At 45.2% G+C, this 69,968-nt stretch overlaps 1 protein-coding gene and 1 long non-coding RNA gene across 2 annotated transcripts; one reads left to right on the top strand and one right to left on the bottom strand.

The window, feature by feature from the left end:
* Nucleotides 1–34,067: 34,067 nt before the first annotated feature.
* Nucleotides 34,068–39,636, bottom strand: LOC144114779 (uncharacterized). The gene is made up of 2 exons (XR_013311116.1): nt 39,476–39,636; nt 34,068–38,234 (listed from the first exon to the last, which is right to left on the bottom strand). It is a non-coding gene; the product is annotated as an uncharacterized LOC144114779 (long non-coding RNA).
* Nucleotides 39,637–42,248: 2,612 nt separating this feature from the next.
* LOC144114773 (ragulator complex protein LAMTOR3-like) lies at nt 42,249–65,409 on the top strand. Its single transcript, XM_077648725.1, has 8 exons — nt 42,249–42,326; nt 42,583–42,617; nt 43,052–43,110; nt 46,636–46,769; nt 53,664–53,727; nt 61,302–61,388; nt 63,927–63,980; nt 65,318–65,409. The coding sequence occupies exons 1-6, from the start codon at nt 42,267–42,269 to the stop codon at nt 61,373–61,375; spliced, it is 426 nt and encodes a 141-aa protein (XP_077504851.1). The 5' UTR covers nt 42,249–42,266; the 3' UTR covers nt 61,376–61,388; nt 63,927–63,980; nt 65,318–65,409.
* The last annotated feature ends 4,559 nt before the right edge of the window (nt 65,410–69,968 follow it).

Below are 69,968 nucleotides of genomic sequence, written 5' to 3'. Positions count from 1 at the left end.
TTTTCATGCAAAAAGTTGGCAACACAGTTTTCATTTTTAGTTTTGTTTCATCTGCGCACGCGTGGCGACAGTTCTGCACTGTTCTACCCGGGTTACAACCCGGCCGCTGCGGCACCGTTTGTATGGAGGCGAAACGAAAGAGCTCGTATGCTGTACAATGTCGGTCAAGAGAGTGAGTGAGTGAGTGAGTGAAAAACTTTATTGAGCTCTAGATTCGCTGGTCTTCTGCGTTCTTCAGATGGCTTCGTCCATCTTCTTGCAGAACGGTAGGTTGCCCCTAGTCCAGGGCTCCGCTGGATACTGCTGCCAGTTGTGCTCGCCGAATCAGACCTTCTTGGTCAACCCGGTGATCGCTGGAGAGCACTCCCTCTTATTGCTCCGCACTCGGGTTTGATATAACGGGTACCACGCCTATCTTCTGGCATGCCCACGTTATGTGATACAGCGTTTGTGTTTCGTGGCACCAGGGTCATTTGTCGTTGTATTGTGTCGCCTCTTCCCCTCTTTCTCCTTCCACTCGATCTCTCCTTCGTCCCTTCCTTCACGGCGCGGTTGAGTCCACTGAGACGTGAGACAATCACTGCGCCATTTCCTTTCCTCAAAACCAATTTTCGATTTTTTTTCGATGTCGTCAAACTGTGGAAATCATGAGAGCCTGGCGATCTCTACGTGAGCAATTAATTTTGGATTGGGAGTACTAATTATTTATACGTGTGCTGCGTCAACTTCCAAAAGTCATTAGAGAGTTTTAGTTTCACGTACGTAGAGGCTTCACGTACGTAGAGCTCTTACGGGTGACCAGTGCGCATGCGCAGAACGCAAAGGGTATGCGCGAGTCTCACGTACGTACGTGAGATTCGGATTTTTACGTTGCGGTCCTTGCGTTGCTTGCGTACGTAGCGCTGACAAACATGGCGGCGCCCTGCCCGCCGCTTCACAGCGATAACAGCATCGTCGCTAATCCCTCGACGCGATATCGTGTTCTAAACTGTTGTATTCGCCTTCGATTTGCCCATTCTTACCTTCGCATAAGGTTTCAAGCGACAAATAGCTTTTGTTTTTTCAGACAGAAGGGCGATTTTTCAGGTGTTAAGCCTGACGAAGTAGCGTTGGTCGTCGTCACAGCAACGGTCTCGCTTTGAATGGCTTGGCTTAAAGACTTGTCTTGGATGATTTGGCCTACAACCAGTGTCTGTGTTTCTTAGTAGATGGCGCTAGGCGTAACGCGCGGCGTGTTTCGCGTACGTGTAACTATAAGGGTTTCAAACCACCTCCGTGCAGGCTACGTAGACTTCTCACGTTTGCGTACGTGAACCCTCTACGTACGTGAAACTAAAACTCTCTATATAGTAACGCGCGGCGTGTTTCGCGTACGTGTAACAATAAGGGTTTCAAACCACCTGCGTGCAGGCTACGTAAACTTCTCACGTTTGCGTACGTGAACCCTCTACGTACGTGAAACTAAAACTCTCTATTAAGCATTAGAAGAGGCACCGTATCGATCGGCGCTATCAGACCCCCGAAGCCAGCACCAGCAGTGGCAACAGAGGCTTTCATATGTGCAATATTTCGTTCCGTTCTGGTATGCGATCGCTTTCGTGCCGGCCAACGAAAGCCAAGAATTTTTTTCTCGAAAAACGATCCCTAATTCTCCCGAAAGAGTGGCAGTGAAGGATACGAGAACGAATCATGCGCTTTGTTCAGTCTTAATATGAAATCCGGTACGAGTAGGTTGGCTTAAAATGCACCTTCGTATTGCTTCTGACTATAAAAATTATTGGTGTTCTGAACTGGGAGGAATAATATATGTGCTCTCTGCTCCCCCGCGGCTGACAGTCAGGCCGCCCTTGTGCATTGCGGCGTAAGATGGAGTCCTCATGCAACCTACCAGGTGTCAGTTAAATTAATGATTGGTCGCGCGAGGTTGCTTGGGAAGAGCGATTAACGTGGATCGCACAAACCACAGCGGCGGCAGCACCGGCCATCGCTAGGGCAGTAGCGCACCGCCCAGCCGCTGCACCAGTGCGTCAGGCTGTGGTATGAGCTAGGACTCCCAGAGATCTATGACTGTAAAGTTGAGAATGACCTCATGCAGAAGGACGGCGCATCCGAATGCAACCTGATGCGGCAGCTGGTGGGGGAGGGGGAGACTGCCTTCACGAAGTTAGCGCGCAGATGAGAAGGGGTGTGGCGACGTCGAGGCGGCGGCTACATACAGCCACGCAGAGGCATAATTTCCAGCTGCATCGGGTTACATCACGCCGCAGCACGCGGCGACTGCGTTACGAAGTGAACGTGTGGGCTTTACGCACACGTAAGCAGCCTTAAGTGTACCTGCCGACATTTTCTTAACTGTGCACTGCGTGGAATTTTTGTTGTTCACTGCGGCGAATCTTGCTCTCATTGCATGTCCGTGAAACTAGAACTGTTATGCGCTCATTTCTTGATAACGTCTACGATGCTTCAATGATAAAATCTGGTGGGCAGGCCGCCAAATGCCACAAAGTGGATGTCCCATTCAGAGCAATAGTGAATGAACACGGAACATGTCAGTACTTGGTGTCAGGTTTCCTGAAAAGGCACGTATCTTCTTTGAACATAAAGGACCCGTTCCTGGCGGAAAATTCTGTCAAGGTTGTTAAGACGCTAACTTATACAGAACTGGCTGTTGTGTCTGCATTCAGCATCGACATAGAAGATTTATATTACTCGCTGCCACATCCGGCTCTAATGAAACATGTCACGGAATGTGTCACAGGAGACAACGACGAGAGTCGTTTTGTGATGGAATGCGGAATTTCAGTAGAATCATTACTGGAGCTATTAAGCGTGTATCTGCAGAGTACGTTGATGGCGTTTGGAGAGGGCACATACGTCCAGCGGTCTGGCATATGCATCGGATCAAGCGTAGCACCTGTTCTGAGCAGTATATGTTTAAGCGCAGTAGACAGGACACTGGAAAAAGAACTCAAGGATTGTACTTCCGCATCCATAGATATGTGGATGACTATTATGTGGCACTACCGACGGAAGCCAGTCCTCAGGTGGTGAATGACATCATGAAAGTATTTTTAAGCACGGCGCCTGAACTAAGGTTGACTTATGAGATGCCTTCTGAAGACCGCTTGCAATTCTTGGATTTGAACTTCAAGTTTCAAAGGAACCATGTATGTTGGCGCTACGCACCAAGAACGCAAAAGCCACTTCTTGATTTTTACTTCAATCATTCCAAGCTGAAGCCGCCACGGTGGCTGAGTGGTTATGGCGCTCGGCTGCTGGCCCGAAAGACGCGGGTTCGATCCCGACCGCGGCGGTCGAATTTCGATGGAGGCGAAATTCTAGAGGCCCGTGTACTGTGCGATGTCAGTGCACGTCAAAGAACCCCAGGTGGTCGAAATTTCCGGAGGCCTTCACTACGACGTCTCTCATAGCCTGAGTCGCTTTGGGACGTTAAACCCCCATAAACGATAAACCATTCCAAGCTGGTCACGAACGGGATCGCCATGGCGTGCATGGGAGGGGCTATTGGGAAGTCATGCTGGCATGAGGTTGGTTCAAGCTCTGACGCCCAATGGTCTCGTTGCAGAGCGGCAGATTTTTCCGGAAAATGTAGTAATGTCTACGTGCGACAGGCTACTCCTGAAAATGAAACAAAGAAATAAAAAATAGGAGCGGAAGATGGCACTGGCAGTAAGAAAAACAAAGGGGCGGTGGTCCCATACGTTCATCGGCTATCCCACAGATGGAAGAAGATAGCGGAGAAGTTTGGTGGCAAGGTTCTGTTTTCTGCGCCAAATAAATTGAACAAGGCTCCGGCGTCAGTGAAACGCAAGAAAGAAAATGGTAACGCCCCAGAAGGGTGTGGAGTTCGTCACGGCGCTCAATTTGTGGAGTGCAGAGTAGGAGTGGTGTACAGGATTCCGTTCTCGTGTGCTCCTTTCAACGTGGGCCAAACAGGCAGGTGCCTATATAAACTAATTCTTTGAGAGGATCTTGTTCATCAAAGTTGGTTGCACATTCCAAATCTAGCCTGTGCACTCCGTACTTTGACAACACTGTTGTGCTATATCGTAATAAAGAGCAACTTGTACGGGAAGTAGTAGAGGCTTACCATATCTTCACAAAAGGTGACTCGTGTGTGAGCAGCACTTCGATGGCCTTGTCTAAGCGTGAGATATGGCTGTTGGAAAAACGTGGGAGCCTGTAGGTGCTTAAGATTCAACAATTGTTATTTCCTTTCTTTGTATTTTATTACTTTGTGATGATGACATGAGGTTGTGACCCAGTGATTAGAGATTATTTATATGTGGTTTCCCGATTAAAACAGTCAACTGTAAGTCAGCGCTTGTCCGTGTCTCTCCTTTTCTGGTCCTTCGTTTTAGTTACCCTGTTTCGTTCCTTAAGATGCGATACCAACTCGCCCACTATGCTATGTTGCTACAAGTTTCAATCCTCGGGAATAAATATTTTTAAAGTGAAGAGCCAGATCGACAGTATCGACTCCAGTGTGGTATCCCTAAAACAGCACGTAGAGGAGTTGCGCAACGAGAATTCCCTCCTTGTAGCTGACAACCAAGTGTCGAAGTATAAAATCAGTGAGCTAGCAAGCAATATTGGTGGCCTTGAACAGTATTCAAGAATGAATAACGTTGAAGTGAAGGGCGCTCCTTGCACGCAAGGTGAAGATTGTGTAACCATCATACAAACCATTGGCGAAAAAATTGGATGCCCGGTTACTCCCGCTGACCTCGATGTGGCTCATCGTGTTCCCACAAAAACAAATGTCAGAACAACATCCTGGCCAGCTTTCTATCGAGAACCAAAAAAGCAGATTTTGTGAGCAAAGCGCGAAAAGCTCGTCTCACCTTGTTCGACATTGATATCGCGGTCTCTGAAGAGAGTCCCGTTTTCTTTGTCAACGATCACGTGACTGCGGAAAACAAAGCACTGTTCTCTAAGGCTTTCTCGCTGAAGAATGGGAAAAAGCGTAAATTCCTCTGGACGGACAACTGCATGATTAAGGCACGGAAAACAACAGACGGTACGGTGTGCCGCCTCACTAACGAGTCCGACCTGTCACAAATAGTCGAAACCATTGGCCTCGGCTACTAGATACCATAAACTGCAGCAGCTCATTCCATAGCTTTGGTTTCGATTGCAGTATCACGGTTCCTACTCGATGCACCATTTCTGGTAGTAACACACTCATTGATCACGCTTTGACAAATGTATTATCCCTAACAGAAACTGGTGTCCTTGAAATAGACATCACAAATCATTTCCCGATATTCATGCGCTTTCCCAGTAAAACTCAAGACCATAGCAGAACGATATACTGTAAGATTGTATTGGATAGAGGGAATTTCTTCACTGCTGTGGCTGAGGCTGACTGGCAATCTATTATGTTATTGCATGATCCTCAAAAAGCTTATTTGCAGTTTTTATTACTTCCGTTTCCTCTCAGAAATAAGAAAGAGCAAAAAAAAGTAGCTTCGCCACAGAACCCTTGGCTTACAGAAAGCCTTCTTAAAGCAATGCGAAAAAAAAATCTGTACAAAAAAAAAAACGAAAAGGCAGCCCATCAACCTTAAACTTTTTTCTCGTTACAAGATATATAAGAATACCTTGTCTGCATTATTAAAAGAGCTAAAAGGACCTATTATGAACAAACATTTCATGAGGGTGGCAACAATATGTAGGAAAAGTGGGAAATAGATAATTCATTCTTAGGAAGAAACGGTAAGCGCCGAGAAATAACTTTGATCCAACATAACGGTATCGAGTACGGTAACCCAAAAGAAAATGCAACTGCTTATAATTGTTTCTTAGATGAGAGCAACAAGCCTTCTAAGGAACCTCTCCGTACCTCTTTATCCAGTCACCTCCCCCTACTCCTTTTATCTCTTTCCAACCACACCACAGGAAATAATTGACATAATCCGTAATTTGAAAATAACAAGTCCTGGCCTTGATAACATACATCTTGTTCATATAAAAATGATTGCACATCTAATTAGTGGAGTCCTAACTCATACTGTGAACCTGATGTTTAAATCTGGTATTTTTCCACATGAACTAAAGCGTAGAAATGTTATTCCGGTCTTTACGAAGGGTAATAGTTTTTTAATGACCATTTATCGTCCAATTCGTATTTTTCCTTGTCTCAACAAAGTAATTGAAAAACTAATTGCGAAACTTCTCGTTAAATATTTGGAAAAAGTTTATATCATCTCCATGTCAGTATGGTTTTCGTTCTGGGTATTCTACTTAACGTGCTCTTATAACTATTACAGACAAATTAAGAATTGCCTTTGATGAAGGAAAATTTGCAGGAGTCCTCTTTATAGACTTTTCGAAAGCTTTTGTCACCATTAATCATCCAGTTTTCTTCACTAGGCTAGAAGAAATTGGTATTGCTGGCGCATTGTTATTATTGTTATTATTGTTACAAAATTACTTGCAAAATAGATTACAAACTGTCACTATTTCTGATGTCTACTCTGATGTTGTGTTTACGAACTTAGGCGCACCACAAGGTTCTATTCTGGGTCCCCTCTTACTTTTAACTTATATTAATATCTTACCAAAGTGCCTCGGTTCCTCCAACTATATATTATATGCTGACGACACCACAATTTATAACTCAGATTCAAGCGTTAATAATCTCGTATCAAATCGTAATCATGACCTGAAAAACCTTCTATCTTGGTGCAATCAGCACAGTTTGACCATCAATTCCAGCAAAACGAAGTTTGTTGTTTTCAGCTCACATCAACGCCAGCCACTTTCCATTCCTCCTGTCTCAATTTTTCAGCATCTCATAGAGGCTAGCGATTTCGCCTTATTTCTGGGAGTCTATGTCCATAGCAATGTAAAGTTTCATAAACACAAAACTAATATAAAGAAGAAAATGGCATACGGTTTGAGAATCCTTATTAAAGCCCGTCCATACTTCTCTAACAGCACATTAATATCCTTATATTACGCATTTATACACCGACACATCAGTTACTGAATAGTATGCTGCGGAACCGCGTATGCTACTCATCTAAAATCATTGAAAATAATTCAAAATAAAGCCATTCGTATACTTGTCTGCAGTTCTTATTACATCGATGCTGCATTTATTCTTCGGGATCATACCATCCTCTCCGTATCACAGCTTGTTAAATACTCTCTTGGCATTCTAACGTACAAACTTGTCAACAATATAATCTCTCTTCCTCTCATACCGCAGTGTTATCTTGTAAACAACATAACTCGCTTTGCACTCAGTCACAATATTGTCCTACCTAAAGTACACACCCATTACGGGAAACAGGCCATTCATTTCTCATCATTTGCTGTTTGGAACACTATACCATTAGAACTAAAAAAATGCTCATTCAATCTTCATCTTTAAAGCACACTTTAAAAGAGCAGTTCTTGGCTAAGAACCCTCATTGTGATAAATTCGTTTCCTTTTCTTCTTACATGTATTTTGCACTGCCTCCTGACCTTCGTTATAATTGAGTATGATATATAATTCAGTATGTTTCGGGGGTCTTTTGTAATAGCTTAATAGTGTTTATTTCTCTCCCAAGTTTCTGCTTCAAGTTGTACCTCATATGTATATATTCAATTTCTCATAATCATGTGATCTGTCGCAGCTGTTAAATGTTTTACACGATGTATTTGATCAGGAGGTCCCATTACAGTCTTTGACTAAGGGACCTCCTTCTGTATGATATACTGTACGTTTGTAATATATTACCAAATAAAGATTGATTCCGATTCTGATATATAATTATACTACTGCAACCAATCCACCTTATTCTACCTACAAATCCCCACTAATCTCTACTGATCGACTTTAATCCACCCACTAAGCGTCGCTAATGCACCTTAATTCATTTTCTCGGGTGGGTCTGGTTCCAAAAATGTTTAGGTCCTTTCGAATTTGGGGGGTGGGCCAACTTCAAACTTTAAGAATGTGGTTAATAAGGCCTCAAAGTTTTCACCTGGGTTCACACTCCTTTCTGAACCAATATTTCAACCGGGGCACAAAACAAAGCGCTTGTGTGCTGCTATAATCGCCTTCTTTATATGCACTATATAGCGTGTTCGATCGCTACAGAAGTTCAAGCTTCAGGAGAACGCCAAAAAGAAAAGAAAACGAGATAGAATTTTTTTTTACTTTCCTTGACGCGAAAAGCAATTAGGCATGTAGCAACGAGACACCTGAAGTTAGCTGTTCCTCCATACTTGCGTACGCTAAAATTGCTGAGTCGCGTGGACAACAATGGACACGAGGCATGGCCCTGTTGCGCTTGAAACGTGTACGTAACAAGCGAACGGTCCAAGCTACGAGTTCCCCGCAAAGCTCACCACAGAACAAGCCATTGCATGAGCGCTGCGAGACGCTTGTCAGGTCGTAGTGGAGCGCACCGAGTAGATGTTGGTCGTGATGAGCAGTGAACCATTCCCGACCACTACAAAATTGATGGCAGCAGAATTTACCTGGAACTGCGAACTGGCCCCAGCAGAACTGATGCCTCTTCTCCCAACACCTGAGGCACGTAATGGAAGTTAGACGCGTTCATCCGAGCTCTAACCGCTCTCTTCTGTTTTTCTTTGTGCTTGAGTCCTAACGGTGTAGGTTCACGGTACGTAGCCTCTCTAAAAGGAGAAAAAAAGGAGCACAACAAACCTCCAGCCCCAACCATCCGTGCCGTTGCAGCCTGGGCGAAGTCCTTAAGGAGCGACGCTCGCCTCGCTCGTTATTGTACGGTTGCCTTCTAGAGGCGTGACACCAAATCGCGTGAAGTAGATATAAAATGCTACCAACAGCAGCACCGTCACGACGGCCACCAACGCTAGCAAGACGAACGTGGTCGAAGCGGGCTCTCGGGTGCAGTTTGGAAGCTGCCAGAGAGGATGAGTCATGGTCAGCGCCTCGATGGCGTCCACCGGAGGGCGAGGTCCCTCATCCTGTCGTGTTGGTGGCGGTAAGTTTACGGTCTCCGGGTGATGCTGAGATGCCGCGGCGTGCGATCCAACGCGCTGGCGCTGCGCGGACGGCACTTGACGCCGCGTCGACGGCGCTTGACCTTGCGTCGACGGCGCTTGACGCTGCGTCGATGGCACTTGACGCTGCGTCGATGGCACTTGACGCTCCGAGCGGCGGCGACACGGCACGTCGTACAAGGACGTACCGGCAGCATTTTCCGAAGTCTGGCTGCCATCTGCGAGCGCGGACGCATCGTCTCTGCTATGATGGTGGTTGGCCATGGCGGCTGTTTTTTGAGGGCAGATCCGTGCACAACTTGTTGTGGAGCGGGGTGGGAGGTTAGTTTCTGCTTCTTCACACCTAGGCTCTGCTCGCTTGTCAGGGAGCTATAGTATCCACGCCAACGACAGGCGCGAGTACCACAAAGATTTTGTTCATTTAGTGTAGCTGTGCTAATCAAAGGAATTCAAGAATGCTGAAAGGATGAATTTCAGGAGCCAGGAATAACCGTAGCAATCCAGGTACATTTCTTTACCCGTCCAGCGTTCCATTCTGCCACGATAAAAAAGACGATAACGATCACACTTGCTTCTCACAGCTACAGACTACATTCACGACAAAGTCCCTCGTATCGATCCTATGAATCGAGCTCTCTAATGCGTGTATCGTGTGCGTTGAAAAAAATGTTATGGGAAAAAAATTGAGTTATAATCGTGGGCACTAAAGATGGAAGCACTATATTAAATATGGCTCCGAACTTTCCTAATAAAGCGCGCAAAATACTGAGATCACTCCCGCTCTTAGTAGAACCTGTAATGCGGGATCGTGATTTCATGTAGCGGTGTATCGGGTCGGCGTCGGGCCACTAGGCAGCGGCGACGCATGATACGGATGGCATCAGGCACGAAGGCTGAAGATTAAACTTTACTTCCTTGGATGCCGCACAATACTAGGGATGATGAGGGGATTTGGTGACATGAAGGGGCATCTAACAACATGCGTAACAATCCCACACACAAATGCGACATGACTGCGATTTGGTCGCATTTCGTGCCGGAGACAAAATGTTGAAGGTCGCGCTCCAGCGGCGATAAACAAAATAAGAAAGCTTCTCAGCAGTATTTAATTACTAGGACCGACGAAGTGTCCGGTGTTATCGCACCTTTACTTAACATTTTTATTTTCGCAATCCACAGTCCTCGTAAATGTACCGGAGAAAGCGCAGTCGCCCTGTGACAGTAGCTGCCTTTGAGCCCTTTTAACGCAAATGCTCGCGTACACTTGAGCAGGAACTGGAAGAAGCCGCCCTCGTGCGGCACGCCGTCCACGCCACCGTACGGGCGCGGATCTTGCCGACACCGTACTGCACTGGCACGACGCAGTCCAGGAATTCGGTACTTGAGGACGTCGTAAACTTCGCACGCTTAGGCAAGACGGCACCGCCCATTCCAGGCGCACAGATAACCCAGGTGCGCCTTGCTGAGCTCGTGGCTGTTCGGTACCACCCGCACCCGCTGTGCAGCAGCTACTGCCAGGCTCTCGCAGGTAATTAACTTGAGCAGGAACTGGAAGAAGCCGCCCTCGTACGGCACGCCGTCCAATCCACCATACGGGCGCGGATCTTGCCGACACCGTACTGCACTGGCACGACGCAGTCCAGGAATTCGGTACTTGAGGACGGCGTAAACTTCGCACGCTTAGGCAAGACGGCACCGCCCATTCCAGGCGCACAGATAACCCAGGTGCGCCTTGCTGAGCTCGTGGCTGTTCGGTACCACCCGCACCCGCTGTGCAGCAGCTACTGCCAGGCTCTCGCAGGTAATTAACTTGAGCAGGAACTGGAAGAAGCCGCCCTCGTACGGCACGCCGTCCAATCCACCATACGGGCGCGGATCTTGCCGACACCGTACTGCACTGGCACGACGCAGTCCAGGAATTCGGTACTTGAGGACGTCGTAAACTTCGCACGCTTAGGCAAGACTGGCACCTCCCATTCCAGGCGCACAGATAACCCAGGTGCGCCTTGCTGAGCTCGTGGCTGTTCGGTACCACCCGCACCCGCTGTGCAGCAGCTACTGCCAGGCTCTCGCAGGTAATTAACTTGAGCAGGAACTGGAAGAAGCCGCCCTCGTACGGCACGCCGTCCAATCCACCATACGGGCGCGGATCATGGTCTCGCCGTGCACATCTGGTTCCACTCCCTGCTTTCGATGCTCGATGGTGTCCACAACAGCCCGCAGAAAGGCCAGAGACCATCGCCCGGTCCAGTACTTGGGCGCGCCCTGGCACGAATTTGCGTTTTTGTAGAGGCTTGTTATTACTATGGGCATTCGGCCTGCGAAGGCAATTACCTGGTGTTCGCCGCGTGGTCCGGCCGCAAAGAACGCCGTACACTTGACCAGCTGGCGGAAGAAACCAGACTTGAAAGGCGTGCCGCCGATTAGCACGATGCGGACGAGGATATTCAAGTCGCGCCGCTCCCCTGGCTCGACGGCAAATCCCTGGATTCGCTGGCCGGTCATGTCCACGATGGTAGGTTTGGCCGCCGAAGACCATAAAAGGCACGGTGGCTCGTTCTGGTAGCAGCTGGGACCCCGGAAGAAGTCAGGATGTGCCCTTGACGTGCCTTTTCGAGGTGCTGCGCCTTTGTTCGTCTTGGCATAACCTGATGGGTTTCTAAACCATTGCATGGGCACGCGTGAACGCGGCGTTTCTTCTTCTTCTTCTTCTTCCTCTTAAAAGATGGCCCATACCCACATGAGGGGATTGGCTAAGATGCAGTGGCATAAGGAAGGAAATTTCCTTTTGTTGACTTCTCCGACTTCGCACAGGGCTTCTGTCTTGTATCCAAAATGCGAAGACGAAGAAATGGAACGCGACGATTACTCTCACGCATAATTTCAAGCAGCCCATGATATTTCGACAGGCGTGAAACTAAAGAAAAAAAGCTGCTTATGAAGTTTGCCTCACAGTTTCAAATCTTTAGCTGACAAATCTGTTAAAGGTAATAGGTTCCCTTGAGACATCCAGATGACTGTCTCGGTAATTATGCATTCCTGCTTTCAGGAGTTTTTATGCCGGTTCTAGCTTTATGTTCCCTTCAATTCGGCGACGCTCGCATTGTTGATAAGTGTAGCATTTTTAATTGACTAATGCAGTTTAATGTCTACAATTTCGGTTTTCGGTGTCTGTCTTGCCATTCCTGTCCGAGAGTTTAAGTTGTTGTCTACATGTGGGATTAGCCTTGCGTTAAGTGGGTACCGCGTATGCGCTACCGTAGCGACACATTAAAAAATTGAGAAGAGTTCATCGCACAGTCATGTGACTTAGCCAAGCAGACAAGCAATCAAAAGATTCAAGCTGCCACTGCCACCATTTGAAGGCCACCTCAGTTTTCTGAAGAAATTGTAGGAGAATGAGAGAAGCCTGCCTCCTAACTGACCGGTTCCCACGCGAGTAAACCATGATCTGCAGAGAGGCATGTGGCGCCCTTACCCTGTGGAGGGAGGCCGGCAGGACCCACCGCTCCGCGTCTTGATCGGTTCTTAGATTCAGAATGCACCAGTTCGCTCGGAAAGAAATTTTAATGATTGGTGCAACCCATCAGGTAACGCTGTCAGCCACGACAAGCACCACAGAATTAATACAGCGCAGTTGATATCAGCCCTTTCTTATATATGCACGCTGGAGAACGAGTAGAACCAGTGTGCATGTGGTGTGGTATGGGGGCTTGAATTCTCCTCATCCCCCTGGTCACGCAGATTTCGTTGGTTGGGCCAGTACCACAAAGATTTGAAATAGTTGACCACTGTTTCTTTAGAGGATCTATTTTAATATTGAAATACCTTTCTCGATGGCTCAGTAGACCATGCTGTATGGGGAAAACGGTCAGCCACTTCGTTTCCATGGACGCCTATATGCGAAGGAATCCACTGAAAACGAACAGAAAACTCCTTTCTGTGCAGTTCCTGCACCGAACTCCGCGCGCTGAGGCATAACCATTCGAAATAGAAGCCATACTCTATAACCTTTGAAGAGCTTATTTCGAGTCCATCTGATTACCAGACGCGGAGCCGAGAAAGACCCAAGTTTGCGTAAGGCCAATTCGGTGCCAGGGCAAAGCACAGCACAGGTAAGGCGGGCTGACGACCCAGGAATCAATGATGACGTGTGAAAGCCCGCTGATCTAGCTCCGCTAATGTTATTCATTGAACCGTGGGTAAGAACTTTCAGATAACATTCACATTCTCTTTCAAGATGCTGGAGCACCAACGAGCGTGTTTCCGTCACAGGACCACTCCGCTTAGTGCGAATGCAAGCGCTAGTCAATGTGCAGTCGTGGCTCTTAGAGGACCATGGCCGGTTTAACCGTAAATGTGGTATCCGAAAATGAAGACCTACACTTTGATCTTAGCCAAAAGGCCGAGAAGCGATACTGAAAATGAAGACATAGTGCGCCAGAATCCTATGGTGTCCGAGATTAAGACCTCCACCCACGGGCAAAAACACCTCAACACAAGTTTCATTCATTCATTCAAGAGTGTTTAGTTCCATGCAAGACTTGAATCCAGACCTCCTTCAGATACGCAGCAGAAAAGCTCGCCGGTTGGCGGCTCTCCTTGGCGGCCGAGTTGCACCAATAACCCTTGAGAAGCCATAAAGATTAGTTATGGCAACAGCAATTGTTGTAGAGCTTGATCACTCGCAGCGGCTTCCGGAACACCGAGAGTTCTCCCGAGATTTTTTTCGGTGCAAAACTTATAGACGCTCAAACTGTTATTCAGACGGGTAAATTAAAGGTATACCTGATAAATTATACGGCTCACCACTAGAGTTTGGAAGAGTCTAGCCACTGAGCAAGGATGATCGCACCATTGTTCGCCTGAGGCATTACGGGTCACATTTAGACGCGGTACTACGTAAAATGAGACCACTGTGTATACGGCTCGTCGCCACTGGAGACGAGTCAAGAACGACGCCAAGGAAGCGCATAGGTCTGAATTGGAGAATGGATGAGCTGCCGAGCTCTATCTTCACCCGCGCATGGAGTCTCCCCATACCTGGGAATAGGACGAAGCCGGATTTTAAGTTGGGCATAGACAATTCCACAGATCGACTATAACCTTTTATTTTAATAAGGGACTATCAGAGCCAGTCGCTTGTCCTGACAGCGAGTGAACCAAACGCAAATGTCGTCCTCGTATATTGAGATGTGAATTTGCGATTTCTCTTCTAGGCAGTGGGAAGACCAGCCTTTGCAACGTTAAAAAGCATGGGGGAGAGAAGACTTCTCTGGGGCACATCTCGCGATACAGACATTTCCAAACTTGAAGTGCTGCCTCATCTAACACGAATTTAACGACTACAGATAAACAAGTAGATAAATCGCAGGAGATCGCCTTGTACACTTATGCCTTACAAACGATTGAGTACAAAGCATTGACGGACGCTGTCATAAATTTTAGTCACGTGAAGGAAAATGGCTAGTGCTGAAAGGCTGAAAGCGCTTTTGTGTTCAGTGCGGCTTGCAAGGTCCAAAACGCTGTCTTGCGCACTGAAACCTAGACGGAAACCTGCCATGCACGATTGAAGTGCCTTCCTGTCCTCTAGTCACCATGTAAAGCGTGTAATTTCCAGCTTTTCCATCAGCTTAGCTACAGGATGGAAGTGACGCAGGCTGATACGAGGACAGGCTTCAGCACCGGAAGAACGACGGCAACTTTTTACAGCGTCGGAACGTCGCCGGTCACTCATACGTAATTGCGGCTCAGACAGAACATTTGCAACATTTGTTTGGAGATGCTGTCGTAAGTCGGAACCAGCTGTACTTCGACGCCGCCGGCTGCTCAGGGTTGTCTGCAATTTTCAAAAACAGTGAACGCGGTGTCCATTATAGAAGGATGCGAAACCTAAGGAGAACTGGGCTCAATTCCAAAATTTCCACGCACGAAGGAAGCTGCAAATTCCTCTTCCAGGCCCTCCAGAGGTATCTGCTTGCGCAAAGCGAGAACATCAGAAGGCTTCAAATAACGGCGAATCCTCAATAAGATTTCCAGTAACTCGCCATATTTTTGTCGTCCGAGAAAACACAGACAAGCTAGCGCTAAAGAAGGCCCAATGCGACCTCTACAACTTGTTTGCGTGCCGCCGTATGACAGCGCTCAGCCTGTTAAATCTAGTCTTCAGCACCCTGTCATCCTTCATCCGCATGCGTTGCCACTCCTTCCACCTCCAAGCTGAGCAGAGGTTCCTGAGCCTGAAATCTGGGGTCGTAAATGGTTTGGTAACTTTACCACCATTGCTGCCAATTTGCTTTAATGAATTTTACCGGCAATGTCTCCACAAGCGCATGGTATTTCCATGACTCGTCCCAGCTGATAACATGACTCATTCCTGAACCACACAGATCAATCGTAGGCCCGGGTTGAGCTTTTATAGAAGCCCCATCTTTTGAAAGCACACTGAAATTGTAAATGAAAAAGATGAAATTGTAAATAAAATTGAAAACGATGAAATTGTAAATGAAAACGACAGCGATCCCCCAGTGTGGGTATTGGCCATCTTTTGAAAGGCTAACAGCAACAACAGTGGAAGATATATAGTAAAGGGCATCCGCAGTGAATTGGCGACAACATGAATAATACCACCTAACCATCGGTTTTTAGGCTGGCTGGCACATGTTCTTGGGCGATGCCCGTGATGTCTGTTACGCCGGAAAAGTATTTTATAAAACAGAATTTCGAAGGGAACTGCTCCAATAAACCATGCTGCCTCATGCGACATTAGAAAAGCAGCTCGTAAATTTTTATATCGAATGTAGCCCTCACACGCCTGCACTTCACTGCTTGTAAAAAATATCAGGGTCGGAGCTCTAGGCGACATATCCGAACAAGCGAAAACAAGCCATGTGTAACTGCCAGAAAGCCAGGACCACTAAACCAGCCATGTGTCGCGCTCCGATTATACCTACACAAACGTTCAAGAAAGATCATCGGCGCCTGTTGGTAACGCTTAAACACCTTCGAGAAGCATAATTCGAGTCGAACGGGCATGGCCCTTCAAGCACGATCATACAAACTCTGAGAGACCACCAGCATTTTTATTTCTCTTTCCGGCTTGTAAAGGGGGCTCCGGGACACAAAACGAGCGCTGATCGAAATGCGGATCATTCAGGCGTGGCTTCCCTCCAGAAGAACTCTCCCCGTGTTCGGCAATGCTGGGGCAGGGGAACGGTAGGGAATAGCCCGAGTGTCCCGCCGCCACAAGGACAGTCACGGATATGCTGGCGAATATTTGGCGCTGAATCTCGTTTGGTAGACGTAGGCCGAGAACGCAATCAGCACCGCCACGAAGCCGAGTGACGCCCCTACGCAGAGCGCCAACAGCCCCATCAGTCCAGCACACTTCGGGGGTTCAGGGTAGGTCTCCATGGGGCCTGACTGCGCGATGTTCACTGGCTCGCTGCTAGCACCATTGCCGAGTGGTTCTAGGCCGGAACCGACCAGGACGCCGCCAGGGTTCTCCTCCTCGGCGGCTGCAGGATCTTCCAAAGGTCGGTGGGGCCCTTCCGCATCGTCTTTGTCCACCGCCCATTGCTCGGGAGCGTTGTCGCTGTCGCTGTCTCCTCGATGGGTCGGCAGAAGCATGCCCGACAGCTCAAGCAAACCCATTTCCTCGCCGATGTATTGTCCGCTGGCCATGGCTGGCGTTTCTTCAGCGGAATTGCACCGACAAATGAGAGGCGGCAGCTGCCGCGAGGCGGTGCGCTGGTTTCTGCTTCTTCTTCTGCGTCTGCTCTCCTGATTCTTGTCGGCAAAGCCGTGCGAGAACGACGGCTGCGCCAGGGTATGCCGGTATGGAAGTAAGTTAGGCAACGGAATAACGCGACATAAAACTGCGTAAATAGTAAAACAACTAAACTGAAGGCGTGTAAAATGAGGAAGCAAACGCACTAACAGAAACGTAATGAGAAGGGAATTTCAAACAGGAAGGCGAAAAATGGCTATGAAATCTTTTGCGTTTAACTGCCCATGCTTACATCCAAACCATTTCTAACCAAATGTTATCGCTAGGTACCGCGTGTTCAGCCCGAAACACGCGTAGAACGTGTTCTAGGCAAACGTTTTGCCCTCTGTACGCATTCAAAACTAGACCACTGCCCGGGGCAGCTCGGGCGAAAAACGTACGACAGTTCTTTTCTTTATGGTACGACTTTCCTGCCACGAAATCCTAGCAGCATGCACCAGGCAACGGTCACGTAAAGGGCTTCTGAGCATAGTTTCAACCCGCAACGAGACAGACAAAAGGCACAACGGCGGGTTCAGCTTATGGGCCCAGCGATTCCTGCTGACGTAATGCGCACCAACTTGGAAGCATTTAAACATCGTTTTCCGAGGCTGCTCTTGCCTGAGGAGCACGCCATACGAGGGTGGCGTCTTCCTGTTCCTGATAAACTGCACGACGTTCCGGTTGCTCAGTACGGCCTGCTTAAGAAAGGCGACCACTATTGTTGGGGTCGTGAGCATAGTCGTGAATCGCTACGAGAAAGGCAGGCAGTGTCTCGGCTTCAACTCCTCGACTTCGCGATGTTTCTTGTGGTTTCTACATCACTTTACATCCTACATTACATTACATTCCGGATTTTATGTAGAGCTCCTGTCAGCAGCACCTACACTGAACTATATTGTCATAGGTGCGAGAAACGAAAGCATGATAAAGCAAAAGAGAGATTAGTATTTTAAAACTGCAGGGAGGTGCCTACGATTACACGTAAATAGTGTATTTATTCCCGGTCTCAACGTAGTGCATTGTAATCACTGATTCCATTCATATTGCTTTTGGGACGAAAATACGACGTCTCACTGTCCTTGTTCAATTAAAAAGTGTAAAGGTTTGGGTGAGTTCGTTAGACATATGTGTTAAAGGAGGAAGATTGGAAAGCTAAAGGAAGCGCTCTCAAACTGTCCCTGACCCTGGCTCTAGAATGCAAAAGCCATTGCTGGAGACTGAGGGGCCCTTAGGTTGTCTGACTGGTTCAGCACTGCAGATCCCGTCTCCGGAGGATGGTGTCGGACTCCGTTAAGAAGGAAACTGCGCAGAAGGTTTATGTTTACATACTTACAGTCGAGAAAGGAGTGTCTCGGTAACAAACCAGCAGTTCATTAGATCCCTGACTAGGGAATAAAGTTCGGAGAACAATGTCCAATCAAGTGAGCAGTTTTAGACCCTGGTGGTATCGCCCACGGCAGGGGGCGCTGCTGATGATATCTCACAGCTCGGTCGATGGAAAGGGGAAAGACAGTCCTCGAACACTGTCGTGTCAATGTCACCACTGCAGCTACGTCTGTGCCTCCGTGGGAAAGGTATGGCACGCCGTTTCCCAGCAGGTGGAAAGGGCAAAGACGCATTGATCCCTGTCGTGTCAACTTCACCATTGTGGCGAGTTTGGCGCCACCATGGCAAAGACATATCAAGCTGTCTCCCAGCAGATCAATGACCGGTCCTGTCTCCCCCGCCTGCAGTCCGAAGCGCGGGCCGCACTTCCTAAAAAAAAGACAATGCATCACTTGAGGGCAGAGATTAGCTTTTTCCATTTACACTATGCAAACTAAAGAAAATGTGCCAAGATCGCCTGTGATGGTTGCTGCCTTACGATACACACAGCCATTAGTCACAGTATGCTAAATTATACCAGGCGTTTGAAGGAAGCCCGCCACTAATTTTTAAAATTAGATAGTTATGTGACACACTTAGATTGCCTCCTTATAAATACTACTGAGGTTCATCGTAGCGATATTCCCTGATTGGTCGAGAAGGTCGTGACGTCATCATAAAGTTGAAAACCTGAAGACTATAGTGAGTACCTTCCATTGAATTATCATTTGAGATTATATTAACCGCACCCAATCTTCCACCTTAATCCACCCACTAATCCCCAATAATTCACCTTTATCCAACCACTAATCGACATTTATCCGCCATTGATCCTAAATCCGTTCTCTGTGGTGGGTCTACTTACTAAATTTGGGAGATCCTTTGAATTATTTGGAGGCAGGCGACCTTTTTGCCCACGTAGGCGACCTTTCTGCATCGGAGTAGTCACGTTCATTTCTGAACAGGTGTGATGGAACCGCGGCCATCTACGAGCGCTAGTGTGGAGCAGCGTCTGTGTTGTTTTCAAAGGCCTGCTAGAGTCCGAGCGATTTGTCCAATGGGCAAGGCGATAGCGTTCCGTGGACTCTTTGGCAGCGCTGCAACACGCTGTCGCGCTCCACTATTAAAGGGCCCGAGAAAAGGGTGTTTGAGGTTGGCTATAATACGCGTGCATTATGTAGAGTATAGGCGACCGAGCGTTCATGCCGCGTACAAGACCTCAAAATTCGCGTTTCTACGCCTCGGTGCGACCAGCGGTGCAGTGTTTTCAGCCGAATCCGCGCGCAACGCGTCATGCAGTGCTCTTTACGTGAGCAGCGGACGGCTATTATTGGTTCGCCGCGCCAACTCTTTTTGAAGTCACGCAGCAACCATGGCCGCGGCCGGAAGCTCCGCCCATATTGAACTCCCGCGCGCGTCGGAAGCCGGCGGAGGGGCCGAGTGGGTGGGCCAGCGGCGCAGCACCGACATTTTAGTGTGCAAAAGTGACGAGAGGAGAAAAAATGACGCGAAAACACGGAAAGTCAAATTTTAACGACAGATAACTCAGACTCCACACAACGGAGTAGAACAATTCTTGCCTGAGGATATTTGCGAAGCGGCGTCTTTGAACATCCTAGTCATACCGCGACATTATTTAGAGCACCTTTCAGCGCTTCTTTAAAGGCGAAGCTTAAGGGTTCTCCCATTTTTTAGGTCACCATGTTCTCGTGAGGCGGAAAAGCCTCAGTCGTCATCGCCACAGTCAAAGGGGGATTCACACTGGTGAGTCGTCGCGCGGCCGGTTTTGGTCAGTTAGTTACGCTTTCCAAAGCAATAGGAAAGCAGGGAGGCAGCGCAACAAATCAATTTAAACCTGCCGGGCGTCTCCGCGACTCGTCATTGTGAAAGGCGGGTTCACACTGGAGTATAGCTGGTCGCGCGACAGGTTAAAATCGATTTTTACGCTCGGTCCCTCCCTGCTTTCCTAGTGCTTCGCAAACCAAAACCAATGAACTGAAATCAGTCGCGCGATGTTTGCGACTCCCTGGCCTTCTAACCGGTGACAACCGGCCACACAACGATGCCTGCCACCATCCCACGCGCCTCGCGGTATCTCATCGACCCCTGCAAAATTATTTGTGTATAATACGTTTGTCCGCAAAGTTTCGAGACTGATTAATTTTCTTCGCTAGAAATGATTCTCCGAAATAAACGTTGGTGCTGGTGCGTATGTGTAGCGCCATTTTCTCGGGCTACCCTGAGCTATTTATGTTAACTGCTGTGGCAGCTGCTAGATTTCACTACATGTAGAAAAATAAGTTGTCACTAGTCGCCTGCGCATTCTACTGTTAGTGAATGTGGAGAGAAGGACGTCTACCTCGAACAGCGTGTAAACATATTCAGTATGAAGCTTGGCAAGACAACCACACAGACGTATGAGCTCGTTCGTGACGCTTACGGCAAAGAGACATTATCGCGGGTGCGAGTTTTCGAGCGGCACAAGAGGTTCGTTTCGGGGAGAACGTCGGTGGAAGACGACACAAGGCAGGGGCGCCCTTCAACCTCACGGAACGAAAAAACGTAGCTAGGATCAGGGAAATCGTACAGAAAGACCGCACCATTACAGACCGCATGCTATCAGATGCTCTCGACATTAGTAAGACATGCCACGAAATTTGGCGTGAGAACTTCGAGAAGCGAAACCTGAATGCCAGACTTAATTGTGCCGCACTCCCTCAAACAGGACCAGAAGGATATGCGGGCATCAGTGATCGCTGATTTGCTCTCCGAGGCAGAGAAGGATACTGCATTCGACAGCATCATTGCTGAAGACGAAACATGGTGTTTGCAATACGATCCTCAAAGAGGCAGAGCACCGAATGGCGGTCCACAAGCTCTCCGGCATCGAGAAAGGTGCGGCGACAGAAGACCAAAACAAAGACCATGCTGATAGTTTTTTTCGAGGTCAGAGATGTCATACACCACGAGTACGTCCCACAAGGGCAGACGGTGAATCAGGAGTTTTATATCCGCGTGCTCCAAAACAGGCGTGATGCACTGGAACGCCGTCGCCCTGACTTATGGGCACCTAGACAATGCAGCCTTTTCCACGATATGTTATGTTATGGTTTGTTATGGTTAAATGTTATTTCAATGTGCAATTAATGTCCTTTTTTTCTAACGTTGCTGTAATGTTACATATAAACATATAACCTTCCCCAAATTTTAATAAAACATGTAAACAACCTAAATATAACATAAATGTAACAATCGCGAAAATGGTGAAGCAGCCCTCCACAAGCACGTAGGCCCGCCGGTTGTGCTGGAACACATCCTACAACGCTTTGGAAGAACCAGCAATGAGGGTGACACTTCAGTTCCACTGTATAACACAACATACAGCTTGTATTCACTCACCTCCGAATGGATGACATGGAGTTAAGCTTATATACCCATTACTAAGGAATGTCGCCCGAGTGATAGTGGCGAATGGGTAATAACCACAGTTTTCTGACAAAATAATGGGACTGTGCATGCAATCCAAGGTGAGTACTATTTAAGAGATGTGGTTGCAAAGTACTGCTAGTTTAAAAACATCTTTACAGTAAAAACACTGGGAAAGGTTCTGGAAGTCAGTGCGCCAAATATATTTGTAATGTTCTATAGTTATGACTCTAACATTACAACAACGTTTCGAAGACTCTATTAAAGCAGTTTCTTTAGAGCGTTAAAATAGCGTTTTCTATACAGCACACAATGTTACATGTTAATTTTTAACTTTATTGTAACATTGCAATGGAACATGTAACATTACTGCAAATTACATAACATTTTTATAACTGCTCTCAGGATGACAAAATTTCTCGCCAAGCACAGCATTACTGTACTTACTCATCCGCCGCACTCGCCTGACCTCTCCCCTTGCTGTTTTTTCCTGTTTCCTCGCGTGAAGAGAGCCCTAAAAGGACGCTGGATGGGAAGCGTGGAGGCCATTCAAGACGCCACGCCAAAGGAGCTGACAGCTCTGCCAAAAGAAGCGTTTTCCAACGGTTTCCAAGACCTCTAGAAGCCTTGGAAGCTGTGTATAGACTGCAAGGGAAACTATTTCGAAGGGGTGCTGCACAAATGATTTCAATGTTAAACGCATTTGTTTTAATCGAGAGTCTCAGAACTTTACGAACAAAGGTTGTATTCTCCCCCTTCCTTTCTACCTGTCCCCTCACCTCTTTCATTTCATTTCTCCATTCTGCCTGCTATTCTTTGTTTCCGCTGACCCAGCTCAGGTGCTTCCGAAGGGATGGCATATGCCGGGGCTAGCAAAATTCTTTTCGTTCCTTTTTATTTCGTAATAAACCAGTAGTGTTGAAATCTGGATCAGTTGGTACATGTTCAGGAGTAAAACCAGTCAAAAGACGGGACACAGCGAAGAGACGAGGCACACACACGACGACTGGACTAGCAACTGTGCTTGTTAGAAGCAAACAGACTTCCAGGAAAAGCGGCAAAGTTTGCGCAGCTCAGTTAACAACAATCTACATCAAAAGATAAGCTGTAATCTAACGTCGTTGCGAAAGGAAGATAAGTTCCTTCTGCATGAGGTAGATAGAAGGACTGCTGATACAAGGACTGCTGCAGACCTCATGCAGAAGGAACTTAGCTTCCTTTCGCAACGACGTTAGATTACAGCTTACCTTTTGATGTAGATTGTTGTTAACTGAGCTGTGCAAACTTTTCCACTTTTCCTGGGAGTCTGTTTGCTTCTAACAAGCACAGTTGCTAGTCCAGTCGTCGTGTGTGTGCCTCGTCTCTTCGCTGTGTCCCGTCTTTTGACTAGTTTTACTCCTGAGAATGGTAATAAACCACTTGCGTCAGCGGCACGCTACGCCGCCCCCCCCCCCCCCCCCTCGCTCCAGGCGCGCGAGCCATCGGCGCCGTAATCACGCCGCGTTCTTGTGGCAAACCCGCCGCGGTGGCTCAGTGATTAAGGCGCTCGGCTACTGAGCCCGAGTTGCCGGGTTTGAACCCGAGCGCGTTTCGACGGAGGCGAAACGCAAAGGCGCCCGTGAGCTGTGGGATGTGAGTGCACGCTAAAGAGCCCCATGTGGTCGAAATTATTCCGGAGCCCTCCTCTACGAACCTCCTTCTCTCACTCCCAACTTCCTCGCTCGTACCCGCCGCGGTGGCTCAGTGGTTAGGGCGCTCAGCTACTGATCCGGAGTTCCCGGGTTCGAACCCGACCGCGACGGCTTGTTTTTCGGGAGGAAAAACGCTAAGGCGCCCGTATGCTGTGCGATGTCAGTGCACGTTAAAGATCCCCAGGTGGCCGAAATTATTCCGGAGCCCTCCTCTACGATACCTCCTTCTTCTCTCACTCCCAACTTCCTCGCTCGTACCCGCCGCGGTGGCTCAGTGGTTAGGGCGCTCAGCTACTGATCCGGAGTTCCCGGGTTCGAACCCGACCGCGACGGCTCGTGTTTATGGAGGAAAAACGCTAAGGCGCCCGTGTGCTGTGCGATGTCAGTGCACGTTAAAGATCCCCAGGTGGCCGAAATTATTCCGGAGCAATCCTCTACGATACCTCCTTCTTCTCTCCCAACTTCCTCGCTCGTACCCGCCGCGGTGGCTCAGTGGTTAGGGCGCTCAGCTACTGATCAGAGTTCCCGGGTTCGAACCCGACCGCGACGGCTCGTGTTTATGGAGGAAAAACGCTAAGGCGCCCGTGTGCTGTGCGATGTCAGTGCACGTTAAAGGTCCCCAGGTGGCCGAAATTATCCCGGAGCCCTCCACTACGGCACCTCTTTCTTCTTTCACTCCCTCCTTTATCCCTTCCCTTACTGCGCAGTTCAGGTGTCTAATATATGAGACAGATACTGCGTCATCTCCTTTCCCCCCAAACCAATTATTTTATTATCCCTTGGGGCGCGGTTCGAGTGTCCACCGAGATGAGAGACAATTACTACCCCATTTTATTTACTAAAAAAAAGCAGCTCTTCAGACACCGTGCGCAAACGAGTGGCACATGTAGCAAGGAAAAGAAAAACAAAGAAACGAAGAAGGAACGCACGCAGCTAATCGTGCTTTCTCCCGCCCTGCCCTGTTTTACGTGAGAACCCTACCATTTTTTTCGACTGCAGGTGCGAGTTTTCGGTGTCTCCTCGTTCGCTATAACTGAGTGGTGCGGACAGAGTTGTTCGGTGTATCTGAGATGTATCGCCATTACCCTGATACATATTTTGATGGTAGCACCGCCCTAGTGCGTACTGAGCGCTGGTTATAGCTGCGGCTGTTACAGATGGTCTCGACTGTACTTTTTTACTACCAATAGGTGCCTGATAGCAGTTACAGATTTGTAACCGCCGACAGTAGTAGTCATATCAGCTTTTAAAATTTAGAAAATGTGATTACCCTCGGCGCTGTGGCTCAACAAATTTGGGCCATTTCTCGCGCCATTGGAAAGCCCCGCGCCTGTGGGGAGCGCAAAGCGACATCAATTAAATCGCGCTGGTTAGGCGCTTGGCTACCGGGCCGGAGTACCCGCGCGCGTTGGCCACGTTTCGATGAAGACGAAATGCGAGAAGCGCCCGTGTGCATCCTAAGATGGTCTAAATTACTCCGGAGGTTTCCACTACGACTACTCGTTCACTCCCACCTTTCCCCCACAGCGCGATTGACGTGTCCACCAAGTAGCGAGCTAGAGCGTCTTTCCTTTTCTCAAAACCAATTTTGAAATCTCATCACTCCATGGAGGAAGGTTAGGGGAGGCCGTTACGCGACATTTTTTTTTTTTTTTGCAGCCGGACGCGAGAGCTTCCCCTCGCTAGTTCGCCGCAGTCTCAGCACGCTTGCACATACGCAGTAGCCACTGCGCTCAACGTTACTGTCGGCCGCGCCATTGGCCAGACTCCCAGTAGTCCTTGCGAGAGCTCACGACGTCCAGCACTTCTTTTTTATCGAGTCATTCCGTGCCACATTCCCTGCCACGCACGCGCTGGAGCGGCGAAGTAGAGAGGAGCGGGGAACACCGCAGCGCGGGCGGAGCAGTCATGTGGTACATGCAGCATAGTGACGAGATTTTAAGGACGCCGCTTAGCACTCCCCGCAGGAGCGCGGTTTTCGAATGGCGTCAGAAATGGCGCAAATTTTTTGCGCCACAGCGGCGAAGTTTTTTCGAAATTCTAAAAACTGATATGGCTACTACTAACGGCCAGCTACAAATGTTTAATTGGAATCATGTGCCTATCTATACCAGCTAAAAAGGCAACTATAAGACACCTTTCTAGTTACCGATTCACCAGTTTTCTGACATCCGTCAAGACTGGTATTGATACGCCACGAAAAGCCTCTCTTTATCCGAAAAAAAATTTATACCTTAGGGGCGGGCTGCCCTGAAACAACTTCGTAGATGCTTTGAACAAGCACCAGCAGACAAAAACATCCTTCAGCGGGAAAAGGCAGCCCTTTGCCAGAGAAAGAAATAACGCACCATTTTAAGTGCAGAAGAGTAAAGAAAATGCAGCATAATACACTGAAAAAAATTTAATATAAAGCAAACACCTGCACTCATGGTCAGTATGTTTGCTACGTTCGCACCACTGTTCCCAAGTAGAAAACCAAAATTGCTCACTAGACCTCGCATTTCAAATCTCATGTATAGAAACATGGTACAATGCAAGAGTCAGAATGCCCCTGTCAAACTATCCTCTTAGATCCCTTTGAACAAAACCTTGTAGGCAGACTGGTAGGCCATACAATGCACAATGGCAGCCAAGGACTAAGAAAGTAGATGAGATACTCCTCTCAGGTGTCTCAGGGAGGTAGCCTTCCACGTGCAATATACTTCTTGTGAAGAAAAAGTCAGAAAAGGCTATGTGGAGATATATGTGGAGATATTAGGTGCCTGAATGAGCTAGTTTCAGACTCACAGTCAAGACCAAAAGCAGACATTGTCTTCACAATGAAGAAAGTTGACGAGATGCTCCTCTGAGGTCAGGAGGTAGCCTTCCACCTGCAATGCACTTGTCTTGAAGACGCAGTTTGAATAGGTGCGTGAATAACCCGCTAGTTTCAGACTCACAGTGAAAACCAAAAGCAGACATTGTCTTCACAACGATGGAAGTTGACAAGATGCTCCTCTAAGGTTGAGAGGTAGCCTTCCACCTGCAATGACTTCATTCCATGAAGACGCAATATGAACAGGCTTCAGATATTAGGTGCCTGAATAGTAGACTAGTTTCAGACTCACGGACAAGACCAAAAGCAGAAATTGTCTTTGCAGCGAAGAAAGGTGAAGAAATGCGCCTCTGAGGTTGGGTGGTAGCCTTCCACCCACAAATACTTCTCTTGAAGACAGTTTAAAGAGGCTTCAGAGATGAGGTGCCTGAATAATAGGCTTGTTTTAGACTCGTAGTAAAGACCAAAAGTGGACGTTGTCTTCGCAACAGTTGCTTTAGCTAAGTTAGACATAGCTAAGTGGAAATTTACTGATCTCCATTTACAAGCGAGCTGAGGAGACAAAAATGCATTTTCATGTACATGAAGAAATGTTCCCCACTTCGTCTATTTTGTTATACAGGCCCTGCAGCACACTTCGCAAAGTTGAGGAGAGTTATATGGGCTCCACCATGTTGAACTGCATACCGATAATGTCCTGACTCCAATAGACACATGGGTAGAGCTCTAAGAGGTGTAAGAAGATGGCAATTTCACCATTCGGCCCATGAAGATAGGTTTCAAGGGTCTTTTTGGATGGAAAGAGCAATGGAAATGTTAGAAGCTGACAATGTCATCATTAGGTCCATGAATATAAGTTTGGAACATCTGGCTGGACCTTCTTGCTGGGCACAGGCCACATAGCCACATAAGTGTCTTGCGATCACTTAAAACTCAGAACATGCCATGGCATTACAGAACTTCAGAAGCATTTGGATGAATACTCTGCATATGGTGTTTCAGATCTTCCCTGCGTGCATATGCCTTTGGGCAAAAGCAACACACAAATGGTTTTTCAACCTTGTGGGTTTGTAAATGCCTATTTAGGTTGGCCTTCAAAGCAAAAGCTGTGGGACACAGGTTGCAGTGATATGGCTTCTCGCCTGTATGGATGCGAAGATGTTTTGTCAGGTCATTCCTTATTGCAAAGCTCTTGCCGCAATGTATGCATTGGTATGGCTTCTCGCCCGTGTGGATTCGGAGGTGTGCCTTAAGGCAGCCACTCTGTGTGAAGCTTTTTTCACAATGGCTGCACCGAAAGGGGCGTTCTCCAGTGTGTGTCCGCTGGTGGTTCTTGAAGCTGGTCCGGTCAACCGTGGTATAGCCACACTCAGGGCACGCATGCTGCCGTCTTCCTGCTGGCGACTTTTGCTGAGACTTTGAGCTGCACCCACTCCAAGTAACGACCAAACCTGCACAATGGGAGAAAGTACGTTTTCTAAAAAGTGATAGATACACCTCTCAAGAAGAGTTAATGCACGGTGAGGATGCTGCAACTCAAGTCTTGCTACTTTGCTGGCATGAGTCAATCTGAGCAAGCCAAAAGTCTGAGACAACCTGGTCTTAAAATAAGATGGTCTGTTTCAAAGTTGAAATGCATCTCCTATAAGCATGACAATTTAAAAAGAACTCATCAAATAATGGCCATTGGAATTGTAGCAACAAGTAATTGTGGCAACAAGTAAAAACCTACAGATGTTCCGAGCCAACACGAGACTTCCAATCATGCTTGTTCACAAAACATGCATGCAACAGCAAACTGCACACATCACATGAAAAAGTCCGAAAATCCCCAAACACTCCCAACAGCACCAATTTTACATGTGCAAGGTGCCATTTGCAATCCTGCAACCATTCTACATGCCTCAAAGATATATAATCAACAGCCCCAATACTCGAGGAAGGCATCTGTAAAGATGTGATTTCACCCTCTGAAAGACAGTTGCAACTATACTAAAAAGCATGACGTAGCTGGCAACAAGGCCAAAGTAGTAAATTTCTTCCCACAGGAGCTGGACGCACGTGCTGTAAACGTGAATAGGGCTTTGCTGAATTCTCAATCTTCCAAAACCAGACTAATACAGCATTAACACACACCACAAGCAAATAGTCTCACAAGACTACCCAAGTGAAAAATTTGTCACAAAGCCTAATGCAATCATCATCAGCCTGATTACGCCCAGTGCAAGGCAAAGGCCTCTCCTACATCTCTCCAATTAACCCTGTCCTTTGCCAGCTAACAACTATTACAATTACAATATGCCCAACCATGTGCTGAAGCCTACTTTTCACAACTGAAAAGTCGAACACACAAAAGCCCACAGGTGACACCTAGAAACCCAGGAAAAGTAAGCAAGAATTTCATTTTTCATAGCTCAATTCCTTGAGGAATGCAAATTGCATACATGTTCTACAAACGTGCCTGCACCCAGTGGCTACTATAAAGCCATAAAAGCTGAGTCTTGTTCTACCAAGTTTATATGTATGGGTTTTGCCACCTTATATGGGTGACTTCACTTTAAAGTTGATAAGTGGATCTATTAAAGGAATGCAAAAACAACTTAAAATTTACAAGCTCTTAGTAGCCATAAATGTACCAACTCTCAAATCTATTGCACACGCTGTGGAGGACAAAAAAATACAGAACATGCACATATATGCACCACTGGAACTGCATCATGGTGAAGCATTGATGCAGTTCCAATAGTGCATGTTCTGTAGCCTTTTGTCCACAGTGCATGCAATGAATTTGAGAGTTGGTACATTCATGGCTACTAAGAGCTTGTAAATTTTAAGCCGTTTTAGCATTGCTTTAATAGATTCAATTCCCTAGGTTTGAATGCAGAGTACAAATTGTACAAAATGCAACTTCCTCTGAGCAGCTGCACAAGTGAAGTTTGAATGTCTCAGAGGGTAAAGGGTGAAATGGCAGGAGTAATTGCTTCTGTGAAGGTAACATGAAAATATGCAAGGTAAATCTGTATAAACACAAGAATTTTACAAGGCCTCACATAAAATGTGAAACAACAGAGGCATACCATTGTTGCGAAAGTCTGAGCATGCAATGGAAAAGTCAGTCAATGCCGAGACATTCAACAACCTGCACCGCAGCGAGGAGAATATATGAGAGACAATAGCTGGGCTGTGAGTAATCTACTGATCAGTAAAATGGAGACTGGCAATTAAAAAATATCATGTGTTCGGCATCTAGCCTAAAATGAATGAGAGCACACATCTCTTGGCAGGAAATTCTTTCACCTCTTTCGATGCAATTTTTTTCATAATTATGAAGAACAAAAAGAGAACGTCAGAAGCTAAGGTTTCTTGGTGCCATTGAAGAATGCAACAGCAAACAAAAATGCACAATAGGAGGGGATGACTCCTGTGTTTGCTTCTGAATGCTTCGTGTTCCAGGGATGAATTCAAACACTAAAAAAAGGGGATCATTTGAGTGGCTGTTGAAGGACCCAGACACTTGGGCTATACAGACCTCAAGAACCGCCCCTCTTTGCAAAACAATTATTATTTTCCTCACTGCCATTCACAAAATTAACAAAACATAGTGCAAGCTCAATCCTCTTTGCCGGTATAAAATGGCAAGCACTGCCACAATGAAAAAAATGACACCAACTTGAAAATGATGTGAAGAAGCTAGAACTGGGCTAGCTGGTAGAACGCAAGGCGCCCACAGTACAGGATAAATGCAATATGAGAGAAGAACCTAGTTTTGCTACTCCTTTTTTTTATCAGTGCACCCCTTATTAAAGAAACAAAGGCTACATTGCCACTTTGAAACAGCTGCAAAGCATTTGCTTGCTTTCAGTTGCCCCTGTTGTTGTGAAAAATTTTGGCCACTGAGTATGGGTAACTAACACAAGCATAACAACAGAAGACAGCAAAAGTGTTAGAAAGGAGCCAAAACAAGAGGTTTGTGAAATTAACAATAAAAAATGCCCCCAAATCGAGAAGTAGCACTCATATTTCACTATTCCCTGCATCAACAATCCCAACAAGACCAAAAAGCTAATTTATGCTTGCTATGTTGCAAGAAAGAGGTCCACTACAAGACATGGCAATTGCCTCTCTCTCGCCAATTGATGGCATACCGTGACGTTCACACATTTTTTTCACACAAAAGTTACAGCATAAACACGGAACTAGGAAAAAGTAGCAGCACAACCCTAACTGAAAGGAATTTGGTTACGAAGTAAGGCAAATCACAATAAATCAATAAGACAGCCCTCTGCAAGAACGGCAGCAGTCACAAAAAAATCAAGACGAACTCTTTTGCATAGAAGGCAACACAAACAATAGGCTCATTCCACTAAACCTTTTCTTGTAATGGTACGGGCAAGATACCAGACATCATGAACAAACAAAAGATCATACCAGGATTTACTGTATACTGCTATAAAGATTAAGAACGCTTCTCCAGATGCACTCATACACAAGACCATGCAGAAACAGTTGTGCAATGCCTAGACGTTAGTACCATTTTACATGTACAGCCACAGTAGTACCATTAGCATAAAGCGATAAGCACCGAAGTGACCCACTGTGGCCACATACACTAGACGGTGCAATTACAAGACTAGCTAATTTACAGACCATGACTTCCAAGCTATATTAGGCCTACGAAGATAGCCAGGGGTGGTTTGGACTATTGTTTTCCTGCCAACTTTGCTTTTCCATAAGAGTGCCAGTACCTGCAAGAATAAAAACAGCATTGCAGTGTGTTTATAATATCACAAGCGCATGCACATTCTTGGCATTTAAGCAGATTCAAGGACCAGAAGGACAGAGCTTCAGGCTTTTCCAGTGAGTCAGCTACAACTATTAAAACTAGACTGAAGGTGAAATTCTGACCCAACAGCATGGCACTACTTAGCAGTGCCTTCCTTTTTAACAAGAACGCTCTCATGGAAAACAAAAATAAGCATCAATTTTGCATTCAGCTGGCAATTACAGCCGGCTCATGCTCACTGGAGCAATGCATCATCACCCACCATGGCAGCTTAGTGGCTGCAACCTTTGGCTGCTCAGCTCAAGGACACAGGACTGAATCCCAGCCACAGCAGCCACATTTTGATGGAGGTGATGTGCAAGAACACGCATGTTGTATCATGTCAGTTCATATCAAAGACCGATTCCGGGGGTTTTTCTGAACACTGAGGTGACAATCACGTCACATTCGTTAGAGTCCCCTCGTTCTGGTGGAAAAAAAAAATTGAAAATACCTAGCAAAAGCTAGGAAACCAAAACCGAGTTTCAACCAAATGATGACTTCTAGACAGACTATCCCATGACGTCATGGGTACTGTCACAAAAACCTGTCGTGCGTGCTTTGACTGGCCAAACAGGCGACTGCACATTTGTCTGAAATGGCCAAATGCCAGTGTTCAAAATTGACTTCTTCAGCAAACACAGAGTGAATATTAATGGCCATGCATCCAGTGACGTCAGACACGCAAAGCAGCCTGTAAAAATCTCCTGAAATGATGTCACGAAATAGCAAATTTTAAAATTCATTTGCTATGCAAGAAAACATAGCTCCACTGTGAAACTCGCCACAAAGGACCAGAAGACTGCAGAGAATATACCGTGAAAGTTTCAGCAAGATGAGAGAGGTAGAAAAAAATGTCTGAGATGCCCTTTAAAGATCCTCAGCTGGTCAAAATTAATCTGTAGCCATCCACTGCAACATGACTTACAGCCCATGTGCAGTTTTGGGATGTTAACCCTCCCCCCCATAACATGCACCACCACCTTAGTTCTAGATTTCATTAGGAATTTACCTAACTGATATGTTCTAATCAACTTTCTTTGCCTTTTTGCACTGTCTTACAAGCGACCTAGAGTACGAGCACAAATGATAAAGGGCTGGCTCCGTAAGCACAATGCCACACGCAAGGCCCCTAGTTTCCCGTAATACCGCACAAAATCGCAGATGTAAGCATTTTTCACTGAATCGTATGTTAGTAGCCCCGTTCTTTTTTAATGCTACTGCTATGGACATCGATAGAAACGACAGTATGATAGGAAAATCACTATTTTACCTTATCTCAACAAATCATGTGAGGGTGGAGTTAGAAAACTTAGGTTAGAAAATTTTAAGGTAATCAGTACAATTATACTGCGCCCTCAAACTGTTCACGCAGATAGACCACAGCCAAGTGCCCGCTCAAGAAACACATATGGCATGCTACAACATGGAAGCAGCGGACATTATTTTATTTATTTACAACATACTGCTAGCCTTATCCTGGAGGAGTTATAGCGATACTTCAGATGCACGTGCCATTACTGAACGAAGCCAAGCTTCCAATACTTGTATGCACACAGCCTGCCACACAATAGCAGCCACCATAGCTTGTGTGCTGCTGCTACTCGGTGTTTCGAGCTGCCCAGTCTTGTGCCATCTAGCGCTCCTCTGATTTCCAAACTCCAGTTAACTCTTCCAGTGCCTTTTCCTTCTCAATGCCCTGCACCATATTCTTTCCATATCCATTGCCGCCTTCTCCTTTGCACTTGCAAGCGAGTCGCTTTGCCTCCAAGGTGATTAAAAGGATGAATTCTCCTCAGTAGCTCTCAAGCCTGGTGAGGAAGATCACTTTAGCTACCTTGAAAAGCTCAGAAATAAAAAAAAAAGAATTCATACTATATTCATACCTTTGTTTCGAATATAATAAGAGGTGCCTTCTAAAGAATTATTTGATGCCTCCTGCAAAAATTCGCAGACTTTTGTTCTCAAATTGCGGAATATAATTTTTTTGTTTTGCCGCAGCAAGTTAGGGCCTTAGCCAGCATGGCGCAGGTTTCTAGACATGCTCACAGAATCAGTCTCATTCTTCAACTTGCATTAGCCCAAAAAAAACTGTAGACAACTATTTATAATACTAACTACCAGTTATTAGCTAAATTATAGTCTCTGCATCAAAGCACCAATCAACACTATTTTTCATGCCCAGTATCTCCTGTGAAATGCCATTAGAACCATGCCTAGTCCATTCAGGACAACCATAGTGTTCACTGATGAAACAGCTGGATAAAGCACATTCATTAAAACCTAATGACTGCAACACATCACTATGACTAGTTTCATTAAACACACGCATTATAAGAGATGAAAGAAAGCAGAACATGCACACTGTTGAAACTGCTTGAATGAATGATCCACAGCGAAACCCGTCACCACAGCGATAAGAATCGCACCAGTTCTCCCCTTTCTCATGCACAAAAATATTTGTCTCACTTCTGTACAACCCACTTCCATTCACTGGCTTCGAGTGCTGAAGAGAGCACAAATCCTTGTCTGGACACCATGCACACACCAACAGATAATTGCCCCTTTAAGCATGAGCATGAAATGGACAGGTCCAGTGCCATCTCAGTATTATAGAGTGCCGAGCCGCCAGGTGATGCTTTCACACAATTTGGGCAAATGTTTTGTTCTTCACATCTGTAGTTTTCTGAGAGCACCAAATGGGTCTAATACCGTACAGAGTAGAAGGGTTTGTGTAAGGGGTTTAACGTCCCAAAGCGACTCTGGCTAGTACACAGAAGGGATAGCTAATTTAAAGCTTTTGAGGAAAATTCTTCCGCCCTAAATACGAAACTAAAAAATGAAACTGAATTAGCACTACATACCTAAATTGTATTGATGGGGGGGGCACACATTTCTTGCAAAAATACACACAGATACACATGTGCACAAGCAGAACCATGCCAGCTGTTCATTTCGAGTAATCTTTCTTCGCGTTATTGTCACAGCTCTGCCTACAACTTGTGCGCGTGCACTTTCTCTGTGTTCCCCAGGTCAGTGAAGTTTTTGTTTGTGTCTAGCATTTACCCTCTTTCATCATATTCGTCCTCTGGTTTCCATGCTAGAAAATCGTGTCTTAAGCAATGACTGGTCTTATCATCAAAAACGCTTTTTTGAACACATGTGAACACGTTCACGAGAATATGCGCAACTGCATTTCAAGTATACTTCATGGTACAAATTGGATGCTAAAGGGAGGGTAGAACATGATATGACTGTAGAGTAATAGGCAATTTGAAGTTAAAGTGATAGGATGTAGAACTATATACAGGAAAGCTGGAAAAGCATCTGTAAAAGAAAGCAAAAGAGGCAAAGGTTTGTTGCAACAGTCCATGAACACGCAGCACATATGATGGCAAATGCCAAGACTTTACAATAAACTGCACTACAGAGAGGACAGCAGGCAAGCAACAATGGTTAGACATGAGTAATCAAAGTGCAACTCTACACTTCAATGAAAATGTCAGGAGACAGGCTTCCGACCTAAAAAACATATTTAGCAAGGACTTTATATGATAAGAGATAGTTCCAGTGCCAAAAAACAAGGTCTGATAATGAGCTGAGCACTATAAATACTAGAGACTTCTGTTCACTGCACAGCATTCATAGTGTGTAGCTGGTCTTCAGTCTTTGCCTCTTAGTAACACTGGTTCCAAGTCACCATGCTTAAAGTAACCAACTAGCCCCACTTCAGGGCTCTTGTCCCTTCTAACATGTTTCTATTTTCAATTTTTTTATGCAAAAACACAATAGAATGTGCCAATTCAAGATTACTCTACAATGTAGTAGAGTACTACAGAGAAAAAAGGGGGGACAATGCCAGAGTAAACTGAAGGGTTTGGATACCACAGATGAATTCAAACACCAAAAAGTTGTCCATGCCAACTAGCTTCCAAGGACTGCATTCATTTGAAAACTGCCTAGATTTACAAAACAATTTGTATCTTGACTGTCAACACATATGAGATGCACACAACAGAGCACAAACTCCTTTTAGATATAAGACAATGTGTACTATGAAAAAGAAAAGGGAATAAAGTCTCATTTGCTACTACCAAATACAATGCATGGAGAAGATAAAAAATACGTAATTCCTCTGTCTCATTTCCACTGTTACTGATAAGGGCTGCTTGAACATTGGACATAGGTAATAAAGAAGCATACCCCCAGAAGACAGCAATATTTGCGAACAGACCCCCAAAACACTTATTGGAACCACTGAGCATTGTGATGTTCCTTTATGCATAAAAATAGCACGCATGATGTGATCTTAACAGCACTGCATTGCCACCGAAATTAAAATGTAGATTTTACCAAAGATTCTGAGAGAAAGGTCTCTTACATGTCAGGCCCATTTCATCCCTCCAAGTGTTTACATACACCAATGCCTACATAATCATTTGCTTCGAAGTTCAAAGCATAAGTATGATGTCAAACGAAATAGCTGGACAACATTATATGAAAATTTGATTAGATTGTAGGATAATTACAATGAATGAGCAAGAGAGTCATTTATGTTGTGTTGTGTTTTATGGCACATAGGGAGAGCCATTTATGAAAATAACAGCATTAATAGTGCAAAAAAGGTGAAAAATTTCACACATTATGAAAAGACAAGAAAAAGAATCACACCATGCTCTGTGATACAGCATCAAAGGTTAAGCTCAATACATTTAGCTGCAGTTGTACGTTTGATGTTACAGAAACTGTTGAGAAATAACTAGCTGTCCATAGCAGCAAAGCTCTGCAAACACCCTTGGCACAAACTGATGTTAGCTGACACACGCCCAACTGAATTTTTATACATGAGATGATGTAATCACAAAAAAATGTTGTACTGACCATGACTTCCATGCTATTACCGGCCTATGATGAACAGTTGTTTTGAAACAACAATCACGAGAAAACTTTTTCTTTAGCTTCTCGACGTCAATTCTATAATGTCTGCAAGAATTAAAAGCTGAGCAGTGCAAATATGAATGTTACATGCAGCTGGGCTTAATTACTCCGAGCATTTCACATGGACATTCTGGACACTCATCACCTCTCACGAAAGTAGATTCATGAAGCATCTTTCATGGCATCACTGTAGACTGACTTTTTTGAGAAGAATGTGGGAGGCTAAAGCTAGCACCCATTTTAGCATTTCGCTGGCATTAACACATGGCTCATGCTTAGCAGTGTAATACAGCAATAGTACTACTCCTTCCACCACAGTTTCCAAAAGTTATCAGCATGCCTAGAGTGTTTTAATAAACACCGCCACAACTGCATTTTAGCATTTCGCTGGCAATAATACATGACTCATGCTCAGCAGTGCAATACAGAATTAGTACTGTTCCTTCCACCACAGCTTCCTGAAGTTATCGGTATGTCTAGAGTGTTTTAATAAATGCCGCCACATCTGCCTTCTCAACAGTTTCTCCAAAAGTAACCCTTATAAGAAATTGATGCCTGCACTGCCCGAGAGCTCAAATGACTGCATAGACCATAGAAAATGTGAACTATTTTGCCTATTCTCAACTGCCTCCTCAGTAATGCAGTGGTGCAATTGATGAGTAGTAAAGTCTAGTGAACCCTTGCTGTCTTGGTGTCAGTAACGGATTCAGTATGTCCGTGCTGATGCAGTTTTGAGCATACTGGTTATGCAGCGTTGACAAGAGATCTCACCACTGCGGACAAACGTAAGCAAAGCGCCATTACTCTGAACTCTTGACAGTGTTTGCAGGAGTTTCATAAAGCACACAATGCTCATGTGTTGCACACATGCAGTACTCTCATGCGCAGTGCACAAGAAGCAGTTAAATTTTCTCAATACAGCACGCTAATATAGTTAGAACTCTGTAGATTACTTTTGTGGGAGGGAGCACATGTCAAACAAAATGCCTCAAGTCGCATGCAAACTAAAATCTTTTAAAAGACAGCCTTAGCCATAATAAAGCTAACTCCTTCCATGGCTAAGAATTTGTTGAGACTTCAGTCTTGTTAGCAGAGAAAATTTGAAAGAGCCCGAAATATGACTCGACTTTTGTAGCTTGTAAAACACTGAGAAAAACTAAACTTAAACTAAACTCTGACAACATCAATATCATGAGAATAGTAAACAGAAGGATGTTTTCATAGAAGGATATAATAATGATTATTATCCATCGATGGGTGGCAGATTTTCAAAGAAGCAATAAAAAGGCTTCAAGACAGGAATAATTTCGAGTCCCCCCAAGCAAGAACAGAAAAAAATGCACCTATTTAAAAACAAACTGCCATGCGATTCATCTGTGAGCAGTTGGGAGAAACCTTCAATAAGTGCAAAAGACATAGGCACTATTAAGCTTGACATAAACCATGACAAGGAGGATAATATATAACAAATAAACAGATAGAAATAAGGTAACAAAAATAAATTATGTGTGGGTGCCAGGTTTGAAACCAATGAGGCTATCAGTTTTCAAGCCAGAGGTGAATCCAGAAAATGTGCTTAAAGTTCAGTGGCAGCTCTGAGCGAGCTCACACTGCCGTCCACTTATAAGTATACTTGAATAAGAACATTGCAAAAAAAGGCATAAGCTGCCAGGCACACTGGCAGCATATGGTGAGAAAAGGTTAGCATAAGATCCATTAATGATGCAAAACAGAATGAGCACAGTGCTCAATTAGTTCTTAGCAGGCAGTCATATCCAAATATGAAAATGAAAACAATTTGGTGTCTGCTTCTAGCATACAAATAGATAGCAAAAAAGAATACACGTTAGGCATAGAGCTTTATCTTTACAAGGGTTATTACAGACATAAATTTTCAGGAATATGGTGCCTGTATTCCTGGCCTATATAGAAAGAATGCCCCCTTTGCTGCACTACTCTTGGATATAAATTATCAGCCTTATACACTACTGACTAACAAAGGCAGGCATTTAACCTTAATGACAAATTCATCCTTTGTACTCAACCGAATGATCATGCTTCCACACATGGCTATTGCAATATAGACACAAACCCTTCATATAACAGTACACAACGCTAGGCAGAAGGCATTCCTTATAGTGTATGCCCCTTGAGTGTTGATTTGTGCAATGGGTAAATGCTTTTTAGATATTTGGCTCTGAGTGCATGACAAACAACACTCATCCAGTCTTTCCCATGTCACTGTGTAGCTTGCTGCATAGAGCTATATCTACTGAAGGGGAGCAATCTCCACCAATCTTGCAGAAGCAAGACGCTCGATGACCACCTTCCTCCTTGTCTTAGCTTCAGACATATCGCTAGGTGATGCTGCTCCCGAGTAGATAAGTAGTGAAAAAAAGTCTGAAAAAAAAAAGCCGAAATGTTCAATTTACAATGGGCATTAAAGATCACTTTGCTTGTTTTACTTGCGTCACATCCTGACCTTGAAACGCTGCCAAATGATACATTACCAGCCTCATACTACTGCCAGCTATGTGTTAGTGCACAAGTACCTATACCCAAGCAGTTCCATGCAGAAAGGTAAATTTTGTATCAGTAACAAGCTACTTTAGCTAAAAAAAACAGCATACGGCCACAAATTGTAAAAGGGAATGATACCTCATGCAAATCCTGCATATAAAAAGTATAGTGATTATTCAGCCTTTCTTAAACTCAATTTCCTGCTCTTATAGTTTAGTCACATATCTGCAAAAAAACAAACAAAAACAGCAAGACATGCATAAGGTTACTAGAATGAACAGTAGATATAATTTGTGCATTCTTGACAATGCTAACCGCCGTGGTAAAGAGAAAAAAAAACGAGCACACGAAAAGATGGACGGTACAGAGAATGAAAATGTAGTATGACCAATGTGACTGCACAGTCCACTCCGTGGACATCAGCATGCTGCATGAGTTGTGTCTATAACCCCTTTATCCATAGTTTTTCCTCTCTTAAACGAAACCTGTGCTATAGCCTTTAGCATAAAATATTCTGCTGCATGAACACTGCACTGTTAGGAAGCTACCCTGCCTAGCTGCATAGCGGAACTAAATAAAGCTAGTGGACAAATCCTTGCTGAGGACAACTATCTGTCAGCTGAAATGCACTGCTACTGGAATTCATATACACGACTCAAAGAGAAACACTGCACGCGCAGAGCGCAATTTTTTTTTCTTTACGATCAAAATGCGCCTTGATATTAGCGGGAGTGAAGCACAGTAGCAAAGAACGGCCTGAGTAGCCGCTGTGAACTGCCAGTAAAATCTGGCCTAAAGCCGATGTCGAAACGGCGCAAATGACAACCGGACAGGATAGTGCAGTTCCCTGTCAAAGGATGCGTGTGAAGCACTTTACAAATCAAATGACAGCCTGCTAGAAAGTTGCGCTAGTCAAACCATACGTGAAACTCGCATATTTTCACAAGTGGACGCCGGCAAAAATAGCTCCTGCGGCAGTAACGCGTGTGACCGGAATGCAGGGCCTAGCGATTGCAAGACTGCAAACACTCATTCAGAGCCTTGTATGCTGTTCTACAGTTCGCGTATATACATGGGAACATTACCACACAAGGGTGATAATACAAGGAATATAAACTTACCACTACATCGGGAAGGACAGCCTCAACGCCAAGAACCACAGAGCTCGCAGCATTGCACGCCAGTGCACTTGGCTTGCCTTTCCTTCAGTACAGTGCTCTAGAATCAAGGTTCTAGTTCTAGAGCACTGTACTTTCAGGGTATCAGGGACCAGCCCACCTTGCCGGATCAAGCCACCATAATCCAATGAATTGGATTGGCTGCAAACAGCTGATATTGATGCTTTTGACGATGCGAATAGGGCTTTCGCTCCCCAGCATCTGGTTGCAACGCTGGCTGGTTGAACCCTTGCTCTCTCAATTATAGATTCATACGAAGCTGGCGTAACGCAACCTTCTTAACGCTATGTGGAAGTGGAGCTCCATACCTTTCAGTTCTCGCATCTACAGTCATGGCCATAATATTACGGAGCACGTTTCGTCGACCAAACTCCTCTCACACCTTACCCAGCGTAAAATTGGGGGTACAGCCTTGGTCAAGTCTTAAGGCAACAGCGTTCAGCTGCAGCGAAATGAATGTTCCTAGAATGCTCCGTAAAGAGGATCATTGAAAGCGCAAGTCAATCATGGAGCTTCTCTACTGCAAAAAGAAACCAAAGCCTTCTGCTAGCATATCAAGATCATTCGGTCTTTTATAGTGCCGTATATACGTAATGCCTCTGTTATGTGGCTGAAGCGAAAAACCTTATTAAGACTTTTGACCAAGACTGTAGGTTACACATGCAGTAGGAGCCGCTAGTAATTAGCACTATATCGCTAGTGCTCCCGCGTGTAAAGCCCAGCAGCCTTCATGATTTTTCTACGGAAAGGATTGCAAAAAATTCAAACGTCGAAGCGGGCTTGATATATCGATAGGCAATGACACGTAGGCATGCGGAACGGTCGTACTTTTTCTAGTGCGAAATCACGCATTCTCAGCGAAAGCCGTCGGATAAGTGAAGCCTCGTGCCGCGTGGCAGAAACGCGGCACTGGAAAAATTAAGCGATTGAGAAATTAAGCACCTATCCTTTCTTAATATCGCTCCCCCTTTGTTTCCCTCTCCCTGGCCTCTCCCTCCTTATATTCCCGCTAGCCGCAGCTCAGATGCTTCGGGTTTCGATGGCAGATGCCGCGGCTAGCAGCGTCTTTTCCTTCCGTTGTTATTTTATTAGTAAATATCCGCTAACAAATTAAGCCGTCGGCGTTATTGGGTTTATTGGCTTTGGCGTTGTCAACATTGCAGGCTCTTGAGGAAAGGAAAGGCGTACTGGGTCGATCCCTGGCCCATTGGACATCTAAATCGCCTCAATGGCAATCTGAGCTATACGGGGCGGTGTGTGTCCACCTGGAAACAGAAAAAAAAAACTTGCTTTCATGGGGTTCTGCAAGGTAACTGACTTTTCAGCCTAGTTCCAGCAATTGCTGGTTCCAACAGCTATTGTCTCAGCAGTTGTTGGGAATGCGCCAGTAACCCAACACAGTGCGAACCAGCAGATTCTCAGTTCAAAATTTTTACCTGGGTACAGCAATGCTAAAACCGCCAGCCATTTTTTTTTTTTCACGCAGGAAGTTGGCAACACAGTTCTCACTTTTTTGTTTTAATTGTTTCATCGGAGCACGCGAGGCGACAGTTCTTCAATGTTCTACCCGAGTTACAACCCGGCCGCAGCGGCCGCGTTTTGATGGAGGCGAAACGAAAGAGCTCGTACGCTGTGCAATGTCGGTCAAAAATTATTCCGGAGCCCTCCACTACGCACGGAGCGCCTCTTCCCCTCTTTCTCCTTCCACTCGATCCTTCCTTCCCTTCCCTCCCGGCGCAGTTGAGTCCACCGAGACGCCAGACAATCACTGCGCTATTTTCTTTCCTCAAAACCAATTTTCGATTTTTTTTCGATGTCGTCAAAGTGTGAAAATCATGAGCGCCTGGCGATGTCTACGTGAGCAATTAATATGGGAGAGGGAGTATTAATTCTTTACGCGTGTGCTGCGTCAACTTCCAAATGTCATTAAGCATTAGAAGAGACACCGTATCGATCTGCGTTATCGGACCCCTGAAGCCAGCTCCAGCAGTGGTAACAGAGGCTTTCATATGTGCACCATTTCGTTCCGTTCTGCTGTGCGATCGCTTTCGTGCCGGCCAACGAAAGCCAAGAATTTTTTTCTCGAAAAACGATCCCTCATTCTCCCGAAAGAGTAACAGTGAAGGACACGAGAACGAATCATGCACTTTGTTCAGTCTTAATATAAACTCCTGTACGATTAGGTTGGCTTAATTAAAATGCACCTTCGTATTGCTTCGGACTGTACAAATTGTTGGTGTTCTAAACTGGGAGGTATGATATATGTGCTCTCCGCTCCTCCGCGGCTGACAGTCAGCACCCCGCCCCCCAAACTCCTGTACGAGTAGGTTGGCCTTAAATGCACCTTCGTATTGCTTCGGACTGTACAAATTGTTGGTGTTCTAAACTAGGAAGAATGATATATGTGCTCTCCGCTCCTCCGCGGCTGACAGTCAGCACCCCGCCCACCCAGAAAAAAAGTTCGGAGTCCTTGACGGTGCGTCAACCTTTCTACCTGAGACGCATGCGCAATCCCCTAGCTGTTGTTGCAGTTAGCAGAAAGAATAAGTAAAAAATGCCATAAAACAATAATGAGGTTGCGGTGTTAGTTTCCAGTAAACTATTTCAAAAGTATTTTATGGCCCAACGTAAAAAGACAATGCTTTGAGATTTTTTCAAGCAACGTGAAAACTTGTATTTTAATGTGCAGTTCTTATACTTTTTTTATTGCGACAGTTTTTATTGACTTGCTAGTATGCAACGTGTCTGCGCGGTGGCGTGCCGGGTGCTGTACCGTGTAAACAGAATGGCCGATGTAAGTCATATGATTTTTAGCCGTTCATGCTTGTTTTTAATTAGGCTCTTAATCTGCCTAAGTGCTGTGCTCAAGTTTAGCAGTAGATGCAACTACAACCAATCTGCGCTTCACTGGCAGGTTCTAAATACTTGAGAAACACGCATTCCTTGGCCAACATCAATTTCTCTTCTGTCCCATCGTTGTCGCATCCGCCCATCAAATGTCGCTAGTGCATTTTTACCCGGATCCTTACCATTTCTCTGTGTCGTTGCAGGAACTGAAGAAGCACCTTATCCAAGTTATTTCCAGGTAGAACTTTTCCATCCTTCTCTTTCATGTTTGCGCGGCATATTTTGGCACCAGTTGCCGGGAACTGATTGATTTCGTAACGAGGAAGGTCATTTCTAATTGACTAAACATTCTGGGACCGCTGTTGCCTTGGCGTTGTTGTGTCAGTAACATTGTAGGTCACTTCTCTTGTAGTGAGCATCCCCGTTTTTATTTTATACGTGACATTGTCATTTTGTTGCGAGGTGCTTTTCTGCGCACATTATTTTCTAGGTGCCCCCACAATTTTTTTTTCCGTCACGATTCTTGTTTAAGTAATTGACCCTGCACATCTCGAATTCAAGTATCTGTAGTATGAAATCATATCGTGTTGCTTACGTGAAAACTATAATTCTTTCGTGCGTCTTCTGACATCGCACTGTCTGATGGGGGCGTTTTCGTCTTCTTACATTAAGGGTCCAAGGCCTCCAGGCTATTGTCTTCGCAGACCGAGATGGTGTGCCGCTAATCAAAGGTAAATGCCTGAGCGTCTGCTGCCCTATACCGAGTAATACTGTTTGACGGTGTTGTTTTACTTTGTGTCTGCATTTGCGAGCTTGCTTATGTGGGAAACTCATTTTGGGCGCATCTGATTTACATTCTCATGTCTTGAAAAAATTGTGAACTTCATAACCCAAAACATTTGTACCTGTAATGAGTGACTGCTGGATAGAGACAGCAGTGTGTATAAATGTCATTTGAAAGAAAAGGGACCTGAACGGAAAATGAACCATATAAAAATATATGCTTAGGGGTGCAATGCAGCATAAAGGTGAGTACAGTCAGGCTGGAAAGAAATGCAAACAGCGCCTAACAGCAAAACGAAATATCTTACCCGTGTACTTTTAGCTGCAGTGCAAAACTCGCCTGATTCATGTTTAAGGGCAGAAAGTGTACAGAAGTGTATATTCATAAACCAGTTGTAAAGGAATATCTCTCTCCAAAGTGCAAAAGTACAACATATGCATGTTCACGTTTCATTTCAGCCTGACTGTACACCCTTTAGAGCCGGTTGGGTTATCAAACCACTTGGTAGACTTGGTAGACTTGGTAAATACTTGGTAGACTTCCTTTCATAGCTTATTTTTCACAATTTCACTGCATGCTGAGGTTTCTGAACGATTTTAAACACTGTTATGTGATCATTGTATGCACTTTGTACCTTTTTTCTTTGCTGTGCTACAGAGGAAAGTTCTGTAAAAGGCAGAACGCATGCATACTCCTTTCTGTTATCAGCCATTGAAGCTTTCATTTTGAAAGGAAGAGTTCATGAGACCAGCAGGGGTTGTTATTTTTTACTGGGCAGAGAAAAGCTTTGGCTTGACACTGATATAAGCTACCAGAAGCCATAATTTTAAAAGCACTTGTATACTTGACCTTTGTTGCCAATGGGACCGAGTTAATGCTAGGCTACTTTTCACAAAACTTCAGCTATGCTAGCCACTTTCTTCATGAGACTAGATCCTAGCAGGAGCTTCTGAGAGACCTGTCTTTAAGACTTATGTGGGCAGTCTTTGTGAGCTGGCAGGTTTTCTGTTTTGGCTTTTGTGTGGTTTGAATGCAGTACGTTAGCAACAGATCTAGTATATTAATCACGGCAGAGAGGTCCAACTCTACACTGAGCTGCTGCAAAGGCTGTATACCAAGCATATTGTTTAGGCCTTGCAGCTGTGCAATTGTTGTAGTAATCTTGTGGGGGCCTGGAACTTTCAGAAGCGTAATTTTGATACGGATCTTGGTGTGGAAAGTGTAGAGATTTGTTCCATCTTTTCTTGCTGCAACTGGCATTGACCGAATTGTTGGTCACTCCATTTTACGTGGCACATGAGCACAAGGTTTGTAAGGGTGAAATTGTTGCAAAATATTGCATTAGGCCACTGCATTTTCGCAGCATTTTCACACCTTTTTTTTTTGTATTGGCTCTATAGAGCAGTAATATAGCATAATAAGAATGGACGCAAAGAAGAAAAAACAGTGCACACAGAGGTCACTCTTGGCGACCACTATCATCAGAGGGCTTTGTACTAGGCACTTGGCCAGAGACTTGGAAAGTTCTCATGCAACATGGGCACCCTGTCATTTCTTGCTCAGCATGAGTCTCAACTTGTGATTGCGATTAGGTGTGCTCCTGATTTGCTTGTATATATTCGCATCACTCTTCTGCCCCCATTGCCACCCACCATAACACTTTCTCCTCTTCCCCTTTCCCAGTTTCCCAGTGCAGCATAGCTGGCCAGATAATCCCTCAGGATGACCTCTCTGTCTTTCTCTAAATGAACCTCTCTCCAAATTAACCTGGAGGTATAAGAGACAGTCTCCTATTTTCAATTGTAAATTTTGATACAGGTGTCTATGGCAAGCTTTCATCGTATTGGAACCTATTGAAGAGAATTCTTGTGCAAGCCGACAACTTCTTAATTTGTTTCTTCCCCCAGGTGCAATCTAAAAAAAAAATGTATTAGTATGAACTCTTAGCTGTTGTTGATATAAGGCAGTTTCAGGATTAATGTTACATATTTTTGCAACCAGCAAACTACGCCACCTCTTGTCAACCAAGTAGGAAGCAGCAGACATTTTATAGGGAAGTCAGAAATGCAAAAACTAAAAGCAAGGGTGCCACTGTGGTGGCTCAGTTGTTATGGCGCTCGGCTGCTGACCTTAAAGACACAGGATTGATCCCAGCCGTGACAGTTGAATTTCGATGGAAGCGAAATCTAGAGGCTCGTGTACTGTGCGGTGTCAGTGCACATTAAAGAACCCCAGGTGGTCGAAATTTCCGGAGCCATTCACTACGGCGTCCCTCATAGCATAGTCACTTTGGGACATTACACCCCCATAAACCAACCCAAACAAAGGAAGGCATAAGTTTTTATCGTGCCCCGCTAGCAGCTGCTGCTGTTGATGGTGACAGTGGTTGCTTAATCTTTTGTAGGACAACGACACACATGTACCACTTGCTTCAGTTGCTGGCGAATGCACAACGGTGCACTTATGTACAATACTTTTGTGTGCTGAAAACCATTCAGCATGTTTTTATCTTTCATTAATAGGTGTCCTTGTGTTTTTACAAGTGTATGGTGCAAAAGAAAGATGTTTGAAATTTTGAGCCATTCCATCAGTCAAATGCTTTATAATGGTTCTTGAAGTGATTTCTAGTTATGCAAATTTTGTATGTCGAAAGGACAGCTGTGTGAATACATAGTACTACATTTGAGATCTCATTACAGAGTCGTTGGCACAAATGTATACCGCATTTTTTGCAAAACCGGTTGTAGAAACTACTTGAAAAAGATGTTATTCAATTTCTAGAGTCATTCTGAGTGCAGTTTTACCATTTGTATGTATGTGAGACATAACAAAATTTCATATTTCTCAAAGGGTCAATTGGGTAAGGTGCCTGTGACATTTGACACTAGTGCCGTTGCTTTAAATTTGTTAGGGTGCTTTTTATTGCCATAAACTGCTGGAAGGCAATGCAAGGGTTTTAACAATGAACCAGTTTGGACAGCAGCAGTAGTCAAAGGGTGCAGAGTTGAACATAATTGTGTTTTGTGAAAACAGTTATTTTAATTAATTCAAAGATGAACGAGATTTGTTTCTGTTATATTATTGCAAGAGTAGTGTATTATTTTCTCATAGCAGCAATTGGGATGTAGAAAAATGATGCAACAAAGAGAGAAAGGTGAAAGGCTATGACAAGACTATAGGAGGAGAGAAGATTCACGTTAACACCTGCAGCCAAGTGACCGGAGCTAGTGTGTATTCAGTTGCTCAGGTTTCTTTTTTCATGATGATTTAGTGAGGGCTTGTTGTGTGCTTGCTTGGGTGGAATCAAATAGAGTGTTGGCTCAGCATTGTTAGTGTTTGTCTATTATAATAATAAAACTGAGTGCTCTTGTAACTCTTCTCGCATGGCACTGTCTGGCCAATTAAGGTTTGGTATAGATAGGGTGTGTTGAGTTAGTTGTCATTGCTTAGTCGAGTGCTATGGTGCATGCAGCTGCCACAGATGAAGCTCCCGATCATGCCCTGAGGCCTGGCTTTTTGGCCACGGTGGGCATGGCCATGTCCCAGGGTAACAAGCTTGGCCTGGGAAAGTGCAACAAGATGATCTCCTCGTACGGTAACTACCAGGTTTGTGTTGTGAGCCACTGGCCTCTTTTTTTTTCTTTAGGCGGCTGAGACTGCAGCTAAGGCAGGCAGCATGTGCATTTCACTGTTATTCAGTGCTTCTGCTGCTCACAGTTGCTGAGGTATGTGGGCCATTGCTGAGCATATGGCAGCTTGCAAAAACTAATGGCAAGCGCCCCATGCGATGTCAGTGTGTGTTGAAGATGCCCAGCCAGGTGGCCGAAATTATTCCGGAGCCCTCCATTACAGAACCTCTTTCTTCTTTCTTCCCATCCCTTACAGCTCTTTTGAGGTGTCAGCCGAGAAGTGAGACAGTTACTGTGCCATTTCTTTTCCTAAAAAAAAAAAAAACAGATTTTTTCTCCTTTCCTATTTGTGGCCTTAAGAATTTATCTGGCCATTAGGAGGATAGTTCAACAATACTAAAATTAGAGCAGGCTAAGCACCTCTCCCTAGTAAAATCTTCACCTTTTGCTGTGTCCTCAGAGACTCACTGTGGGTGAATCTCGCAGGCATATCTGCATGTCTGCAGCTAAAGCAGTGTTCCCACATTGTGACCTACTCACCTCACTAGCATCATTAGGCTTGGTTGCTGCACGGGACTTTATCTGCTCAGCTCTAAACAGCAAGCTACGCTACAGGTGCTCAGATGTTGTGAAAATTTATATTTTCTCACAGTAAGCACAAGAAATTTTTGTGCTGCTCCTCTACAGAAAAGACAAAAGTACTGCACTTGTGCCTTATCAAAATGCACCACCTCCTGCATTAAAATTCATCAGTGAAACATGCATAGTTATCAAAATGACGATGTGCCTGAATGCAAGCCTTGCTGTTGAGTGGCGGTAATCTTTGCCAGCCTTTTCACAATGAAAAGAAATGTGTGAACACGCTGTGCAAACTTGCTGAAGTCTTTGCTGCAGCAGGTTACTGATACCATCAGCATTACTGCGTGCACCAGCCACTAACTGTGCATGTGTACCACATATGTATGCAGTTTGTGACAAGCAAGCATGGTAACGCATGATAGCAGAAAGCTAAAGCATTAGGTGTCACCCACAACTTTTTTAGTTATAATATTGTTACGACGAAGTGGCAGTGGTTGAGAACAGTAAAGACCACGGTGGTTTGGCGATCAGAAATCGTCACACAAGCAGCGCACACGCCAAGGACTGGGGACGCTGTGCCATCAGCAACTCGAACAACGGCTGTAGGAGCAAGCGTCAGTAATTTGCGGAGGTGGCGGCGTAGGTCGGAACTCATCACAGAAATGTAAGGGCCCGTGTCAACCAGAGCAGAGACGGCAACTCCATTGACTTGTATGGTCAGTAAATTCCGTGGGGCACGAAGAACTAAACGAGGATTTTGGGGCCGGGTCGTCACTACAGCATCACTTCTAGACACTGCAGAAGCTAGTTTTCCGCCTGTGATCATTCGTAGGGGCTAGGAGAGGAAGTGCATGGTCGTTTCGGCGAACGGGACTGGCGGCTGGTGATGGTGAGCGGGGATGGTGAGCGGCTGAAGCGCGGGATGACGAGACAGACGTTGGTGGTAGGGCTTGATGGGTCCAAGGATTGCGAGAAAGAACTTGAGCGGGCACCATCAGGGCGAGAAGGGGGAGTCGAGGAACGGGTCCGCTGGGAGGAGTACCATCGACTACGGCAATGACGGGCGATGTGGCCTACACGGGAACATTTGAAACATATGGGCCTGTCATCAGGCGTACGCCACTCGGAGGGATGGCGTGATCGAGGAGTGGCGTAAACAGGCCAGGTAGGATATAGAGGAGGGACTTCGGGTACTTGGGGGGATAAATAGCAGCGACTGAGTTGAAACCCAAGTTAGCAATTTCCTGTCGCACGACGGCCTGAATAAGAGGAAGGGTCAACGGCTGGTCGGCCACAGGAGTTGCTAAGGGAGCCGGACCAATTGCTTCAAGCTCACGGCGCACAATACGGGTCATGTTTTCAGGTGAGGTCGGCTGGCTCCGAGAACAAAGATCTTGGCAGGAGGAAGACGCAGCCATGTTGGGCAGGCGTGCAATATGCTGGGTGATCCGTCGGCTTCTGGCGGCCTTGAAGTGGTGGCATTCTTTTATGATGTCGGCAATCTTGTCGCAGTTTTTGTAGATGAGCAGATTGAAGGCGTCGTGTGCGATGCCCTTGAGCACATGTCCGACTTTGTAAGCCTCGCTCATCTTTGTATCCACTGTGTAGCACAGAGACAACACATCTTGAATATAAGAGACGTAGGACTCCGTGGATGACTGGGCGCGACTGGCAAGATCTCTTTTAGCGGCAAGCTGCCAGCCGAGTGGTTTTCCGAAAAGGTCGATAAGCTTCTACTTGCAGTCAGCTCAATTGGTCAGTGTCTCTTTGTAGGTATCATACCACTTGAACGCCGTGCCCTTAAGGTAAAAAACTATGTTCGCAAGCATGAAAGTCTGGTCCCAGCGGTTGTTAACGCTGCACCATTCATACCTGCGAAGCCAAGTTTAGATGTCGGCGTCATCATCGCCAGAGAAGGGTCTAGGATCACGAGGGTGAGTGAGGACGATGGAGGACACCGATGCTGCCGAATCTTGGGGGGATGCTTCCGTCATTGTCGGCCGTGGTAGGTATTGTCCGCTACATAGTTCCGTCTTACCCAGCACCTCCACCAAAAATGTTACGTGGAAATACTGTTTACATTTATTTACAAGTGTTGGGGGTTAGTATAAAGAGTTCCTAGCAGGGAACACCAACACTAACAGAGAGCTGCATTAACCTCCTCTTCTTCGTTCGTCCTCTCACGCGAGAGGCCACTTCGTCTTCCACTGCCACTTCGTCGTAAGAATATTGGTACGGAAATTTACGGCCAGCCTGCTGGAAAGCATGACTGCGAACTACACAATCTGGTGGTATTTTGCAGGGTTTTGGTACTGTGCGATGTCAGTACAAGTTAAAGATCCATCCCTGGACCGGAATAATCTCTCCACTATTGCACCTCTTTCTTTCCTTCTCTCACTCCCTCTTTTCTCTCTCCCCTTATGGTGCTGTGGTTGGGTCCACCAAGATGTGAGACAGTGCCATTTCCTTTCCTCAAAAACCAATTTTTTCTTTTTTGCTTAATTCATTCATTCAAACTTTGCATTGTGTTTTGCTTGCATTTTTGGTGCTCATCAGGTCTGCAGTACTTGCTTGTGGTGTGATCGGGATGTAGCTGAAGTTTGCATGATCTTTTTTAGGGGCCCGTAGTGTTCACAGGTCACAGTGGGGGGGAGCCTTTTCTACAGTTAAATTCACATGAAAACAGTGAGCATATGTGTAATTATCTCCTGGGAACTACAATTGAAGAGTCAGTGGAAAGCTACAAGTGTAGAGGAGAACCGATGTGAAGAGTTTTCTGGAAGCTGTGAACTGTAGAGGGTATGCCTCTGTTGCAACGTAGTTTGATTGCTGCTTGTGCTTAAAAGTGCTAAGGTGGTTTTTTCTGTCTAGCTGCCTGTAAATTGTCAAACCTAATTCAGGCAGAAAGCAACTTGCACAGGAAAATAAAATCAATTTTTTTTTATCCTCCGAAGAGCAATACAGCTCTAACTTGCTGTATATTAATGTGATAATATTTAGGTTGTCATTCTGCTAAAACCATCCGATTTCTCCGTAATAAAATTAATTGGTCGAGGGAGTCATGATGTCGTTAGCACCGCCAAATTTGTGATGTCATTAGCACGGCCAAATTTGAAAATGAGGACTAGAAGACCCGCCGTGGTGGTTCAGGGGTTAAGGTACTTGTCTACTAAGCCGCTGTACCCGGGTTCGAACCCGACCGTGGCGGCTGCGTTTGGATGGAGGCAAAACTGTGTGCTGTGCGATGTCAGTGCACGTTAAAGGGACACTGAGGAGAAATTGAAGTTGGCTTGTATTGTTAGAATACCAGCTCCTGATCACAAAAACGCCACTCTTACTGAAAACAAAGCTCTTGTAAGTTAGAAAATAGCAAGAACCAAAATACAGGTATCGCTGCCACAGGCCAATCTCACAAGTACAAGCGTGATGACGTCATAGGACAAGAGACGCCGCCTTGCAGGAATTTTCCTTACTCCATGGAATCCCTGAATCTCTGAGGCTGACAGAGGAAGGTTCTAAGAAGAGCTTCAAATGGGCCTAATTGGTTTGTAATCTTCGACATTGTTATTGCGCTACTCAAGGTTTACACAGACAAGAACTGTCTGCATGTGTTGTTCTTGTCTGTGTAAGCCTTGAGTAGCGCAGTAACAATGTCGAAGAGGAAGGTTGCGCGGTTCAATATTGAAGTAAGTTTTGTTTTGAAACCGATAGTGCACTTTTATCACACAAGGAAGACAGACAAAAGACAACCTGAATCTTGGAAGCAAAGAAAATCGATGCTTGGTGGCGCCACAGGCGGCCAGGAAAGTTTCAGTTTGTTATGGCGCTTCGTGTCTATGAGCTTTGCGTGCCCGTGGTTTTGTTTTTGGCGCGCCTCGATTTACAAGCACCGAACAGCAGAGGAACTCCAAGTGCCGCTTCAAGTGCTAGTTAACCTTTGAAGGAGCCTGTTAAGGCTGGTCAGATGACTGCCACAGTCGATGAAAAACTGTGATTGCACAATGGTCGGTGATTGTACAAGGCAGTTAGCAGTATAAAGAGCACTTGTCTCTTCGTACGCTTGCCTGGCGAAATGTTCCCGCCTGTGCCAGTCAACTTCGAACTACCTAACGGAAATCATTTATTAGGGACGATAGACACGATACAAGGCAGTTAAGAAAAAAATTTTGAACCTGCAGAGACCGTGACTCCGCTCTCCTCCAACTCGTTTGTTTGCAGCTCCATTTAATAGCTTCGGCAGTTGGGCGGAGCTGTTCTCTTCAAGCTCTCGGCTAATTTAATCCATTCACAGTACACATCTGAAGGTGCATGCAAGTGGGCGAGAGAGCCCGATCCAGTGGACCCCATACCTCTGGAAACGCGCGGAACCAGTTGGAGCGTTGTGCATCGCTTTTACTTTCAAGCCGCCAATTTTAAACGCGAGCGCTCTTGAGCACCCATCCGTTTTTTTTGTGGCAAAAAAAACCAAAAAACCTGGCCCTTGCAATTGTGAGAAGCCTCGTCGATGCCGCCTGCTGCACCGTGCAACAGCGCCATTCAAGGAATTACAATCCATTGGCCCCAAAGCCTCGGGCAGCCTCCGATGGGTGCGACGCGCTGACTTTGTCCTCGCCCCTCACGACTCCCTGCACTGGGGTAAAGATTTTCAATTAGCAACGGCTGCTCACTGAGGAAGGGGGAAACGACCTGCCGGCGCCTAACCTAACAACCGTGGTCCCTCAAAAGTATCGCACGCTCTGTGGGGCTGAGGTCGCTGAAATGCAGGCCGGACTTCTTGCTAGAACTTCGTTGTCGGGTTTGGGAACGGGATCCATCATAACACTGGCAAGACGCCGGTGCAAACGTAAATGAAGTGATAGTAGCAACCCCCGATAGATGCCTTCAACGCGCGGCGGCGGTAGCTTTCATTTTGGCTGCTGCTAGACCGCACGGCTTAGCGCCAGAAATCACGGAGTCTGCGTTTACGTCACGTTTCTTGTCACTCCGTGCTGTGCCATCTTTAAGAGGACGCTGTGACGTCATAAGAGGGTGCCGAGTTTGAATCGTAGGGCAGGAAAAACATTTTCAACTTCGAATCTAAATTTCTTTGAAATAAATGCATCTTTTGCTCCTGGACAAGCGGCAACAAAGCCATGAAATGCCGAAATATCAGATTTTGCTAAGAAAAAAAATTGATAGAGTTCTCCTCACTGTCGCTTTAAAGATCCCCAAGTGGTCGAAATTCCGGAGTTCTCCACTACAGCACCTCTTTCTCCCTTTCTTCTCCCACTCCCTCCTTTACCCCTTCCCTTATGGTGTGGTTCAGGTGTCCACCGAGATGTGAGAGATACTGTGCCATTTTTTTTCCCTCAGAAACCAATTTTCAATTTCTTGAGGACTAGAATGTTCCAGTGCCTTCCATTGAATTATCATAAGAGAATAATTACTTGGCATCCACCCAAGCGCAGCCATTCAGCTACAAAACTTGGGTGGATGCCAATGAGTAATTATTCCCTTATTGCAAATTCTAGTCCACCTTGGGAAATTCCCCTAAAAATATTTGACCATTGGATTCTCATGTGAGATTTTACTTACCGGGCCCACTCTTACAACTTAATGCATCCACTGATCCATCATAATACGCACACTAATCTAGTTGTAATCGATTTTTTGCGGTGGGCCTACTTCCAAAATTTTGAAGGTCCTTCAGAATATTTGGGGGTGGGCCATCTTCCAAATTTTATTGCATTTTCTTCTTTAAAAATGTGGTTAAGAAGGCCCCAGGTTTTATCTCTTGTTATTATCTTAATGTTTTTTTGTTAATTTCTATGACATTTTAGCACTAGGACTTGATTCAAACAGTTATGAACACATGTGGGCAAACAGGGAGGTAGGCAGTATGGTATGCCTGTATGTTGTTTCTTTTTGGTGTTTAAGAGCAGTTGCTGTATAAAAACAAGTGGTCATGTAATCTTTCAATGTTGCGGTCCACAATGTTCTGTTTTTTGCGCTAACAATTCCAGCTAAATGTGCAACAACTGGCCAGCAGGAATGTTTTAAGTGCAAGAGTGTTCTGTCTTGTGCCTCTGTCACTAGATGTATAGTGCTCACTTTTTTTTTGTGTTGCAAATTCTTGCGGGCTTGTTGTTCAGAATAATATTAAACACTGCAGTTTGTGTACTCTGTTTTGAACTCATGTTCAGTGTGCAGTGCCTGTTATCAGAATCTGGTACCCACGAAAATCTCTTGCACCAAAATGCTCTTGTGTCATCATGTTTTATTTTATGCTGACTTTTTTGTACTTGTTGCGCAGGTGGTGAGCTTCAACAGGCATCCTGTAACCATCACAATTGTCGCGAGCAGTTCAGCAAACACTGGTACGTGATCACAACACTTGTCACATGTCATAGTTTTACTGCTATGTCAGTCTATAGTGCCTTGGGGGCCACTGATGCTGGCTTTGCAAGTACTGCTGTCATTGTGCTATATGTTTGCTGCTACACTCCAAGTAGAACTAGTACTCTCAGTTTTGTTTATTTGCTCCCATCCCTCCATCCCTGGTACTGGTGTGCATATGGCACAGGGCTCTCAAGTTTGACTTTCTGCTTTTAATGCCTTACAGAGAGGCACATGGCTAACCTGTACTGTTTTCTTGCTGGGAACTTTACTGCTATCAAGTTAATCGCATGGTGAAGGAGTTATATCATGAGTTCATTGCTCATTTGAAAAGTACAATAAAGCTTTGTTGATATGTTAAGAAAGTGCAGAGAAACGTATTATCCCAGAAAATGTGTGATCCAAACCACTTAATTTTGAAGGATGCAACTGTTGAATGAGCTGCAAAGGCATTCATGGACAATTTCACTTGATAAAAATGTCGATCAGCATATCTTGGCACAAGGGCTGAACAACTCTTTTTCTAATGCCCGCAGAATTCGGTCCGCATTTGCGCTGTCTAAAGCATGGAAGGAACTTCGCAACACACCCGGTGCCTCAGCGGTTATGGCGAGAGTACCTGAATCCATTTTTTGAATGCTTTGCCCCCCACCCCCCCTTGCAGCTAAGCAGTCTGGGGTAGCCGGCGCGGTGGCCGACTATCGCAGTGTTCTTGCTTTTCATACTACCATAAAAACTGGACTATAGATCGGACCGGGATATAGGTTGACCCCCCCAACTAACCAATTCTAAAAATGGAAAAAGTACCGAAAGTCACATTACTTTGAAACAAATGCAACTGAACAGGTTGTACAATGGTGACAGTATTTATTTTCATTTAAATGCTGCTCATATGTGCACATGAGCAATTTTTTAGCAGTATCGCGCACCCATCGACCCGCGTGTTTGTCAGCACCTTATCATCACGGCACGGAGTGGCGAAACGAACGAGGTACGCACATGTGTACACATGCGCTTACTCTCACTTCTTTCGCCGCTCCGTGCCGTGATCTCACCGCTTTCGTGCGGATGCATTCGGCAGTCACAGGCAGCGATCTTGCACGCAGCTCCCGAACGAACTCCGCAACCTTTCCTTCCAATTCTGGATATGCTGCGGTTCTCCCACGGAATGATGTTTTCTTCTGGTTGCTGCAAGTTGTAATACGCAGCTTGTGCCTCCACCTGTACCGAATGCTCTTTTCAGATACCCCAAATTTGTGCTGTGCCGCCAGGTTGCTGTGAGCTTCCGCGTACCCAGTCGTGTTTTTCTTGAAGGCAACAGTGAATTGCCGTTGGGTTCCGCTAATTTTGAAGCAAAATGTGAAAAAGCAGCCGTTAACCAAAATAGCTTTGCAACAACGGTTACGCAAAATGGAGGTGCCACAACGTCGTCACGCCACGCTGCTGTTGATGGCAATGGTGATGGAGGCTGTTGACTTCAGTCGCCCATTGTTGCAAGACTCCCGTAGTTTTTCCACCAATGACCGGTATATAAGACGAGGGTCTACTTTTCGCCATGGTTTCTTGAAAAAAAGTTTGACCTATATTCCGGTTTTTACGGTACGTTCCCCAGGCTCGGCCCGCTCGTTTGCAAGTACGTTGTTGTAGTTCTTAAATACTTCACCCCCTAGCATTTCGGCTCTGCGAAGGAGCCTGAATGTTTCTCCTTTTTGCGTCGCGTCCCTGAATGAATGGCCCCACTCCTAGGTTAGTGCATTATTTTTTGTGTGTGCTTCACCCCTTTGGACCTAGGCATTGCAGGGAAGCCACTGCATGGGGGTGACTGTCTCTGCATTCTGGCTCTTTGTGTCGCGCGAGTCCACGTTCAGTCCACTTGTATATTTGCACACATGTGGCTGGCCGCTGAATGTATTGACCTGTTTGACCTTCCAATGCCGTATGCTGCAGTGCTTTGTGGGGAATCCAATCTAGCTGGAGTTTGCTGCTTGGTTTTTTTGGTCTCTGCAGTCGCCGCGAGTGGCTTCGAAATGGTGCTATATCTATGGAAAAGGTCTCTCCCAGTTCCTGTTTGTTCACTGATTAATTTTTTCTTCAGCATGAGCTTTTGGAGAAATTTTATAATAAAAAGTTTTGGCTATATCAAACCATTTTAGTTTTTACCTATTCAATATAAAGAGATTTCACTGTTGCCCATTATAATATTCATGTGATTAGATCATCACAAATGTTATGGGAGATATACGTTTCATGTTTCTGCAAATTTTTTCAGCTTCTTGAAAAACATTTTTTTGCTCAATCTTACAATATCAAAAATGATATTTATCAAGCTATATTTTGATCTATGAGATTTTACTCTGAAAGTTTTTTTCCTGGTTGTGAAAAATTTATATCAAGGATACTTCGAAAATGGCATTTTAAAAAGGGAGCCTGGTCTTGAAAAAAAAAATTTATTAATGAAGTTACAGTTAACAAATCTTAAGGGAACATGTATATTTGTGTGCCAGTTCTAAATATGTTAGTTAATTTCATGTAAAGCAATTCCTTGAACACTTATGTAATTTTATGTATGTATTTTGTGAAGAGCTTTGAAAAAACTTTGCTGCGGGAAACTTGTTGAAATGTTATGCCATTGGGTTCTCTTTACACCAAGGAATGCAATAAGGGTAAAATTGTCTTCCTGCCTTTCATAGAACATAAGTTATAGGGTTTTGAAGTTGTCTCTTCAGAAATGCGGAAAAAAATGTGTATTCCGCCACCGACGCCGGGTTTTCTGCTGAATGGGACCCTTAATACTATTGCATTAAAATTTGCAGTGCAAATTTCTCATTCACGAGTGTGCTGGAAAGGATCGACATGTTGTACTTGAACAACATTCTGCAGCAGACGGTTTAAGTCTCTGAACAGTCTGGACAAGAAATGAATAACAGAAGGCATCACCTTTAAAAAAGAACTCTAACTTTAATGAATGATTCCTTCTTTGCGATATAGTATACAATGGAGATCTGATGTATTTTTTGAGCATGAACTTAATAATGAAGTCATAATGAAGGTGATCATCACATGGCATTTGCTTACCTCCTGAAGTTTGTTGTAAATGGACCAATGAGAACAAATGCCATAACATGCACTTCCATGCTGTACTTTTTAACTTTTTATACCACATGCTATACCATATGCTTGAATCTCCATCAGTCCGACACTCACTGTGTGCAATCAGGGGCACTGTGCTTCCCCAACGCTAGCAAGTAAACGAGAATAGATGGCCTTCTTTCACAAGCCCTGATGTGGCAACTTTCTTTTCTTGTCTTCACATTTCGGCAGTGGAAAAGTAAACTAGCTAGAATGTATGGCATCAAGAGTATCTTCTAATTCACTTTAGCATCTTAAATTCATGATTAGTAGTGAAATGGTAGATGGAGACAGGAAGCGACAGGACAACCACTAGTCCAGTCGTTTCCTGTCTGTGTCTGCCATTTTGCAAGATACAATGAATTAAGGGAGCCAGCACCCACTAGACAAACCAAATGCTTCAGTAACAGTGTAGGAGAGCCGCACCGCATTTCTGCTCCCTTGGCAAGAGGACTAATGGTCCCTACGCTGCTGTCTTTAGGGTTCAGATCTTCCGCCAATCTCCTCATATCCTTCACAGTCAATAAGAAAGCAGCGCTGGAGATGGAATAAATGAAATAATGCTCGAAACACTCCAATCTATGAGGCTTAAGCTGACAAAGTAGGCTCATATGAGTGGATTTTGCTTGTTTTTATCCGTATAGTATCCTGCTAGTGCATTTTTTATTTGACACAGGACCTGCACACACGTTTTCAAGGCACTAGGGGCCCCTTCCATTCTCGTAGCTTTTCCAAGTTTTTCCACTTGTTTTCGTGTCGCTCCCCAAGCAGCATATGCATCAAGATGATTCCTAGTGACATTCGGAGGCCTGCGTGTCAGCATGCCTAGAGAGAGTCGAGCAATCAAAGGTCTTGTTATGGTGCAAATGTTGGTCAGTTGTGCAATTTCCACATGCAAATATGGCTATTTCTGTGTTTTTACATGTCATACCCGCCAGCTGCCATTTTTATTGAGTGGTAACTGGCGACAGATTGTGGGAGGAACCTGCATGCGTCGACACTTTGTGTGCAGGTGCAGCGGCGAGGTGTAGACAGTGTTCCATGCCATTCAGCCTTTAGTCCAGCTACCATTACTCAAGTTTCTAGGCCGAATAAATTACAGGGACCCTTGGAAAATGTGTTTGTGAGAATCATACATGCAGCGGTTTTCATGTGGGGGCAGTGTAAATGTCTATGAGGCATGATTCATCCATGTACTTTAGGCTAAGAGCCATGGAGTTACACAGGATTAGTGAATTGGGCAGTCAATTTCAACTGTGTTGCGTTTCATCTCTCTTCGAAGAAATTAGTGATCTGTGTGTGTGTAGCTCGGGCAATAACTTGTGTTACTGAAGAATGCACTTCAGCACAGGATGGAGTCTCTGCTTTTATGACCCACTGTGGAAAAGAACGCATATTTGAGTTTTTTTTTTTTCAAAACGAGTAAAAACCAGAAACTGAAACTAAGTAATGTTATGTTGTATTGGCAAGCAAATCTATACATGTTTCTTTTGCAAAAGCTATGAGAATGGAAGGGGCCTCGTAGTGCCTCGAAAACGTGTGTGCAGGTCCTGTGTCAAATAAAAAATGCACTAGCAGGATACTATACGGATAAAAACAAGCCAAATCCACTCGTATGAGCCTACTTTGTCAGCTTAAGCCTCATAGATTAGAGTGTTTCGAGCGTTATTTCATTTATTCCATCTCCAGCGCTGCTTTCTTATTGACTGTGAAGGATATGAGGAGATTGGCGGAAGATCTGAACCCTAAAGACAGCAGCGTAGGGACCATTAGTCCTCTTGCCAAGGGAGCAAAAATGCGGTGCGGCTCTCCTACATTGTTACTGAAGCATTTGGTTTGTCTAGTGGGTGCTGGCTCCCTTAATTCATTGTATCTTGCGAAATGGCAGACACAGACAGGAAACGACTGGACTAGTGGTTGTCCTGTCGCTTCCTGTCTCCATCTACCATTTCACTACTAATCATGAATTTAAGATGCTAAAGTGAATTAGAAGATACTCGTGATGCCATACATTCTAGCAAGTTTACTTTTCCACTGCCGAAATGTGAAGACATGAAAAGAAAGCTGCCACATCAGGGCTTGTGAAAGAAGGCCATCTATTCTCGTTTACTTGCTAGCGTTGGGGAAGCACAATGCCCCTGATTGCACACAGTGAGTGTTCTACTTGTTTTTCTGCTGTATTCACACCATAGTCATATTTTAGCATTAATTTTGTTAACAGGGCTTGAATTACTTCTGTAGAAATAGTTTTGTGAAGAAAACTAGGCCAAGTCTAGAGTTTTAGATCGAGAAGAGCGGAATCCAAAGTTTACACACTGATGTCGACCAAATTATTTTTCATTACATAATGGTGTCGAGTTGCTCTAAATGACATGTAAAGCATATCAGCACTAGCATTTGAGCGGATCAGAAACTTTCTCATTTTTCTCTGTTCCTGTTTTGGTGGGTTTGGCTTACTTTGAAAAAAAAAAAAAATCCTAATTTCTATTTTAGGGCCGGGTGGAGACTGAAGGGAAGGACAAAAAATAATGCATGAGTGTCTCCCTCCTTTTAGCATCCGTCCCATGAAATTGCTATGCACCTAACCTGGCCAGCCTCACAGTAAGTTTGAAATACATGCGAGGCAGGATGATGCTGAACTTCTGTGGAGGTCTTTCTTCTGCTTTCTGTTGCATTTTTGTAACGTTCATTCTTTTCATATTGCGCGCATGGAAAATTTTCAATCATGTGCGCACGCAGTGAGGACTGTGGCTGCTCAGTGTGTTCTTGCAAGCTGGCTTGTAGCGCCTGCGTCTTCATTGCAACCAGGTTGCGCATAGAGGAGCGCTTGTGCTATCGGAGGCTCAGTGCTATAACCATAATGTGCAGTATAACTGCCACATTGACCTGTTTTATGCTGGGTGGGTTTTTGCTATAATAGGCCAAAACTGGAGTTACTGTGTTAGCACTTCGCCATCGGGTGAGCACCTGGTTGCTATTTGTTTAAAAAAACTGCACGCTATATGTCGTGAAGGGTTAGTGCTGGTAGGCAGCCAGCACAGGAACTGATCAACTCTGTTCTTGCTCACATGGTTATGAGGGCTGTTGCGTCTGATTAGTTGGTTCTGAATGAGGAAAGTACAAGTTACGAGAAAACTCGACAGAACTGGCTGACATAAATGAACTAGAGAGGTTTTAATGTGGAGAAGATTCGATTAAGTCTTTCGAGCTTTGTAAGGAAATATGGAGAGCCGCACTGCAGAACTTTTAACCTGTACTGTGCTCTCGAACAGTTACATGCAAAGTATGTGTTCTTCGTGCTCTACAAATAAAAATTAAATGGCATATATTCAAAAGTGTCTCAGCTTCAATTATATGACATAAAACAGAGGTCTTCAATTGTATGGCAACAAACATAACAGTGTAGCACCCTTTCACATTACACTCGAACTTTTACAGCATTGTTTGCCAACGTAACAGATTTGGAAACTAAACTGTGTACCCTATATTATTCTAATACTCGGAGCTTGTGAAACTACAAACTTTGTGTTGCAGAATCCTCCTTCTTAATCAGTTTCATTTCTTCAAAGTCCTCTAAATTAGAAATTTTAGTGCTCCGGAGTGCTCCAAATTGAAAACGGTAGTGCTCAAAAAATTGCTTCGAACTGCAATGTATCACAGCGCAACGTTACGCAATGCTATGTTCCTGTACATGGTACTTCTCTGCGCTTGAATGTGACATCCTAAGGCCATCATGTGTACTGTACATTACAAGCAATTAGTTAGGTCTTGTGGTGGTAAGAAGCTAAGCATGTTTTGGGCAACACGGGAATATGCTGCAGGCAGTAGGCAGTACAGCCTTTGTCAAGAGTATGCAGCCCAAGGGTTTAGTTACTAAGCAGTGTGTGGTGGGGCTCTCTAGCACGCCTGGAAGTCCTAAGCTTCGGAGAAGTGAGGACAAGAGCTCCTCTCGGCTTCAAAAGATTTAGAATGCTGAAAACGTGAAATGGGCCTCATTGCATGGCCCAGAATCAAACCTTTTGGACTGTATTTTTGACAAAGGCTGCACATGTACCTGAAGACCCAAAATTGCATCCTTGGGCAGCAGCTGATTGCCATAGCTACAGTTCAACAGACATGGACAAAGCAAAGAGTATGCAATGCAGTGCTGACTGACAACTAAAATCTTTATTGGCAGGGCAGCCAGTATATATGCCACATCGGTGACTAATGAAAGTTGTGTTATCCAAGCTGACATGCTGAGAGAATAACCCACACAAGTGGCAGTTGCTTGGTATCATCGTGCCCTGCTGTTGCAGGGTTTTTGTGTATAGTTTACGTGTGCGTCTTCCTATTTCTTTGCTTACACCTTGTCTTATTTTGTTTGACCTGTTTCTGGCATTTGTTTAACTGCCAATATTTTTCCTTCTGTTTTTCATTTTTCTAGGCATGATACTCAACCTTGAAGAGGAGCTGAACACTGTTTCACAGACCCTAAGGAGTGTTGTTGAAGTCTCTTAACCAGTGTAAGCAGGTAAGATGGTGAGGTTGTAGTGGTCAGAAAAATAGTGTGCCTAGTCATTTTGGTGTAGATCTGAACTCTTACTATTTTGGGGGCAGTGCTCCAGAGTATCTGTAGTCTCTTGTGTTGTCCCGGTCTTTACAAGGTTGACATCTTGGTGTTAGCAGGTAGCCTAAATGAAATTCCCAGTTTATTCTGCAACCTACGTGGGCGATGTTTCATTACTGCTGTGCAGTGAGTCCAAACCATGCGTCCTGTGTTCCTTTTACACATTATTTTTATTGGGGCTTTCAATAAGAAAGAAGCCGCTGTGACTGTATACATATGTTGGGCTACTGTCACATTTGCTCTTTTTTTTCTTGCTCTTTTCTTTTTGCCAGTCGGAACACAACACATTGGCTTCTTAAATCTGCCAATAAACATTGGCAATTTCAGTGTCAAGCTTTGTTTTTGTCCACAGAACAAAGTTGTCATGTGAAAGCACAGCAGCATAGCATCACGACCACTGTTTTAGTAGCTGTGGCCGCTAAACACTCAATATGTCTGTCGCAGTCCGCTTACACATGAAGTACTCAAATCGCATAGGCAGGGGAATGGCGATTGGCATGGGTTGGCGATCGACACGGGTTGGAAAGAGAAAAGTAAGAAAGCACGGGAAATGCTTCCTCTGTCAGAAAATAAAATAAAATTAACAGGCGATCAATCCGATTCATGTGGAGGGGATGGAGGGGACTGCTTTAGTATGTGGGCTCCGGATTGTTTAGTGCTTTGTGCTGACGAACTCTGTTTGTTCGCACTGATGACAATTTCTTTGTTATCCTGCTGCGGTGGTTCAAATCAGATCAAATCAAACTTTATTCACCTTCGTTTAGTACATGAGTTTTTCCTATCCAACCTAAGTGCAGCGTGCGTGTTGGTTGTCCAGGCAGTACAGTGAATCACCGGGTGTGTACAAAAAATTATCCACTAAACAATGACATTAGGCACACTAGTACATTCGTATTATGCAAAAATTGTGTATACATATTGAGCAAATAGGAATACAACTCGAGAAAAAAGGAAACAAAAATGAACAGAGGACATCATGACAACTTCAAATGAGCCATATCTAAACAACTCTAAAATCGGAAGCAAAAACAGGAAAAGTAAAATACAGCATGCAAGAGAAATCTAAACAACTCTAAAATTGGAAGCAAAAACAGGAAAAGTAAAATACAGCATTCAAGAGGCCAGCAGTGATTTATCTGCAAGGATGAGCACCATTTTTTTAATGCTTTAGTCATTTTACATTTAGTTTCGAAATTGCAAAACTTTGTCAAGTCCATTGAATATCTGGGGCACATAATATCTTCTTATCTTTTTTCAAATCTCCAGCCATTCTGTGTGACTTGCACGATGCTCTTCAGGTGGCATTTCCTTGCCTTTTTTGGGGGTATCTTTTTGAGTCTGAGTGCCCGCATGCTCATTCGTTTGGGAGCGGTCCCCCAAAACAGTCCACGCGTTCAAATTTAGGCTCACACATGCAAGTGCCCATGTGGTTTTGCATTTGACTAGTCTATGCAGTGATGAAAGTTAAACGAGGCTGGCAGTTTAACACGCGGGGTGAAAGGCTGTGGCAATGGCCAAGTGGTCTAAAGCAGCGGCAAGCGAAGCTGATCTGTTCGTGCCACCTCTGGTCCCTATCCCACTTGAGGCTGTAAGCATGGCAGGTTTGGTAGTCACTGCAGTGCATGCAGGTAGGGCAACCAGGACTGTTGTCAATATAATGGAGAATGTGCGGAGAGAAAATGGAGTGGGTTCTTGGGTGGTTTGTGTGTCTGGGGTCAACAATGCAGTCAAGCGCCTACATAATCCCTGCGTCGAGCCTTTTAGAATTGACTGACACGAGGTGTGTCCTGTCCACACTGTTGTTACAACTTGATATAAGTAGCACTTTTGTGTCGTCGTTTTTTCTTGTCACCGAATAGCTAGATGCATCATGCACAGTAGTAAATCAATATAATGCATTGTCAGCATGATCTGTTCAATTCCTCTGTGGTGACAGTGCCAGCGCAGCTGCACCTATTGAGTATGTGCAGTGCTGTCATCACCAAACTGCATTTGTTTTAGAAGGCACTCCCTGGTGCACTAGTGCAAGAAAAAAAAGAGTGAAAAATGGTTTGTGCTTTGTGCAAATTAAAGTTTGGAACTGCCACGGTGGTTCAGTGGTTATGGCGCTCAGCTGCTGACCTGAACTATGCGGGTTCGACCCCGGCTGCGGCGGTCAAATTTTGATGGAGGCGAAATTATAGAGGCTCATGTACTGTGCGATGTCAGTGCATGCTAAAGAGCCCCAGGTGGTCGAGATTTCCGCAGCCCTTCGCTACGGCGTCTCTCATAGCCTGAGTCGCTTTGGTATGTTAAACCCAATAAACCCTGATAAACCAATTAAAGTTTGGGCATCAGTTTTAGCTGAGGTAGACTGAAGACAAAAAGCTTAGCGCAGTAACTGTTAAGGACGAGGAAATTCACAACTAAGTGAACTAAATTGGGCTAAAAATGATTTTGCAGTTTCTTGAAAGCTGGAAAGCAAGAGGATCAGGCTTACTGCATCAAGATAAATAGGTAAGGATGATTTTTTTGAAAGGTTCAGAGTTTTCCATCTTGTTAGCCCGTTCCTCAACTCACCTGGGCAGTATGTAACAAAAATTAATGTGAAGGGTTTATCGTTTGTTTATTGTCATCTGCAATGTGATGTAGTTCCCAGAACAGAATATTTGACCAGATCATGCAGGAAAATTGGAGTTAGGCCAGCTGTCACTCAGGCTTATTAGGGCTGTGGAGGGGGGAAATAAGGAAAATAGTAACACATTCAGGCACCAGCCATGGTGGCAAAGTGTTTGGCTACTGAGGCCAAGGACACTGGGTCAAATCCCAGCTGTGGCAGCTGCATTTCGATAGAGAGGAAATGTGAAAATGCCCGTATACTGCGCAGTTTCATTGCATTTAAAGGGGCTCTTTGGGGGGGTTCTTAAGGGGGCTCTTAAGGGGCCTCTGAAAGGGCTCTAGATAAAGTTGCGGTGTGGCTGGGATGTTAAAGGACACCACTTCACAAGTATCCTCCAGCAAGAATTTTTTAGTGCGCTTTGTAGTAGCTGAGTTATCGGCAGACAAAATTAGAATTTCAGCGTCTTCATGCTTTTCCCTCTCCTCTTGTCACTTTTTGCATGCTGCTGAAATGTTGGCGCTCGTCTGCCGGCCCCATCGCTGATGCGTGGAGGGGGATGGGGGGGATTTCTGATCGCCGGAGCCATGGTAGCTGCGTGACATCAGAGAGAATAGCCACCTCTTAACTGGCATATGCTGGAGCGTGAAATGGAGGAGGGCGTGCCAACTTCCGCGCGTTATTGTGGGTTCCCTGCTGCATGTAGAAGTGTTGTTTTGGTCAGGTGCCCATGCATGACAGCACAATGCAGTGATTGAGTTTATGTACAACCTGTGTCACCCTTGTGTAGAACGCTAAGCCAGCATGCACCACTCAATAAAAAATTGTACAGCAGACTATAGTTTTCAGGTTGTTTTCGTGCCCACTTGACTTCTAGGTCTGTGCTACTATTTCCATGCGAGCATTTCCTTTGCAGTCCAGAAGCTGCAGTGAGGTGGCATCTTATTTGCAGGGCAGTGCACCTCTCGAGTGCTCTACACAACAGTGATGTAGAGCGTACTTTCCTGATGTGTTTCAGAGTCCTTCTAAAGACACCAGGTGCTTGAAATTAATCTGCCCCTCCATTATGCTGTCTCTCATAGCTGTTTGGGATGTTAAACTGCACATTCAAATACTTTCAGGCATTGTTTATACAGAGAATGTATGCCAAGAGTACTAGTGAAAAATTTAATGCAATGTGTTTGTAGTTGGAGATAAAACAATTTTCTTTTTTATGGAATGTTCAAATTTGTTTCAGGTGTGGTTCTCCGTGCATAAGGCCGCAACGTTGCCAAGTATCACACACACAAAAAAAATTTTAAGTTGCTAATAAAGCATATTTATTCAGCATTCCACTTGTGCCATGTTATGTATTACGAAGTTTGTGTGAAGTTCATCGAAGATTTTAACAAAGGTGTTCACCCAAAGCGACCTGCCGTGGTGGCTCAATGCCCTTAGCGTTCGGCTGCTGATCCCAAGGTCGCGGGTTCAATCTCGGTCTCGGCGGCCATATTTCGATGGAGGCAGAATACAAAACTCATGTACTGTGTAATGACAGCGCCCATTGCCATAAAATGATGCTATTTACTGATGTTAGGAAAAACTCACAAGCGGTCGTAATTCCATCACTGGTCGCCACACTGCTTAAAATTTTAAGCTAGCATCATTAACACTGAAGGTATTGGCGATTAAAATTGACACTTCTCTCTCAACTCATACACGTCCACATGCCAGAAAAAAAAAAAAATTGGTAGAGCTATGCTTACCAGCTTGGCGGCACATTATTCAGTGAAAGTAGGTTGGAATCAGCGGTGTTTCCAGCACGTAAGGTAGGTCTGGCGCATGTATGCATAGAGGACGGTAGCTCTGGAACAAGCATATTTACAGACATTTCTTGCACACAACGGGCCAACCTGACGCACTAATAGATACTTTGCTTTTCTGTTTCGCGCACCTTTACCGACTTGGCTTCGCATCTCTTTTCGAGCATGTTTAGCTACTGAGCATTGGCCCGTTTGTTTCAAGCACATTTAGGTACTTGGCTTACCGTCTGGGTTATTCTGAGCCAAACGTCCTAGACATTGCGCTTAACCATATCACCTATTTGTTCAAAAAGATTCATGGAAACTTATCGCAACATGCGTAATATATTAGCCTAAGGCATTTTTGCTGAAAAAAAAAGTATTCATTGTGCAAAATTCCTTCAAGCTACTATTTGAGCATCCCACACCACAAAAGCAACCCATTCCTCACCAGCCAGCCGCGCAGAGAACTCTAAAACAAATGTTAAAAGAAAACTCAGCAGTAGGCCAACGAACGCGTTTCCGTAGGGTTTAAATATGGCGACCACTTCGTTCCCTGATCCCTGGACCACTGCGCCCTTCCGAGCCTGTTGATTGGCTTTCCACATGCCGCACGTGACTGGAAGTGGGAGGTGCGGCAGCAGACTGGCGAGATTAAAGAAAGGCCAAACTCTTGGAACATGGCTTGGCTCTGTGACCCCCTAATAAACCCCTCCTTCCTTGCCAGATTATCCTTATTCTGGGAACTGATAGCCTCAGGGTCGGGAGTACCCCTTAAAAATGGTGCGCTTGCCCCAACCGGACCAGGGCTGACGAGCTTGCACCCGGGAGGAAAGTTGATGCACAACCCGCCAAACGATCTGAAGGCGAGCCGGCACGGCCAGCGAGTCGTAGAAGTGCGTGTTGCCGCCGCCACCACGTATGATGTACATGTAGCCCGCCCATATCTTGCAAACAGTAGTAAGATGGAAAGCTGGGCTAGTTAAAATCTGATTCATGATGTAGTTAGCGCCAAAAACGAGGACCAAGGTGGGACGTGTTGTGCCTTTCTTCCACCTTGATCCTCGTTTTGGCATAGGGTGGGCGCAGCTGCCAAAAGACAGGGTTAATTGGAGAGAAATGGGAGAGGTCTTTGCCCTGCAGCGGGTGCAGCCTTGCTGCTGATGATGATATCATGAACTTGCAAACTGTGTACGTGTGATTTACCCTACCCGTCTAAATGATCGAGCATGACTTTGCCGAGGCACGACCCGCCAGGCACTGTTTCCTTGTTCAAATAGACAATCGGACTGTTGGTGACAACAGAAAAGATGTAACACCATGTTTGCATGTAAGGACAGTGCTTTATCATTTTGGCCGTCGTGCGCTATGATTGCTATGGTGCTCAGACAGAAAACCGCGGGCGTGACGAACGCTGGAAGCTGCGAATGTTGACATTAGAAGCATTCCTGCGTTAAAAATTTGAAGGTCTCACGATGTGAGTGTAGCTGAAAATAAAAATAATCGGGGCGACCATTTGGCATGACTCGGAGGAAATGCGACAACATGCTTCTTTCACTCGCCAATAATAAAAATAATCGGGGCGACCATTTGGCATGACTCGGAGGAAATGCGACAGCATGCTTCTTTCACTCGCCAATATGGTCCGATTCTAATTTTATTCAAATTCTGAGTTCATTGTCTTTCTCTCCCAAATCTATTAAAATTCTGATTCTTTTCCAATTCAGACTATGCAGATACGCAAAATGTGCTGCATTCATGATCGCGGCAAGCTTTAATCACCAGTGCAGCGCTTAAGCGATGCACCACTGCACTGGCAGGTGTATTGTTTCAAACAGAGCCACTGGTGAAGCTTGTGAGACCCCAGGTTGATCTTCCAAAGCAATGCGAGAAGGAATAGCTCCCGCAAGCCTAATTTTTGTGCAGATTGCATTCAGATTTTTTTTTTTGCATGTGTAGGAGGCTCTATATTTTGCACATAGGCCTGCTGTTCTGTGAATCATTTTCTTAGTCATTTTCATTTCTGCTCAGTCATTCTTCATTTGGCGTCACCCTCATGTTCGTTACAAGTGGATGGGGGGAGGAGAGGGGTACGGTTGACAGGAGGCAGATGAAGATAGGCAAATACCCTAAACGCCACCTAGCAGGTGAAGGCTGCACACAGATGCCGCCGGACAGTTTTCACCTTCATAGCCCTCCTGATGCTATCGCATTGAAACATAACTAGAACCGACATAAGGACTAAAAACAAAAATTCATGGGGTCAAATTTGACCTCCAGATTTATCTGGTTAATCTGAATGCGACTAAGGTGTGCTAGCACATTTGCCTTTGTTTAGATTAGTTTATATTTGTTCAGCTTTCCATAGGCATGAACATTTGAGTTGCACCTAAACGTTCTTGCAGTCATTCTTTGGCTTTCCTCTTGCGATTAAGACACTTGAGCTACTCGTTGTGATTCGAGTTGTACCTTTTGTTGGGCAGTCTCTGAAGCAACTTCATTTTACTTGCCTCTCTACTGCACGCTCCTACGGCGACTTCATCATTCGCTCCTTCTTTCTCGCTCTCTTGGCTTTTCTCGCCCTTCATCTGTTTCTGCATCCATTCAACAAGGTTATTCTGTCTTCGCCGGCCTGCTTCGGCTTGCCGCCTCGCTGTATCCACTGGACCGGTTGACTCTATAGTGCTTAGAACATACTGGCTAGTGAGCTGACTGTGGCTTCCCTGGTGGCACCACAAGCGATGAATGCCGACGGCCGCTGCGTGGAGCGCTGCAAGTAGTCTGGAGTGTGCGGGCCACGCCATCTCGCTGTTGCGACATCAGCAAAATGAGTGCTGCATCTTTGCTTTCGTTAGGCTGTAAGCGACCATAGGTGTCATGGAGGCAGTTGACTGCAGGTTTCAGTGTGATTGAGTCTCCAACTAGGAGCTGCATATTTAGTGCTTGTCGCGTGTGCGAACGGTTCTATGAAGTCTAGCACATCTTCGAGCTTCGAACATCCAGTGCTTGCGAAGGGAACAGGAAATTTGTGTTCTAGAGCTGTTATAACAGGCTTTTTTTATATAAAGTACTTTTTGGTAGCGTTTTCTCTAACAAAGAAGGCAAAACACCTGAGTTAATTTTACTGGCTTTTATTTAAGTGTTCGCAAGCTTGGTTTTGAGCCAGAATTCTTTCGTACTTATAGAAAGCACAGGACTCTCCATCGGACCTCGTAGATAACAGACACTTCCCTGCAAAAAATGCCTTGGTTAGAACTGTGCTTTCCTGAGGTCGGCTTTATGCCACATCTACCACAAAGATTTGTCAAGGAAACACCTTGATCAAGGATTTGGCCTATTTGCAAGCTCATTGTGATGATATGTTTTGACCCCTCAGATGCACTGCGGCTACCTGTGATTGCCCATCAAGAAAAGTTGTTTTCTTAAGCCTCACAAAATGCGTAAGCTGATTAATCCACTGGCACAGATGGCACTTCCCGTGTCACTAGAATAGAGGCATTGTTGAAGGGTGCACTCTCGCTAGTCGTCGGCAGATGTACGTTCACTAACATTTTGTGATTTAGCAATTCATCAGCGCTTGCTTCTTTAGAACCGCAGCGTGTGGTGCACTTTTCAATTACTAAAGCTCCATTGTTGGCACCAGATCCTTCCAGCCTTACCGATTGGGCACTCTCAATGGCTGGGAACAACTCGGAGGCGTTTGACATAGGTCGCTTGACGCTTTGCTGGATGCTTTTTCTCGCACAGATGTCGTTTTCCTATTGTTGATATTTTAAGCACAACGTGTTTTAGATAATGTGTGAATATCGTAGGCATGGTGTTGGGTGTGAGACTCGGTTTATCGCGTGGAAGCTAGCTGGCTACGGCGTTTACGGTGATACTGAACACGCGCTTGATAAAACTGCTATCAAAATGTTTCTCCCAAACCACAGCAGCTGGTGTCTTGCGTCTTCAAAAGAGAAGTTTCGTTCCCATTCTCCATGCCGCGTAGCATCAGATGGTGCAGTAAACAGGGAAACGCGCTCCTTGTTTGAGCGGTAAGCGCTTTTACACTGGCACAAAGCAAGTCCTCTCTTTGCATTGTCGCTTTGGCTTTGACATCTTTTT

Source organism: Amblyomma americanum, chromosome 1 (genome assembly GCF_052857255.1).
Source record: "Amblyomma americanum isolate KBUSLIRL-KWMA chromosome 1, ASM5285725v1, whole genome shotgun sequence".
NCBI lineage: Eukaryota > Metazoa > Arthropoda > Arachnida > Ixodida > Ixodidae > Amblyomma > Amblyomma americanum.
Note: the sequence above shows the minus strand (reverse complement) of the source record. Positions and strands in the feature narration are given on the sequence as shown.

Excerpts from the sequence above, each read along its gene's own strand:
- LOC144114773 (XM_077648725.1), top strand. The coding sequence starts at position 42,267 with ATGCAACGTGTCTGCGCGGTGGCGTGCCGGGTGCTGTACCGTGTAAAC. Across the intron at positions 42,618-43,051 it reads CTTATCCAAGTTATTTCCAG|GGTCCAAGGCCTCCAGGCTA; the intron begins GTAGAACTTTTC and ends TCTTACATTAAG. Across the intron at positions 46,770-53,663 it reads CCTCGTACGGTAACTACCAG|GTGGTGAGCTTCAACAGGCA; the intron begins GTTTGTGTTGTG and ends CTTGTTGCGCAG.